At 32.6% G+C, this 72089-nt stretch overlaps 1 protein-coding gene across 1 annotated transcript; it reads left to right on the top strand.

Moving 5' to 3' along the window:
• The first annotated feature begins 19599 nt into the window (after positions 1 to 19599).
• On the top strand, positions 19600 to 55069 carry LOC127735500 (uncharacterized). Its single transcript, XM_052245680.1, has 11 exons — positions 19600 to 19719; positions 20503 to 20681; positions 21929 to 22117; positions 33446 to 33577; positions 35280 to 35379; positions 37529 to 37728; positions 38341 to 38499; positions 41405 to 41587; positions 47039 to 47147; positions 49489 to 49562; positions 52429 to 55069. The coding sequence occupies exons 1-11, from the start codon at positions 19655 to 19657 to the stop codon at positions 53286 to 53288; spliced, it is 2250 nt and encodes a 749-aa protein (XP_052101640.1). The 5' UTR covers positions 19600 to 19654; the 3' UTR covers positions 53289 to 55069.
• Positions 55070 to 72089: the final 17020 nt, after the last annotated feature.

Here is a 72089-nt window from a genome sequence, read left to right on the forward strand (position 1 = left end):
GTCATGAACAATCAATGCAAATTTGGGTAATTTTGCTTGACTTGTAGCTCGAAAAATATCACGGTGACCCATACTTTTTATTATATTTTTAAAAAAAAGCATGGAAAAATCTACAATCTGGCAAAGTATAAGAAAATTCTATCTGAGGAAATATATACCAATGATCCATCTTAAATCGATGGCTTATGGCATACAGTCCAGTCAATATATGCAGAAAAGGCTTAAATGTGATAATATAAACGTCACAAAAAATACGTCACTTTTTGTGATGTTGATCCATTCATGTGACGCGCAGTTTATATTTCGTTTGTGGTGTCCTGGTGTGCTGTCGTAAATTCATGGGAGGTGTCCGTTGTTATTCTGCAGTTTACATGTTGTTATGTACTATTATATATTTATTAATGTATTTCTCTGTGCTGAGTGTTCTTGCGTTTGTTTGTACTGTATTCCTGTCACGTAGTGTTGTTATTTTAGCGGTATTTTTAACATTGCCATATAAGCGGGAGTTTTGGCTAGCCATAAAACCAGGTTCAACCCACTATTTTTTCTTAAAATGTCCTGTACCAAGTCAGGAATATGGCAGTTGGTATCATGTCGTTTCTATGTATGTTGGCGTTTGTTTTTGTTGCAGTTCAGTGTTTCTGTTGTTCCGTTGTTTTCCTCTTATAGTTGATGTGTTTCCTCGGTTTTAGTTTGTTACCCGGATTTGTTTTCGCTTGAACGATTTATGACTATTGAACAGCGGTTAACTACTGTTGCCTTTATTTATTAAACATCATCAAAATTGCAACATAGACTACTTGAGTGTTTTTCATCCAATTTTGATATACTAAAAGTCTTCCAAGTAATACGTGGGACAATTGATGATTTCGGATTAAAATAATCGTTTTTTATAATTAAAACAATCGATGAAAACTGGGAAATTTTGATATTCATGTTATTAATGGAGCATCATCTTTTTTTACAATATAACTATATTTGAAACATCATAAACATGATTGTATAAGGAAACTGACAAAATTGCATGACCGGAAATTAGTACTTTTATATTACTAATATTTTATCATGTAATTTCCGAAAATAGGAAACCGGGAAATTTGTCAAATTAAGCTCTATTTGAAACATAACAAACAGGATATTACTAGAAAACTGACAAAATTTCATAACGAGAATTAAATATTTTGAGCCAAAAACTAAGATTTTTTTTATCATGAAATCCCTGAAAACAGAAAATTGTCAAATGTAAGGTAAATTAAGATTTTTTGGTCAATATATAATAAAACATATACTGAATAAGTTAATATATTTAAAATCTCTCATGACAAACAATATTAATGATATATATCTTAGTCAAAAGCTTCATTTTTGAAGAAAAAAATCCAAAATTTGGAAAGTAAGGGTATGGATAGAACTTGATTATAAATTGTTCCAGGGCCTGAGAAGTGGCAGCGAGAAGAGATTGTTGATACTGAGTTATTGGAACTGTATAAGTTTAGCTATTTCGCAGATTATTATAGCTGGCAGGTTCAGATACAATAGATGGCATTAAATCTGTAAGATAATCTAGCCACTGATAATTAATGTGCAGTTATATGAATATAAGGAGATGTAGTTTGATTGCCAATAAGACAAATATTCGTCAGAGTCCAAACTGACGAGGATGTTAACAACAATAGATCACACGGGCCTTTAACGAATGAGCAAAGCCAATTACGTATAGTCGTTTGTAGATTCCAGACATGATCTCGACATGAACAATATAATAGTCAGTTCTTGATCTAAAAAGACTCAGGCCCATTGTTGGTACGTTTTGTGCTTTCATTTGTAACAGTTGTTCACATTCTTGGCGGTATTATAGACTCACTGGTGACGTTAATAAATTTTCAACGAAGTAGTAGGCAAATAGTTTGCGGCTTTCATTCTCAGTAGCATTTGACATCAAATCATTCACAAAACTGCCACAAACTTTCTACGCTGGAAGAACTGGTAATCAAAAATCCTGGCCGTGTTTAAAACACTTTTCTTTTTCAGTTGAAGAAATTTTTATATGAATATAGATTGTTTTGTAATTATTCTTTCTAGGAGATTGTTTTTTCTGTTCCTTTCTGTTTCTGTTTTTGTATGTTTATTGTGGATTATATTCATTTTGTCACAAAACTTTTACGATTTATATGACAATAAAGTATTAGATTTGATTTATTATTTTCGTCTTTGAAGAAGTGTTTAAACCTGCTTCGGTGTATAAAACTCTTTACTTCAATAAACAATTAGTTCAGTAACATTCAGTCGTGCTGCCTCGGTTTTTTTTCTAAACAATCCTCATTTGTAGATCATCGTTATTTCGTACATCAAAATAATATTCTAAAACTTGAAGAATATAAAGCTCGTTTATTCTATCCAGATACACATTGTTCATTTTAATAATAATTTCCCGCGTTTCGAAGTATAGAGGAAAATTATTGTACTAACGGTTCTTTCATATATACATGTATGGACACGTGATACTAACTGTTAAATTCTCCCTCGTCATGCAGGCTCGTCCGAATTTAAAGTATTTCGTTACTAAATTCCTTCGTATAAATAAGACTAAACTCTAATGTAGGTTAGGTTGCTCGCAGAAACTTGTTCTTTTCTCTAGCAAACAATGTTTAATAACATAATAATCTAATATAATTTAATAACAGTATTCAAATTGATTGATTGATTGTTGGTTGCTTAACGTCCAGTGGCAAATATTTCATGCATATTCAGGACGAACAAATTGACATTTGCATACAACAAAATTGTCCAACACATCATTATATGTAAATGAACTTAAACTCTTTATGATTCATATTCATAAATATGACAATAAACGGTAAACTGTACATTGTAGTTACTGTGAGCACCTTCGATGAACTGTCAGCTTAACAATTTCTTTATATAATATAACGGAACCCCACCCTTTAAACCGCCAAAAGATTTCATGTGCATATAAAACCAATATATCTAAATCCAAAATAAATAACAATAAGCCGTTTTGCAACTTCTCTAACCAGTTTTATATATCTAACTATATTTAACACAAGGGAAATCCCTAAAGTCAAAAGAAAAGAAATATATTAAAATTCTCCCTCGCCATGCTTGTCCGAATTTAAAGTATTTCTGTACTAAATTCCTTCGTATAAATAAGACAAAACTCTAATATAAGTTTGGTTGCTCGCAGTAACTTCGACAAAACAAAAGAGTACGATTTGAATCAAATGCCAAGATTCCAAATTGGACACACTATTTCCCGGTAAACTAAGTCCACCAATAAAAGCGAAATAATGCTGAAAACCATTTGAAACACACCACCATCGAAATAAATGCGGTAATCCATAAGAATAGTACTGGCATAGATGATTCGATAATACACGGTCAACCATCAACCACATGATATGGCAAATCTTTGATTTCCGTTGAGACTATAAATAGAAAAATAAAAGAAATGAAAATCAGAAATATTAATGTTCACATACATAGCGCTCATGTAAAATAATGTCTATAGTACATATAACTATTCAGTTCAAACTAACTAATTCAAGTCACCCTGTGTGACATACATAATTAACTACAGTTCAAACTAACTAACTCAAAACACCCTGCGTGACATACATAACTACAGTTCAAACTAACTGTAACTCAAGTCACCCTGCGTGACAATAATCACAGCGCGAAGATTACTACATATCATAACAAGAGGGTCTGGATGGGAGGTCCTAATTTTATTTCTGTATTTTTCTAATTCCCCTCCCCCATTATTCTCTTTTCTGTAAACCCCCACCAAGACCCTCATAACATCAAGTCACCCTGCGTGACAATAATCATCGCACTGCGCGAAGATTACTACATATCATAACATCAAGTAAATTTAACAAGTGTACTACTAACACAGACTTTGCACTATACGGTTAAATGATTCGGTCACTTTTAATTATCTATATATAAAACATATTCAACATCTATGACAAAACTTCGATAATTATCATTATCGCTATTTTACGAATTTTTCCATTGATCTTGCTGACTGATAATTTCCTTTCTCAGCGGAGTCGAGTGATATGAAAACGGAGTCAAGTGATATGAAAATTATCGCTAGAAACTAAGGGAACACATGCCGTTGTCAAGGAAATTAACAACGTCTTCATAGGTAAAATAGCGATAAACAGATTATCATTGGTCATCTCAACTCGATTGCTTTTCTCACTTTCGCCGTACCGGCTCAAGCGAGAAAATCAATCTCGTTGAGATAACCAACGATAATCTATAAGTAAAACAATCAATAATCCTAGGTCAAATATAAAGAGCCGATACTTCCGTTGATACTATTTAAATAATTTGGCCTAAAATATCTGCATATGATTAATTATATTAACAGGAGACACAAATATTTTTTTTTTTTTTCAAAATCAAATGTTTTACCTAGCTCGTCTGGACATCTATAATCATGTCTGGTTATTCATTCTACATCTATTACAAATTAGTATCTAAATATAACGTGTAAACGATATAAATACTGGAACAAGTTTTCTAATTGACATCAGTTGTAATAATTATAATTATATAATATAGACAGATTTCATTTTTCTCTATTTTTACTTATTATGATTCATTATAGTTAATAAAATCAAAATTTTACTCAATGAAAATCAAATATAATATCCATATATATCAAATTATTACAACATGTCATGTCGCACTGGCCGACCAAATACATCGCAACAAGCGATCTAGTGAGGTAATATGTCAATAGTACATAACTATGCAGTTCAAACTAACTGTAACTCGTCATAAATAACTACAGTTCAAACTAACTGCAACTCAAGTCACACTGCGTGACAAAAATCATCGCACTACGCGAAGATTACTTCATAACATCACACAAAGTCTTTAAAACTGTACTAAGACATACTATGCAAAATACCGTCACATAATTATATTTATATAAATTAATATATTCTCCAACATGTTTAACAAAACTTTGATACTTATCTGTAAAACGATCAATAATTCTATGTCAAATATAAGAGATTCAAGGTTGTATCTATTCTTAGACAGTATAAACTGCAACAAGAAGCAAAGAATCATAACAAGTTGCTTTCTTTAAAAAAGAAATGCAATACGTGAACCTTAAAGCTGTTTTTATTGAAATTTGAGATATGTTCATTGTTATCTGAACAATGGCTTGATTTTGATCATTGTTAAAAGCTTTATGCCTGCTCTGCAAGGTTTTTGTGAAGCTTAGGGTAGTAAGTATTGGCATTTTTAAGTTGTGTGCATCGTGCTCTTAAAGTTTAAGATGACAAACCTCTTTTGTTAAAAACAAATACTTTTTAAAACCTTTTACACACTTTGGGGATATCGCTAAATTTTTTCTGAATGATCCAAAATATTCGTTTCAGAATAATCTTTAAACGCTAGTCACTTTTTATTTTGATGTCATATATTTTGATTTGTGTGTCATGAAAAATGGCGTGAAAATATAATTGTAAATATATCCAATTTGAATTGCACTGTCATGATCCTCTTCACCTTCATGACCAAAACCAATTCATAAAGAAAGCTATTAATAGCCCAGGCAAAACAGTTTACACCTAGTACTTGAAAATAAACAAACAAAAATGATAACAACAACAAAAAAACCTAACATGGTCAAACATGAAAATACCACTGAATACCCATCTCCTAAATATTAGTTTGATTAAGGGTCACATTTATGAAGTATTATTAGGTGTTCCTGTTTTATCTGAACACGACCTTGTCATTAATTTTTAAAGGGTGTCTTTTAAGTGGTAATGTTACACTACTGTCTTAAGGTTAGCATGTAAAAACGTTTAAACCAGCTGCATTTATATGCACCTGTCCTAAGTCAGAAGCATGTTGTTTAGTGGTTGTATTTTTTTTTTGTGTAGTTCATATGTGCTTTTCGTTTCTCGTTTGTAGTCAAATTAGACTTGTTTTTTCCTGTTTGAATTGTTTTATAATGGTCTTTTTGGGGACCTTAATAGCTTGCTGTTCGATGTGAGCCAATGCTTTGTGTTGAAGGCTGTACTGTAACCTATAATTGCTTATTTTGACAACACTGTGTCTTGATGGAGAGTTGTCTCATTGGTATTCCTATCACATTTTCTTATTCATAAAGATATTCCCTCCGACACCTGTCTTAAGTCAGAAGCATGTTGTTCACTGGTTGTAGTTTTTTTGGTGTAGTTCATAGGTGCTTTTCGTTATATATATAAAAATTGCGGTTTTTATTCAACGCGATCATAGGTTTGAACGTTGTTTTCAATTTAGACTTGTATATACATGTATATAATTTGTTTTTGCATACACACGTATAAAAATTGCGGTTTTTATCCAACGCAATCATAGGTTTGAACGTTGTTTTCAATTTAGACTTGTTTATATTTTTTCGTTTGGGCTTGTATTATATTTGCCTTCGGGTTTATATGATCCGTTCATCCTAATTTGACTCCTCAAAATTCGAGAGTCTATCCTAAATTGAGGTAAATTACATGGCCTTCCAAATACTGTTTCGATTCCTAACATCACTGAAGAGACATTAATTGTCGAAATCCGGATATGGTGTACAAAAATCTTTGCAACTTTGTTTGCGGTATACCATCTTTGCCGCAAGTTTATTGTTTTCTGTTTGGTATTAAATTTTTAATTAAGATCCATTTATTACACCTTGTGATCCGTTTATTTGGCAATCGCCAATGGCAGTCAGCAGGGTTTAAGAACATTTGTTGTTCGACCTGTTAGTCAAATGCGTTTTGTTAAAATATACTTTTTCACTTTTTTGGTCTTTTGGAAAATGTTGTTTGTGCTGTATTTAGACCCCTCTAACAAGAAATTTGTTTTTGCATGCACACGTATAAAAATTGCGGTTTTTATCCAACGCAATCATAGGTTTGAACGTTGTTTTCAATTTAGACTTGTTTATATATATATATATATATATATATATATATGTGACAACGACGGCGTTAGCCAGAGAAGGTGTATCTGATTTACACCCGAAGATAATATGATAAATATCAAATGGCAGATTTTAATAATTTAGTAAGGGGGTCTTTCAGCAAATTTATCTTGTTTTACCGGCGTTTTGCATTTGCGCCGATCTGCATTTCACTTGCGCCGATTTTTTCTTTCATTTGCGCCAGTTTTACAAGAGAGCATGACAAATGCAAGGTATCCTAATGCATTTAACGACAAAAAAGACCTTTTTTTATACGTAAATATAATAAGAAAAAAATTTCATTAACATCGCAGATATTTCTAGGATTTTTTCGAAAATTTAAATCGTCTTTCAATTTAAAAAAAAAATTAGATTACTAAGCAAATACAGTATATTCAATTTCAAAAAATGTCATTTGAATATAAGAATTTTTATCAGTAGTTGAATAGGCTATTGTCTCACTCGTAAAGCCTACATCCCATTCCACCTGCATGGCCTTTGAATATAGCCATTGTGTCAACAAATGGTAACAACAGGCGTCTCTCTGAATAATTAAGATTCTCTCAGTATCAATTATGAATAATTTTATACTCAATTACTGTCTTGAAATATGATTAATTAGTACAATAACCGATTTGTTTTTACACCTATCCTAGACGTAAAATTTTATTAAAGTGCAAGAAAGACTTCCTTTTAATTTCAGTATTAAAAAAAATGAAATTCCTTGTTTTGTCCATCTTCCCTAGATGTAGAATCTTAAATGAAATGCTAGATGGACTTCTTTTTTAATTTCAGTTTTAACTAATCTTAAATACGCATAATCGTTTCAAATATATCGCATTGTTTACATGAAATCTTACCTCATATCTGAACACAGCTGGTATCAACGTTTGACTCTAATTAAAATAACTACGCATATAGGTAATGTAAATATTAGCAGCTTGTATTTGCGTGCAACTCACATTAAAATGACTATGGATGAAGGTCGTTTGAAAATTAGGCAGTTTTAAAATCTATATTATTAACACAGCTTGCATCAGAATAAATTTCGTAACATATGCGACTCTAATTAAAATGACTACGGTAAGCAGTCTCAATTAACACTAAACACATATCTCTATAGCAACTTTAAAATGCTAATGCATATTCAATAGGTCGATTAATAAGCTATTGCGCATGTAGTTCCGAATAGAAGCTGTATTCGGAATATCAAAGGGGGCCATAGAAAGAACAGATGTATTTCGAAAAGACTTCCGGTGTTCCGAAAGACTACGGAGGTCGTCCAATATATACAGCGTGAATCCTCAGGGTTCACGCAATAAATATATTACAATGATGTACGAGATGGAGCGTAGCATCATACATGTACATACATTTGTATTTGTTATGTGCAACAAATTAAGAGTACAACTGACCTTGACTGCACTTTTAACGGACTTTAAATTGTAACGAATTATAGGCTATCCACCTAAATTTTAAGATCTCAACAAAAAAAAAAAATTATGTAACAGGAAGCTATCTCTATCCAAAGGATTTTATAACCTCTCTTTTCATTGGTCAATCAATGTATAACTATATATTCTCCAAATAAGATTGATCATATCTTATGGGTTATGTGATGAACAGGGAGGTAAATCTAGTAATTTGTAAGAAAAAATTGAGTTATCTTTCTTTTTGAATTAATATTTCTTACCTTCAAATTAACTATAGTCTTTAAATACTTTTATTTGAAATTGAAAGCAGCAAAGCAAATTATAATGAAGTTTTAAATGTCAAATATTCGTACAACTGCATGCAAGTTATCATATGCAAGTGATGTGTGAAAAAAACCCCAACATAAACAGATATTAAAATTCTTGGCTCATATCACAACTTCTGGTATTCTAGAGTTATCTCCCATTCCAATAGTTGGACAGCCTACGAATAAGACATAATCACGCGTGTTAACTTGAGCAGTCCGTGCATAAGTATAGAATATTCAAATAATATCATAGATATGTTATATTGTCATTTTGAAACTGTTTCATTATGGAATCAGTGGACTGAGTTTGAAATGGCTTGTCAACTTATCATTATTTTGAGAGGTGAGGCTCAGACAGTTTTACGTTTTCTAGAGAAGAAACATATTCAAGATTATCAGTACTTGAAAAGTTTGTTGGTTCAAAGGTTTAACCCTAAGGAAAGGGAAGCATTTTTCAAAATTGAACTGAAAAATTGTGCAAAAAAGGAGAGTGAAAATATTTCTGAGTTTGGTCAGCGGTTCAAAATTTTGGCACACAAGGCATATCCAGAGAGTTATTTTGATTTGAATTTGTATTTGGTTGATTTATTGATTTCAAAATTGGATAGTGAAATGGGGAAACATGTCGCTCTGAAACACCCCAATTGTTTTGATGATGCAATATGTTTGGCACTTGATTACGAAACAGTTTGTCTTACAACTGGCAATTTTATTTCTGAAAGTGTTGAAACTGAATCGTGTGACAAAAGTTTAACTTGTTCTGAAATTGTTTGTTCGGGTTTTGAGATATTGTCTAAATTTGTCAAGAAGTACTTGAAGTGTCGGAGAAAACGTAAACAAAAGAAGTGTTTCAACTGTAGTCAAATTGGTCATGTACGAGCCAAATGTCCTAATAAAGTGGTTAAAGCCAATGTTAATGCTGAAAAGTCTGATGTTAGTGGTAGTATTGAAATGTTTTCAGAACCGGAAGTTTTAATCAGTGATGATTTCTTTGGACTGGCATACTAAAAACGGTTTACCTTGGTGCATTTTCTTAGGGTTTATTGTATTTGTGTGTTGTAGGTGGTTTTGTAGTTGTTTGCAAATATTGTTCTCTACTTTTGTGGCAACAGTTCAAAGACGTGCTGCATGTCTGAATAACTGGTTTGTACAAATTTTCTTTTTACTTGGTTAAATTGGTGGTAAATACTAGTTTTAGGCTTGATCTGAAGGCAGGTGTGTAGTTTGTAGGATAGTTATTATAGTTTGAATTGGTTTATATTTTGGGTTTTTACTCAATTGTTTGGATTTGTAATCTCCATCTAGATATTTTGTATTTAGGGAGTTTATGATGGTCTGATTTTGTGGCTTTTGTTAGTCATGGCAGAAACCAATAGTTTGTACGAATAGTTTGAAGTTAGGAACACGTCTTGCTTTTATAGAACGTAGCACATAGATGGACCTGATCCATCTCAAGTGGCACACAGCTGTGTTACTTTAAAAACAACGTTGGAGTGCTGAACCCGATGGTACATGTCAAACGTACCGTCGTGAGATCTACAATGGTGGACTTTACCTGGTATTGCCTCAACAGAAGCATAAACAGCGACTTTCGACCGTTACAACATTTATTCACCTAGATGTCCGCCCGATATTGTCTGTAATCCGAAACAACTCGGGGAATTATAGCAATGGAGATTTAAAGAGCGCGTCCGTACAGAGGTAGCAGTTCAACCCTTGATGTGATGTCTGTATCCGTGTGCTGTGTTGTGACATTTTATGTGAAACTGGACATTTATTATGTATTTTTGAATTGAACATTTCATGAACATTTATTTGTACATGTGTAATTTGTTGTTTGTGTCAAATGTTATTTCATGAACATTTTTTCTTAAGGGGGGAGGAATGTAACAGGAATGGATTATTTCCCTTTTCATTACTTAATTATTTCAGGCTGTTAATTGATTTGCTTGATAATATTTCATTTACATTTGATTTATTCTATTTAGTATTCATATATTGAGCAAGACTGACATTTGAGTTCCTTTATTTATTGGCGTTTGCGATAATTTTGCAATGTTATTTATTTTTGCTTACCATTTTGAAAGAAGTTATTTAAATGAAATAATTAAAATATTTGAATATGAACTTGTTGCTTAAAGACGGGTTGCCTGTCTGAGTGCGATGTACATTAAAACGAACTACAATAAGACGGTTTGTCTGTCTGAATGTAAGCCCTATAGGCAAGTCTCGTGGCGTCATGATGGCTAAGCTAACCTGGTTTTGGCATTAATGTTTGGAAGGGTTTCTGTCTACGTCTCGTCTGCACATGTATATGTACAATCATTCCTGGTTATTTATTCTACTTCTAATACAAATTACTGTTTAAAAATAATGTGGAAACATTATAATACTGCAACTTACAATTATAATTTCATGCTTCGGTTTTGTACAAATTTAAGAACATTTTATAATATTATTATATTAAAATATTTCATTTTTCTCCATTTCTAAATTCTGTTTCATAATTCTAATAAAATCAAAAATATACTTAACTTCATTTACTGCTGATCACTGAATAATGGACTTCATGCTGATTACTGAATAATCATGTTGTCCTTGGACTCTAAAAATTTCTTTTTGCCTGAAACCCTTGTAATGGCAGTACGTAAATTAACAGCATCATCTGTATTATCGGCCTTAGGACTATCAAAGTACTCCTGCACTGTACCCCAGTCATGCTTATAGCTTAATGCTTCCTTCTCTTCGGTCATCAAACTAGAGATGGCCTCCAACGAAGTTAACTTGATGTCATTGTCCATTTTGGTCAGCTATTCGGAACGTTGTAGATTAAAACTATGTTGAAAACGGTTGCCTTCGTGCTTGATAGTGAATTCTGTAACACTAACACCAGAAGCTTCCTCCGACTTTCTGCAAACCGACTGACAAAATGTGAATAATATTATTCTTCTGTTAGTCTATTTCGTTGTTCAAGACACTTGATAAAAGAAAAACTGCACCATCTGTAAAAAATCGTTTTCAGCGCCTTCAGGTTCTCCCGTACCCGTAACATCGTTGTCTAGATCTGCGTTGGACATTATGTACACAGACAATAAACGGTAAACTACGTTGTAGTTACTGTGAGCACCTTCGATGAACTGTCAGCTCAACACTTTCTTTATATAATACAAGATGACAACATTGGGAACATAGTGTAAAGGAACCCGCTATAATATAATTTACATTACATGTTTATTCTGTGTTTTGCCCGTTACTCAGAAGTCAGTTTGATCGAAAGATGTGATCAACTCATTTCTAATTGTGGTCTTAGCTGTGAATATGATATGTATATGTTCCACAAAATAAAGTTAAATAACAAAGTTTCAAAATCTCAATTCGACACGAGTGAAACTCTGTGAATCAAAAGATTTATAAACCAAATCTCCCTGTTTCCAAAATAAAACTTTGTACAACTTTAAAAATATTTTAGTTTTCCTCATCACTGAGGAGTTCGCTATCTGATAATAATGTAATATTAACATTTCTTGGTAGTGTGGAAATGGTGTGTGCCCTAATGAGTCTATAATTATGACATTCTAGCAGGTAGTGTTTGCTGCTCTCAACTAGTCCACATATTCAGAGGCTGGAATGAACAATATTTTTTCTGGAAAAGCTGTTCATTTATGCCATCATTTAATCAAACATTAACAGTACTGACCGAAATCCTTTTAAGACCTTGATATTTGGCATATTACTAGTATTCCTTTTCATCATGTTTTAAGCAATATGATTTATTTCTAGTTCTTACAAGAGTGGACACAGATCAGTGTGGATAGTTTGTTTGGATGTTTGACAGTGTGTTCTGACAAAAAGAGTTCTCTGTTTTTCCCATAGGGTTCTATGTTAAACTGTGTTGCACAGTGACAGCCAACCTGTACCAAACACTAAAAAATAGCAATGTCGTTTATTTAATATTTAGTTTTAATGTTCAAGACTGTCATGGAGGAGACACTAATTTAAATCAGTGCCGACCGTTCATAGATTTTATTTAGCTAGACATTGCTTTTAATAACCAATCTACCTCTTGGCGAACGTACGAGTGCTTCGTGTGTATAATATGTACATGCATTTCTGTAAATAAATTTTGGGTGCATGTGCAACGTTCCGGTGGAGGATTTCTTTTCAACATTTTAACTTTGGAATAACTTTTATGTGAATACATTAGCATTTTCAAAACTGATCCGTTAAGGGAACAGAACTAGCTGTGTGTGCTCCAACGCTGGAGGGATTCACGTAAAGAAGAATAAGATTGCATGGATAACCAAATGATTCTGATAAAATATGTTCCACAACTTTGATTTGTGATAGGAGCAAAAACTCATAATTAAAAGAGGAACACATTAGGTGCATTTCTGCATGATGTGATTCTAATATGAGAGATGGTATCCGAGAACCTGCATGCATGTACCATTTAATATATGGTTCTATATTCCTTTGTGGTGGTCATTTCTTACTTGGGTTCGTCCACAAAATCTGTAAATTCCCAGTATCATTAGTAAAAGATTTCGTTTAAATGTCGAAATTGTTTCTTAGAAGATATATAATGGTTTTAAGTACTGACAATATACCAGATATGGCAGGTACCAGTACAGATGCTCATAATTCCTACAAAAGTCAACTGATAAAAATTCTTGTGGATATAAACATCTACATAATATGTTCTAATTATCTACAAAGTTTCCTGAAATTCTGTTGTATGGTTTCAGAGGAGTTGCAACGAAAAGAACAGGACTGATGGACAAACAGACTGACGAGTCAAAAATATTATACTTATTTACTGTGTTGGGTGGGGTATAATAACTTGGTAAATCTAATGAATTTGTTTATGATTCTTAATTTCTAGAAATAAAATATGACAAATAATGTAGACTTGCAGAAGAAATATGAACTATGATTTTTTAGTATTTGAAATGAAAAAGGTATTGCAAAATTATTCTTGTTTCAAGATTTTTGTTTTATGGATAAAAATGTAAGTGATACCGGTACAGTTACATGTAGATGCAGTTTTGATGTGGTATAAAATGATGTGCTGTAATTAACATTTACACAAATTAAGAAATTAACGAAAGAATGTTAAATGTCGAACAATGAAAGATAATTTTAGAAATCGATTAGGCCTTGTGAATTTTGTCCTTTTCTTTTACATAAATAAACTTTATGTATAAGTGAATGACCATTTACACTCAGGACTCGTCAGGAGGCAGAACAGATGTTTTAAAAAAGTGTTACAAAACCACCTAGCATCATATTGCTAGTAGCACGAGTAGCATTGTTTGGTAAATTTGTGCTTTTTTTTATTTGGCTTCTGGACAAAAAATGTTTGGTTCAAATGTAAATAAAATGCTGTAATCTCCCCATAAATACTTACATTGAATGGATGCTACTTCAACATCTCATATATGACAGTTTTAATCATCTTACCTTACAGATCATGTGCAGATGTGAGTTGTATGTCAAATCTTTATTTCACAAAAAATGCATTTGCATAACAATGAACTGAGCTCAAAGCAAAGCACTTTAATAATACACTTAGACAAAGAGCTCAATCCAGTGATATACTTTGTAATAGAGGCCTGTGAAGAACATTCACCCTTCATAACCACATCTATGATCTAACAAACATGCCAAACTATATAGATCAGAAGTCCTGAAAAAGACATGTAATTTTTTTATATTATATGTACGTACCCCAGTTAAAATTTCAAACAAAGTTGTGGTAAAACATTCAGTTCCTAGCAAGTAGTTGTCACTTCATGCACAAATTAATAATATATGCTGAGTTCCCCTCTTTTTGAAATAAGAACATACTTCCACCTAATCATTGTAAACAGTTGAACAAACATTCAAAGCTATAAAATGTTATCAGACTTATCAGTGTTTATTTACGGTCACAACTGAATCAATATATATACATATGTAAGACTCAGATTGACGTCCAGTCTCTAATCGACCTCCATTCCTCAAGTCGACGTCCAAATCTGACGTCATAATAAAATAAGATTCCAAATCTACATGTTTGACCAATTATATACCCCTGTAATAGATGTCTTTTTTGTTGTTCTCAAATCAATGTCCCAATAGTATTGGCTTCTCTAAGTGATGTCCTTTTTACAGACTAGCCGCAATGAAATCACAGTTTTATAAAATTGCAGGTTGAACCTAGTAATATTAAAAGAGTCGTGAAAGATATAATATTTGTAATCTTGCAAATACATGTAATAATACATTTCAACAATTGGCTGTACTTCTTTATTTTTTCTATTGTTTGAGACTGTATATTGACCTCTAGATGTCTTTCAATTATCTTTGGCATTGAGTTGTTGTCTTATTGATGTATATATCCACTTGGCTTTTATTTATATGAACATGAAAGGAATATGACAACGTAGATCGAGAGGATGAACTTCTTCCACCAAAATATTAATATACATGTACATGTAAGATGATGTCGATGGTTGTCTTATTGTCATTTTCTGAAGATTGACCTTTTACTTTTAAGCTGTTACATGCCCTAGATTTAATGTCAATAGACCATGACTAAGGGGGTTGACCAACTAATCTCCATGGATGAGATGTTATAATTCTGATACATGTACAACAACACACCAAATATCATTGACTTTCCATTACTGGTTCCCCTCAAACTGAACTAATCAGATTAAGCATATAAACTAACCAAATTTTTAAAGTCAGTAGACAATGATTTTTGGAGGCAGGCCCCTTAATATGAAAGAATGAGATGTGCAATTGCAAATGCTCCTTAAACTGCATTATAGTACATACCACATATCATTGACTTCCCATAAGTGTTTTCCGTTAAACTAACCTACATGTACACAAACTGTAATTATTAATGATTGATTGGTGTTTTAAGGCCACTTTCAGCACAGTTGCTGCTGCACTATCGGCCATTTTGTAGTGGTCATATTTTATAGGCGGAGGAAGCCGGAGTGGCCGGAGAGAACGACAAACCGTCGGTAGAAAGACTGACAACCCTAGTCAATTAAGATTATACTGGAGTCAAAAATTGTAATTATAATGATTAACAAATTGTTAACGCCATTGGCTATGCCAAAAACAGGATAATATTAGTACATTTTTTTTGTACCTTAGTTTAGCTTTGGAGACTTTGTTGCAGCAAGACAAAATAAAATGGGAAAGGGTTCCTCACCTACAATTGAAGCTGTCAGTGTTAATGTGTAATGGTGACTGCCAAATAATAAGTCCATTTATTTAGTAAAAAGGGGGAATTTTTTTATTACAAATCATTTTTTTGTTAAATTATTGATCCTTATACATGTATATATAATTATGTGCAGTTTGATTTAAGGCCAATACAAATTAAGTGTGTTTCCTGTTGCATGCTCCCAAAAAAAAATTGGAAGGTCAGCGGCTTATTTCACAAAAAACCTTACGAGAAAAAATACTTGCAAGTCATAACCATTTCAGTATACATGCAACTTACGATCAATTTTTGTTGTAAGTTTTTTGTGAAAAAAAACCCTGGATTTTATTTCCGTCAACCTTTAGTCTTATCATGAAGTTCAGCAAATGTTACCAACTGCGAGGTTGTGTGAAATTTATTTAAATGGATATGCTGACTGAAATGATTCTTTTCATTAACCACCTATGGCCATCAGATCAGTGGATTACCTGTAACAAAAATAATGACACAAATTTTTGTGACCACTGATTTCTCATATATTTAACACTCTCAGACGTGTTCATTTCGCCCAAAGTTGTCCTTTAAACCACAAATCGCCCAAACATGTCCAATGGATTGGAGAGGACACGACTGAAGACGTCGGGTTTCGGTCATTTCTAAAAATGGTTCACTAAGCACAGTGAAAGATGAAATCACTGACTTAATTCTGCTCTCAAATAAATAGACACCAGATAAGAAAAAGAATATCACAATAAAAAATTATCTTCAATTGCGAGAGCTTTTATTAATTTTTCATCAATATGATTATTATTGTTATAATTTTAGATGAAGGTATTTCACACTTAAAAAATCTGATACATTTAATTTTATCTTGCAAGTTTTCACTGGACTAGTGCAAGTTTTCTCAGTGCTTCAACTATTGATTAAGTGGTCATTTATTAGCATTAGATTGTTCAAAGTCGGTTGTTTGTATTAAGCATAATTGCAAATTTAATTTGCAACACATACATTAACTCTTTACGGTTGATTGCTTAATGTCCGGTGGCAAATATTTCATGCATATTTAGAGCAAACATAAAGATTGCAATTAGTTAGTTTTGTACAGTTAAATTCATTGTTTACAAAGTAAATTCTTGTGTTCTAATATACTGCAGTGATGCCTATATATCTTAATAATGTATCAGGGTATTGCACGGACGGCTTCCTGCAAGAGTTTCTGGGCTTTTAAAGAATTACTGTTCCATACTGTTTCCAACAAAACAAAAGGAAGGTTCCTGTAATAATATCGACTGGATTTATATTTAAATAACATGTGATTAATTTACAAATCACTATTTAATAACGGTGGACACGACTGAGCGTTCATAAAAGGGAGACGTTTTGGCTTCATATGCAACGTCTGAGTGTTCATAGTTATGTTTGTGAATCTTCGGGATCGTCACAGTAGTTCAACCAATCAGCGGAATTTTAATTTTGGGAATATCTATTTTAATGCAGTTTTTTGCATACTTAAATAGGAATTATAGAAAAAATGGAATGCTGTTAGTAGATATAAAACAGGGAATAATAAACTCTTTTTACAAAAGATGGATTGGATCGGGGTTCTGCGTATTCACATTATTTGTAATAACTCTCCTTACTCTTGAGAATTATGCAGGGATTTTGCGACCCAAATGGTTCACCATAATTAATTATAGTAATAACGGAACCCCACCCTTTAAACCGCCAAAGGATTTCACGTGCATATAAAACCAATATATCTAAATCCAAAATAAATAACAATAACCCGTTTTAAATATTTAACTATATTTAACACAAGGGAAATCCTTAAAGTCAAACGAAAAGAAATATATTTATATCACGTGACTGGTCATTTTTCGCGGGTTTATTTCCTTATAAGACCATTTTCTCGCCAACTTCTAACTGGTAAAGTTCTAATAATATGTTTACTCATACTATTGTTTGCGTTTTCATATTTTCACTCTATATAGGTATATTTTTTACCACTATACATTTTTGTTGTGTTTTGCTTATGTAAACATGAGCCAATTTTCAGTACTTTCCAATGTACATCTATCGAGACGATCTTCCGAGCATTAGGGTTTGGACACAGGTTTCCATTTCAACCGAGGTAACTTGGTTGTTGGTTCTACCTGGCTGGCCATATTCGTTTATGACAGGATAACAATTTTCAACTCGTATTGGCAGTTTGAATATTTTGTGTATATATATATATTTGAGTTCGAATCCCGGCGAGGGAAGAACAAAAACTTGCTTCCGCAAATTTGCAGATTTAACATTGTTGTGCTGATATTTAGAGTAATTATGTATATACATGTATATATATTAAAAAAAACTTTGACTCGTTGAAGTATACTTATAGTAACTGAAAATCGAAAAAATAATGCAGTCATCTCTTTTATATGTTGTTGGTACATAAGTTTTTGTTTTAATGGAATATTGATAGGGTCAGCGACTTCGTTTTTGTCGAGCCTGCGACTTCTGTCGCAGAAAGCGAGACATAGGGATAGTGATCCGGTGGCGGCTTTAACAAACTACTTAAAAAACTTAATATTTCAGATGGTTGAAGACCTGGATGCTTCATACTTTGTAGATAGATGTCTTGTGTTATGAAGTTCCCGTCTGTCATATGTCCATTGTCCTTGACCTTATTTTCATGGTTTAGTGACTACTTGAAAAAAAAGTTAAGATTTTTTGTAATCTTAATTTCTCTCTTATTATGAGTAATATGATTACTATATTTGATATGTGCGTACCTTGCAAGGTTCTCGTGCCTGTCAGACAGTTTTCATTTGACCTCGACCTCCTTTCATGGATAAGTGAATAATGTTCAGTTTTCGTGGTCGTCCATATCTCTTTCAGCAATATGTCTACTTTATTTTGTGTATGAGATGATTGTAAGGTGTACATGTCCAACTGGCAGGTGTCATCTGACCTTGACCTCATTTTCATGGTTCAGCGGTTGAAGTTAAGTTTTTGTGTTTTGGTCTGTTTTTCTTTTACTGTATGCAATAGGTCAACTATATTTGGTGTAGGGAAATATTTTACGATGTACATGTCAGTCTGGCAGGTTTTATTTGACCTTGACCTCATTTTACGGTTCATTGGTCAATATAATGTTTTCATGGTTTGGTCTATTTCTTACATACTATACGCAATAGGTCAATTATATTTGGTGTATGGAATGGTTATAAGGTGTACATGTATTTTTGCAGTTTTGTCCAGTTTTTTGCTGTATCAATTACATACTACTTTTTTTATAAAATTACAAAATGATTTGAACACTTTCAATAATTTGTGCAATGACAATTTCCTTCATGATCCCATACCAAATCCCAAATCTTTCACGATTCGATCGCAATACTTGATCACCATAACTCATTCTTTCACGATAATTTTTTCTCGATAAACCGAATGAAAGCTGTGTACTTTCTATACCTGTATATGCATTTTTGTTATATATATTTCTGTTTATACATTTACAAAAATTATTTATCTATATATGTATTTTTTCAAAACATTTCTCAAACAAAATTTTCGCAATGCAATGAACATTGTTATTTAAAGGATTTTATGTTTAAAACTCCCAGCTACTTTATTATCGACTTATTTGTTTAAAAAAGTTTGAAATACAGTTATTAGATATTCACTTATTTCAGTTGAGGAGCCACCTCTGATCACAAGTCATTTCGAAGAATCCTACTACATGAAAGAAGATGATGATACACCAAAAACCTTTCAATGTAGTTCATCTGGTAACCCGGTCCCAACGTAAGTTTGTTCTTACCGTTTCGTACAGTAAGTATCAGTTGACCTACAGTCACAAATGAGTTGGACATCAGAAATTATGATAATGTAATAGATGAGGGTATATTTTATGTAATGTACAAAACTACAAAAGAAAACATATAGTTTTTATCCAATAAATGAATTTCATTTGTCTCTACTTGACTGTTCAACACTGAAGAGAAAGAAAACTCATCGACATAATGTTTTATCTTGGTTGTTGTTCATGATGGTATTTAAGTATACTACGAAAACGCTTCCCCAAAAATGTTACTTTGGGTAAAAATTGTTAACAAATAAATGGAAAAAAATTTCGTTAGAGTCTGGATCAACATAATATTAAAAACTACGTTTCATGAAAACAACTCTTAAATAAACCGTTTGTGAAGCAGGAAAACATTGTTGTCTTTCTGTCCCTTTTATATATTCATATACGAGTATATTCTCATCCAGTCTTCTCATCCAGTCTTGCAGAACATGTTGTAATTTTTTGATAGACTATGTCCCGACTGTGATATTTATAGCTAGAAGTAGGAGCCAAATTGGGGCATCATCGAACCTGTTCCTTTAGATCTAGAAATTATATTTGTTTGTCGTTTTGATTGAGCCGTTCGTCACAGTAAAAGCGTATTCTGCATCTGGCGTCTTTTAAAAGTACGAGTGAAGCCTTTTACAGTAAGGTAAATAATAGAAATAGAGAACAAAATCAGAAGTCTTCACATGATAAAACAACGCACGCAAACATTACATTGTGTATATATATTACAGATTTCAATGGAAAAAAGACGATCAAGTATTACATAAGAGCCTACAAATTTCCACGAATCGGCGCACAGGAGAACTGACAATAACCAAACCCTCAATACGTGACTTCGATACATATCAGTGTTTTGCCACAAACAAATATGGAACAGCAGTCTCTGCAGCATTTAAAATAGAAAGAGCAGGTATGTTTATTTTATATTTAAATACATTAAGAATGTTTGGTTTTTCAAATAATATATTTTTAAAACATGTCTATCGCGTTTAAATCAACAATGTTAACACCATCTGCTTACGATTAAGATTTAATGGGTGTGTTTATTTAATAACTGAATAAACTGTAAATAAACTATCTAGAAGTGCCAGAGAGTGCAAAAAGACAAAACATTTTATTTAAAGATATGTGTTCTTATGTCTAAATAAAAATAACAGCTACAAACTGCTAATTCGTTAACCTGTACTCGCCTTTATAACACGGGTGCCATTCGGTATATCGAGAAAAATTATCGTGAAAGAATAATTGACGGTGGTCAAGCATTGCGATCGGATCGTGAAAGATCTGGTATCGGATCATGAATGCAATTAAGTGTAATTCTACTTCAAAATCTGTGATAAAATCTGCTGTATTTTCAAAAGACGGAACAAAGAAGAAAAAAGAAATATGTCTGTCAAAATGATTCAACTTCCTTAATAATACTGTGCACTACGGTTAAGAAAATATGCAATAATCTTTAAGAAAACACTAAAGGCGACATACAATCCTATGCAAATCATTTGACCTCTATTTGTGAAAGGTAGTATGTCCTGTTAGAGAACAGGACATACTTTTGAAAACATCACCTTTCAAATAATAGAGGTCAACCAAAATAGGGACACTCCAAGTAGAAAACAGAGAGAGAGAGAGAGAGAGAGAGAGAGAGAGAGAGAGAGAGAGAGAGAGAGAGAGAGAGATTTTGGATGCATCAGCTACGTACTCTTGAACTAATGTACTGAATGAGAGAGATGAAAAACAGTTTTAACAAAAACCAAAGGAATAAATCTTGAACTTCATACTATTTATCTAACACATTTATTTGTGTTGATCTATTAAATGTACAATAAGCTGCAAAAATATATTTAAATGACATGTACGATAAGCTGCAAAATTTTCTTAATTTCTAAAGATTTGCGCAACATAACTAAAGAGATTCATTTGTTGAAAGCCTACAAATAAAGATAATACATAGTAGCTTTTAATAATATTTCAACCATGTTCTATCAAAGATTAAAGCTCGTGGATTCCTTAACTAATGAGGCAACAATTTCAAGAAAAAAGCCAATATTTTATGTTATACTAATCAATTTCTAATTACAAAACTAAACCACAAGAAAAGCATTGTTTCACTTTCGTTGATTTTCCTGAACAACCACTTGTACCTTCTTTTTTTTTTAGTAATTTCAAGTTTTAGTGACACAGTTGAAAGGACATTACCAAATGCTTACCAGTATAGGAACTTGTCTATACCATGTACGGGTAAACCAAGATGTAAACCTGATAACGTGTGTAGGGTTGAATGGAAGTTAGGGAAAGGGACCAGTAATACTATATATGAAACCAAACGAATAGCTATTGATAAAGATGGTAAGTTCTTTTTAGCCATCAGTACAAAAAACTAAATTAAATTTTTATTTTGATCTCCTGATATACTTTTTAGATTCACATTCATTTATTGATTTATTCATGATAGTATAATACCGTTAATTTTATAACTTTTTGAACGACGATTCTGATGTGAAAATTATTTCTCGACACATATTTTTTATTTTCTATCAAATGAAAGCAGTTTAGCAAAGTGGTTCAGCATCAAATTTCGTTACATTTAAGTTAAGGAAGTTAACTGTGAAGTAAAGAAAAATTATGAATCAGAGGCAATAGTAATTTAGCGATGTTTAAATCTCATAAATTCATTGAAAAGATTAAAATTAATGTTAAAAACAAAAACTGAAGGAATCACATGAAATCCAAAAGGACCGCGACCGGATGCGTCGGCAAGATAATCATTTCCAATTGTGCATGCATCACCCGTCATGCAAATCTACACTCAGTCAAAATATCGAAATCGGTAATAGTAAACATTGGTAAATTTACTATTCATTAACTACTGTGGTATTAAAAGATCTTCTTACACCGAGAAAAACATGTCGGTGGTCAGTTGGAAAACTGATACATCACGCGTATCAGTCAACCAATAAATGATGGTGACCAGAGCGGCTATCACATTAGAAACATTAAAAACTGAGAATGCAAAAAATAGACGAGACAGCAAATACATATAGACAGTGAAATGTCACAGACAACATATTAAATTAAGTAGGGTTTGAGCAAAGAAATAAAGAAGAATGAGTCTCCGTGATTGTGATGTATGCCCTTATTTTACAGTTATACATTTTTTGGCTTGTGAGAGATCTGTCTACCTTCAGTTTTGAACTCTGCAGAATAGTTGTCTCAGTGGTAACCATACCCCATCTTCTTATTTTATATTTATTGCAAGGTTTATTGCTCGTGCTGTGTAGATGCAATAGAATGTGTCTCTGTGCTTGTGGTGTATGCCCTTATATTTTACAGTTATCGTATTTTTTTGCTTGTGTACCGTTAGTTTTGACCTCTGGTGGATTGTTGTCTCTTTGGCGATCATACCACACCTCCTTATTTGTATATTTATTGGAGGGTTTGTTACTCGTGCTGTGTCGATTCAGTACAATGTGTCTTTGTGCTTGTGGTGTATGCCCTTATATTTTACAGTTATCGGGTTTTTATTGCTTGTGAGAGATCTATGTACTATTAGTTTTGACCTCTGGTAGATAGTTGTTTCATTAAGCAATCATACCACATCTCCTTATTTTTATCTCACCTGGCCTAAAGCCCGAATGAGCTTTCCTCATCACTTATAACAGAACATGGGTGTACAATGCAACGCTATAGATATAGAGAAAATCTGACACGAGATAAATGTTCAGAATGTTGAGATCTACATTCTACCATCAGAACTGTCAGCCGATTTCTTATGGGAGTTATTGCTTTTAAAATGCAAATTTTACCATTTAATGCAATTTAGCCTTTTATCTTAAAATTATAATAGAGAGAAACTTTTAAAAAGCAAAAAATATCAGCAAGACAAGATCTACAAATACTTCTATATTGTTGAAATCGTTGGTTGACTTTTTGTAGGAGTTAATGCCCTTAAATGACAAGTTATCCAATTGTATGTGTTTTTCCTATTATGTTGAAAACTATAATAGATAGATGGAAACTTTAAATAGCAAAAATGATAAGCAAGACAAGATCTACAAATAAGTCAGCATGGCCCACATCGTCAGTCAACTTGATAGGAGTTATTTACCTTAAATAATGATATTTTACCATCTTTTTGCCTATTATCTTGAAACTATAATAGATAGATAGAAACGTTAAAAAGCAAAAATGATTAACAGGAAAGATCTACAAATACGTAAACATGACTGAGATTGACAGTTAACTCTTAATGGTTATTTCCCTTTAATTATGATTTAAAGTCAACAGTCGCAATAGAGGTTTCCTGATTTGCTACGTATCAGGTACGGTTGGTACTTAACTCAACCGTTAGTTTTGTTTTGGAGGTATCATTTAATGATTGGGATTAATTTATTCATCATGATAAAATTAAAGAAATCGAATTGCATATTAGCAAAATATAGCATCATTTTTTATTTGATAGCGATTTCACCGTTTCTAGAACACTTTGTTTGTGATTCTATATAACATTATTTATTTAGGGCACACGTGCATGAATCAAACAGACCTTACACGATCTGAAATGAGACGGCCTTTAAATTCTAAATATAGATTTGTTTCTGTGTTTAAAGTATTGTTTTTGTTTTGTTAATATATAAAGAAAAAAGTTAGAAGAATATTTTCTTATATTACGGATTACTAATGTGTCGAGTTTTGTGATTGGATAACAACACAGAAATGTCGGTATATATTCAGGAAACTGCCGGGGTATATACGACGTTTTTTTTACCCCAATTGGAACCTCAAAAACTTTATTGAAAAAATATTCTTAAACAAACTTATTAGTAAGGGTTATCGTATTAATGTTGTAATTAGATCTCTGAATATAGTTTACATTGGCACTAATATCGATTTTGTCATTAGCAAATTAAAACATAACTAAATTTGTATTTTCTTTTCAAACGGGATGTATAGAGACACACACACGTTCATTTTTATCTATAAAGAAGTCACTCCTAACTATCCTACTACCTGTCGATACATTTATTTTTGGCATTGCACAAGTCATGTGTTCTTTGACTGTTCATGACGTTAAAATACTAAATCCCTGGGATGTGTTTTAGTTGATTTCAGTCTCTGATGCATGATGTTTTATTATTAATTGTTTTGGCTTTTAACTAGCTGTCAGTAACTGCGAGTACTCTCAAATCGTACTTTCTTTTTAATTTGACCTGTTAATACTATTTGTAATGCTTTTTTTGTTATTTAATGTTAACATGGATCTTGTCTATATACCAGGTTTGATTATTTGGTATTACTACAAATTTTTACTTCTTCGTACTATGAACATCAAAACTATTTTATTTCTCCTTAAATTCTTGCACCTGTACAGGAAGTTTTATCTAGCACTTATTGTATAGTTTTATTGTTGATATTCACCCCATATGTACCAAGTGTTAAATTAGTTTTATTGATATTAAAGAAATTTCTTGGTATTCCTAAACGGAAGATTTTATACACACAGAAGAAGAAGTATACTTAACAACAAAATTATTTTCATTTACCTGTGTATAATATGACGCAGGTTTTTTCAAAAGTGATGGTTTTCTTAATATTGTTTAACATTTCACAGTGGTATCGTTTACACCTGTTTATTTACTTTTGACCTCAATTATTTATCCCTTATAATTTTTATTAACTATGTATTTGCATTCAGGTATCACAGATCAAATTTATTCGTTCATTGTGTGTTAATTTACGTTTTTTTATTGAGTTAAGCCTTCCAATTGATATTTTATAGTGTGTCTTTCTATGTTGTGATGTTATACTATTGTTTCAGAAAAGGGAGAAGGTTTGGTACCATTAAAACGTTTAATCCCGCTGCAAATGTTTGCACCTGTCCTAAGTCAGGAATCTGATGTACAGTAGTTGTCGTCTGTTTATGTAGTTCATACGTGTTTCTCGTTTCTCGTTTTTATATAGATTAGACCGTTGGTTTTCCCGTTTGAATGGTTTTACACTAGTAATTTTTGGGGCCCTTTATAGCTTGCTGTTCGATGTGAGCCAATGCTCCGTGTTGAAGGCCGTACCTTGACCTATAATGGTTTACTTTTATAAATTGTTACTTGGATGGAGAGTTGTCTCATTGGCACTCATACCACATCTTCCTATATCTATTAAAGAAGAAAAAATATTTGTCAAGATGAAAAACTTGCATTTTTAGAATTACTCAAAGTATTAAGGAACAATAAACATATACTAAATATATATACAGCATGGGAAATGTTTAACAAATACCTGGTACTGGAAAAAATATTAAGGCAGGGGTAATCCGTAATATATGTGTAATCCAGGTTTTAGACAGGGTATATAATGTGACATTCCCGGCTTAGGGTTTATATCCCTTCGCTTTTCGGCTCAGGGAATATAAACTCTAAGCCGGGAATGTCACATTCGGCGAAGGGGATATAAACCCTAAGCCGAGAATGTCACATTATATACCCTGTCTGAGACCTGAATAACATATAATGTATAAACAGAATAATTAAGATACAATCTATGAACGACTTACTTAAAAACGTGTTACTGATGTTGGTTATATACGTTAACATGTCAAAATTGTGTTGAAGATTTTTTTCTTGAAAAGATAAGAGAGCTGGGATTTTATATTGAGTGGGGGTGTTTTTTAATCAACAACTGAAGATTTTTTTTCTAGAAATGCATTCTAAAAAAGTAAACTGAAAATATTGAAAAATAAATATTTACGACTCTATTGCCGATGAGAAAAAACCACCAATGTCTAGAAATGTTGAAATAAAAAAACGAACAATTGTCATATAATTATTGTAAATTGCACTAACACTCTTCTTGAAAAAGTTTACGAGCGTATCTTATAATTTAACCCTTTCTTCGTACTTTTATTATTGGTAAAATCTCTCATATATGTTTTTCATTGGATGTTGGATGTGTAGTGATTGATACTTTAGTCTTAGATACATGATTTTTTATTAGTTGTTATTGGCTTTGAACTAGCTGTAAAAAAACTGCGAGTACTCTCAGATCTGTACTTAGTGTCTGTTTTGTTGTAGGGATGTAAAAATATCCTGCCACGTCCGTGTTTTTGTTACTTGTTTTTCTGCTTTGTATCGATCTGATGAGTTAAGCCCTTTTCAACTGATTTTTATAGTTTGTTCATATGTTGTACTGTTACACCACTGTCACAGGTTAGGGGGCGCCCGCTAACATGTTTAACCCCGACACATTCTGTATGTGCCTGTCCCAAGTCTGGAGCATGTAATTCAATGGTTGTCGTTTGTTGCTGTATATCAAATTTGTTTTTCGTTCAGTGTTTTTTACATAAATCAGGCCGTTAATTTTCTCTTTTGAATTGTTTTACATTTGTCATTTCCGGACCTTTTATAGCTGACTATGCGGTATGGGTTTTGCTCATTGTTGAAGGCCGTACGGTGGCCTATAGTTGTTAACTTCTATGTCATTTGGTCTCTGGTGGAGAGTTGTCCATTGGCAATTATACCACATCTTCTTATTTTTATAAAAGAAGATGTTTGTGAAAATGCTGAAAAATATAAGAATGGTAAAGATAATAAATATTTCAAAATGTGAACTACAATATTTAATGGTTTTAAAGAATGTGAAGAATTGATACTGATTATTAAAAAAAGATTATACTGCAGCTAGAACACTTCCTGTTGTCTTTATCTACCAGATATAGTAAAAAAAGTGATATTTCGTGCACTATAGAATAGAGAATGGAAACGGAGAATGTATCAAAGAGAAAACAACCCGAGCAAAGAACAGAAAACAGAACAAGGGGTCTTCAACGCAGCGAAAACAAATCATGTCGCGTCACTTTTCTTCACAATTTGGGGTTCGTTAAGGCATAAAAATGCGTTTTATATTTTGTATAAACATTTTCACATCTACATTTGTAGCCATTTTTAGGTGCAGTATAAAAACAATGTTAGTTGATTGTCAGAATAATATCAACTTTTTTGTATTGGACACGAAACAGTTGAAGGGCTAAACCACGCCCTTCTCCAGTTTTAAAGCTTGATACAAAAAGTTGATATTTTTCTATTATTGACCTATTATTGTATATTTGTTTTTACACTCTATATATTTATTTGACCATTTTGAGAGACTTGTACACACATCTAAAACCCTCGCACGGTCGGCTCTATTCAATTGTTTAAAGTTTTAGAATTATATAATCATTAATACATTATTAATGAGGTTAATTTTGTATGTTACAATGGCTCTTATTAGTCCCCTACCGACGAAGTCGAAGGGGACTTTAGGTTTGCACTCTGTCTGTCTGTCTGTCTGTCTGTTTGTCCATCCGTCAGTCCGGCAAATCAGTTTTCAACACTTTTTTCTTCGTGCTTAAAGATATGGATTTGATATTTGGTATATAGTTTTATCATGACTAGTTACAGATCAAGTTCGAATTTTGTTCCGGTCTGATGATTTTGTGAGGAGTTATGGTCCTTGGACTTTGAAAATTCACGCAAGTAATCAGTTTTCCGCACTTTTTTTTTGTCATCCTTAAAGATATTGATTTGATATTTGGTATATAGTTTTAGCATGACTATTGACTAGTTACAGATCAAGTTCGAATTTTGCTCCGGTCTGGTGAAATTATACAGAGTTATGGTCCTTGGATTTAGAAAGTTCACTAAATAATCAGTTTTCCACACTTTTTTTGGTCATGATTGAGGATATTGACTTGATATTTGTTATATAGTTTACACCATGACAAGTTAAAGATCAAGTTAGCATTTTGTTCCAGTACAATGAATTTTTAACCGGTAGGGGACTATGTATTGCCATGCAAATTAATAGTGAATACTCTCAGAATGCTTGTTTTTTTATGTTTTCTAAAAGCCTTCCTAAAAAATTCCAACAAATTCATTCTATAATGTATTAATAATATAACAGGCGAAAATCAGATAGATGATAAATGTGCATTTTTTTTTTGCTTCTTTTTGCCTGCGATTTATGGGGAAATAAATCTTAATTACAACCGTTCGTGCAACGGTTGCTTGAAAGCATAATCGAGTACACACAATATTGTTTGCTATAAATACAAAAAAGATCCACGTGAAATTAATACCAAATTGCAGCTAAAAATCCTCCAAATACTTTTGATTATGTTTCATAAAACCTACGTTGACAATAAGTGTATACATCAATTATTTTCAAAAGTTCAATGACCGTATCAAATTTGGAAACCTCTATTATGCGAGTAAGACGGATTACGATCCGGCGGCGGCGAAGGTATAAACTATCTGTATAAAGCTTTATATTGCAGAAAGTAGAAGACCTGGATATTTCCTACCTTGTGTGCCGATACCTTATGCTACGAAAATTCTGTCTGTGACAAAAAAAAATTATGTCCATTGTCCTTGAACTCATTTTTATGTTTCAGTGACTGCTTGAAAAAAATATGTTTTTTTTGTCATGTGAAATACTCACTGGTTATGAGTATTAAGATAACTGTATTTGGTATATATATATATATATATTTCCCTTGTAAGGTCTACATGTCTGTCAGACGGTTGCCTATGATTGCTTAAATCCACTTTATTTGAACTTTGTTGGATAGTTGTCTCATTGGCAATCATACCTCATCTCCTTATTTTTATATTAATCTGACCTCAACCTCATTTCATGGATCAGTGACCATGTTTAATTTTCGTGTCCAAGTCCGTATGTCAGATTCCGTAAATTGAGAAATTATGGCATGCATTTATTATTGCGATTTTGGAAGAATGAATAAAAATGCGAGATTAATTATTGCGATTTCAGGAAAATCTGCATACAGATATATATGTATCGGATATCGCAATGCGAGTTCATATGTTTGCGATCCTCGCCCAGTCGTATTATTCGCATTTATAAAAACATTGCAATGTTTCTGAATTTACAGTTCTATAAGCAATAGAGCCATTATATTTGGTGTATGGAATTATTGTAAGATGTACATCTAGACTGTCTGGTAGGTTCGATATAACCTTGACCTCATTTTCATGGTGCATTGGTCAATGTTAAAGTCATACGATATTTTACATTTGAAAAACAGTTGAAAAATATTTCATATACTTGAATGTCTCAGTTTTGCTATACAACACGTGTACTTGGGACTTTCTTTAAAAGAAAATCCTTTATCGTATCAAAATCTTTAGAAATGTACTGCTATTGAATTACTGTCTTACCGTATTCTAATTCGCCAATAGCTTTAACTTCCGTATATGCAGTGACATTATCCACAAAACCTTTCGCTAGAACTGCACCACCAAACAGCGCAATTGCGAGGGAAAACTGTAATAAAACAAAAGGTAAACAAATCGAAGTTAGATAGTGTCAATTGATTCCGAAAAAAATTTTTGATTCACCAAATCATTTAATAAATGTTATGACAAAGTTATATTAACAAAAAGAAACGCATGAAAAATATACAAAAAGTTAAACATCTTTCTATTGCATGTCTATCATCTCACTTATTTTTCATGTGCTCCATGATTCTGTGTTGATTCTTTATTAGGGTCACGTTCGGTAAACCTCGGAAATAAAACACGACAGTAAATTAGGAGGGAAAGTTCTCAATGAATGAAATATTTCTTCTCGATTATATGTTATGGATTCGTATTAAATGTAAACAATCGTGCATTGAGGACTAAGTCTAGTATATATATACATGGATTGGTTCATTAATGTCCAGAACATATAATTTTAAAGAAATCGTTTCATATGACTTTTCATCGGTTTGTTAGTTTATCAGATACTATAAGCAATAGGTCAATCATATTTGTTAAATGGAATGAATATAAGGTGTTGTTTACCGAGTCCGGAAATTTAGATACGATCCGGGTAAACTTATCGATCCTTTAAATAAACTTATTCTAAAAGGTTACCAATTCAACACTGTAATTAGATCTTTAAATATTGTTTTTATTGGTATTAATATTGATTTTGTTATCAGTAAATTAAAATCAAACTAAATATTATTTTATATACATACATGTATGCACATTCATGGCTCTACAATCTGTCGATACCTGTATCTTGGCATTGCATAAGGTCATGTTTTTCTCTGACTGTTAATGACGTCTTTACACTAAATCCATTGGATGTTGGATGTGTACTGATTGATATTCTAGTCTTAGATGCATGATTTTTTTATTAGTTGTTATTGGCTTGGAACTACCTGTCAGTAACTGCGAGTACTCTCAGATCTGTACTTAGTGTCGTTTTGTTGTGCGGATGTACCCTGTCACTTCCACTCTATGTTTTTGTTATATGTATTTCTGTTTGTATCCATCTGATGAGTTAAGCCTTTTTCAACTGATTTTTATAATTTGTTCTTATGTTGTACTGTTACACCACTGTCCCAAGTTAGGAGGAGGGTTGGGCGCCCGATAACATGTCTAACCTCGCCACACATTGTGTATGTGCCTGTCCCAAGTCAGGAGCCTGTGATTCAGTGGTTGTCGTTTGTTTCTGTGTATCATATTTCTTTTTCGTTCATTATTTTGTACATAAATAAGGCCGTTAGTTTTCACGTTTGAATTGTGTTACATTTGTCATTTCGGGGCCTTTTATAGCTGACTATGCGGTATGGGTTTTGCTCATTGTTGAAGGCCGTACGGTGTCCTATAGTTATTAATTTATGTGTCATTTGGTCTCTTGTGGAGAGTTGTCTCATTGGCAATTATACCACATCTTCTTATTTTTATGTCTGTTTGGCAGAGTTCATTTGACATTGACCTAATTTTTTTGGTTGATTGGTCAATGAGAAGATTTCGTAGTTTTGTCAGTTTATCAGATACTATAAGCAATAGGTCAACTAATTTTGGTTTGTGTAATGATTGTTAGGTGTACATGTCTATCTGACAGGGTTCATATGACCTTGACCTCATTTTCATGTTTCAATAGTCAATGTAAGACTTTGTGGTTTGATCTCTTTCGAGTTTATCATAAACGATATGTCCACTATATTTGGTGTATGAAATGATTGTACAGTGGACTTGTGATTGTGATACTTGTAGTAAAACCTTCATATTACAGACTTTCAATCATAAGTAAAACAGGCGAAGCATTTCAGCGTATGTACGCTTGTAACCAAAAAGTGGTCATTGTTGAAGATGCAGTTGAGCGACACAGGCTCTTTAGAGCCTTTAGATTTTTTTTAATTTAAATTGATAAATTAATCTGGTGGACTGAAACTGTAAGATTATCCTGTTCATAACTGCATGCATTTTTCGTTGCATAATTTTGTTGAAGAGACCACTTGATGCACATCCAGTGATTTGGAAAACAACATTTTATAAATTATAATTATCTAAGAGCATTAAAGGGCAGATTGTTACCCTGAATAAGATTCTACAACCGACAATATGGTACCTCGAGTGTTTTAAACCAAAAAGTTGAAAATAGTTGATGGGTTTTATCTAGGAATGTCAACGAGTACTCGAGTATTCGAGTATCGCTCGGTAGTACCGAGAATCGAATACTAAAACGATACTCGACTAATCGGTTTCCTGTTAGAATATTGCTGTCTTCTTTATATAAAATATATCTTCTTGAGAACCTCTATTCGGAAAATTAAACAGGCATCACTGATTAATCATACTAGAAAATAAAATATATTTTGTTTCGAATGCTTGTGCTAAATTGTCATTTCAAATGCCTCCGAAAATACGTGGGCTATACCTAGGCTAATACTTTGAACTAAACATGTCTTAGCCATTCCGTCACATCGGTGACGTCAGAGCAAATATTTTCGTCTGCAAGACTTTAATTTACAAAGTTGCAAAACCGACTGTCCCCAATAATAGTTGACAAGAAAATGTTTCCAAATAAAATAAATTTGTTGCATCCTCTTGTGACCCTCAGTGAATGGTTAAACATCTAATCCTTACGCCTATGTAAACATTAAATTTGTTTTCTTAACGATTACGAAATACTATTGTTTGACATGATTTTTCCTTGTTATAATTTTTTAATAGGTGTTCATTAAATTATATTGATTAGATTATTGCTTTTTACTTAATAAGCACTTGTAGGTAATGAGCTATTAATTATGGTGTGTAATTCCTTGTCCCAGATACTTCTGTAGATGGTTTTTTTTGTACGTTGAACAACAAACCACAGAATGTAAAATACCAATTTTTGTGTTTCCGTGTTGTAGATATATTCCCGAGCGAGTACTCGAGTATCGCTCGATAAAACCAACGAGTACTCAATTAGTAATTGTTCACCGAGTTGACATCCCTAGTTTTATCTATTCTATAACCCGCTTAATTTTTATTTGGTTAATACGAGAGGCTAACATTAAAAATGTAACAAAGTGAGTCATTTGTTTAAGGGGAATGTTACCCTCATATTAACTTATTAACACATACAAACTAGCATGTTAACATTAAGTATTAAAATAAGAACGGTCTTCTGTTTGTCAAACCTCTTTTGTCCATGGGTAAGTGTTTATTTAACTTTGAATAGATTTAATATATTGAAAGTAATTGTTCACATCTTTGCTCGTTGGTCTGTGGATAGTTATAGTTGCGTCATGGCAATCATAACAGGCGTCCTTGTTTTTATTCGAAAGTGTAGTGAGAAGAACTGGAAACTGGAAGTTTAAGGCTTAACCTTTTAATTTAAATGTTGTTTGTTGAATAGGTACTCTGCATTTTTTGTACGTTGACCTTGATGATGGATCTACAGCAGCTAAGCCTTATGCATGTGGTGTAAACAATGAGCTGATGAGAGCATTTTACAAAGGCGGCAATGTCATCATGTCAGTCTTTAAAGGTAATGTATTAACAAGCCATACTTTTAGTTAAATATGTTCACAGGCAGGTAATATACAATGGTGGCAATGACATTATGTAATAAACAAACAAACAAAAAATTTCAGACTCGATAACTGCAGACGACTTCCTTATTAACTTTACCAAAACTATTGAATATCGATTTGAAACCCGGTGCAAATTTGTAGAGCACCTGCTATATCCCTCTTCTCCGTGAAGAATCAAATATTGTTATTGCAAAATGACACCTTAACAATCCCGAATATATGTAACATTTTGTTAAAATCGTCTTAATTAAAAAACAAATACTAGTAAGTCTCTTTTTCTATCAAAATCCTTAATCCGACACTGGATTCGTTTTACACTTCTCTTTTGCTGCCACCAGTTTTGTTTCCAAAATGAAAATATCACTTCAAAATTTTGGAAAGGCAGGCCGGGGACGGATGTCCGAGTCGTTCCAAGGGAGAAAATTTTCAGGACGCGACACATTATTAGCTGGGAAAGGTATGCCAGGGCTGGCCGTCCGCGGCGCTGATGCGTCCGTAGCACTTTTCTTGATTTACTTTTATTTGGAACCCTCAAACCGAAAAAAAAAATGGAGAGAAGGATGTATAAAAACTATAAGTACCCAAATATGTGAAGAGCAATATAACCGAAAGGGGCCTAAACATAATAGCCAAATCCATCTAAGGTCAACTTTGCCTAATGAAGATGTATCCTAGTTTTTTGTATAATTTTTAACAGATAAACAGATAGTTTAAGAACAGTAAGCTATAAATCGTGAATGTATCGATGCACAAACTATTGAGCTGATGGTATCGACTCTCAACAGGTTCGTACTAACGGCTAGTCAGGACTAGACGGGAGTATTCGCCCAAGTAAAACCGGCAAGTTGTTTTTTTTATACAATTTCTATATGTAACAGAGAGGAACAAAATTTGAGATTGTTTAAATATCTTTAAATGGTTCCAACCCCTATTTATAAACCATGTAATTTCTTGTGTGTTTTTTTCAAGATAAATTGAATGATATATAGGGGGATTCCATTGGGGTCATCCATACATCCTTCTGTTTGAGAGTGTCCCATTACCGTGTAAATGGTTAGGACCCACTCCCCAAAAACTTTATATGTTCTTTTCTGTTACATTAAGATTGTGTCCTAGGGTGTCATCCCAACCCCTGTCATTTGATAATGTTTAAATATCTTACAAATGGCTGTGTTTTCTTGTTCGACACGTTGAAAAGAAATACATGATATATAGGGTTACTTCCCAGTAGTATTTATTAATGGTGATTGCGTTTTGGAGACTTTGTGACAATACCCCATTACAACCATTTCTTAAGCTTGTTCTTATTGTATTTCTTGACTTTTAGTGTTTTTTTTTGGTGTTTTGTAACGTTAATAACACATGTTTAATCCTCTTAGTTGTTTATCCCACAAACGACACATAGACTATGGAATATATAACCATTCTATTGTTTTCCATCGTCTTACACCGCACGATATTCTCTTGTTGAAGCCATAGGTCGCATTCTCTCTTATTGACTTTTAAATATTAACCAACAAAGCCTAAAACAGATGTCTTTCTGTGCCGTTTTTATTACACTAATTCACTAATCTATGAGAACGGTTTTTTTTCTAACCTTTTAAATACTGAGTTGATACGTACGCGGCTTAATCATATTTCTATATCTTATTTCAGTTACAAACCCTTCTATAGTTAAACCACTAATACTTTTCGCACAGGATGTTCATGGTTTACTTGGGGGAGATGCTGAACTACAGTGTGTTTTTTCCGGATAGTAAGTTTTATTAAGATACGAAGATGTGGTATGATTGCCAATGAGACAACTTCCTTCAAGAGACCAAAGGACGTGGATGTAAGTACGGTAAACTATAAAAAGCTCTGACATTACAATGTCAAATGTTAAAAATTCACGAGCCTAAATGATAAGACAACAAACGTACTCGCAGTTACTGAAAGCTAGTTCAAATTAAGCTAATAACAAGTAGTTAATAAATCATGTTTTTCCATATTTTAATAACTACCAATGCAGCCACATCAAACGCATTTAATGTAAAGATATATCAAAAAAATAACGAAGTCCAAGAGGGAAGTCCATAACACCTGACAAAAGCAAACAACCGATTTTACCAACCCTTGACACGAATAGAAACAACTGTCATATTCCTGACATGGTACAAGCATTTTCCGAAGAAAATAATGGGCTACAGGCGTCATAAACATTTATCAATTATTGACTTTTGACGAGGTCAATACGGTATATATAGACCTGTTTATACTATGTTGATCGAGGACTATTGATTTTATAACATTAAAACCATACTGTATTTCATTTTAGAAAACACTGCTGACTTTGTCAAAACATTTATACAACTCAAATTAAAGACAAATATTATTTTTTACTAGTAAAATGCGGTATACGGATATTTTTTTCACTTTTTATAAAGCTTCAATAAGAGAAATAAAAGAATAAAAAAATGTAGACACTCTTACTTTTATTGGCAAAAGTCCCATCATAAAGTATTTAAAAAGTTTAACAAACTAACATTATGATTAAATAATGCTCCTTTTATATTGATGTAAGATTAGAACTGGGTAGTTATCATATTGACTGCTTATTAATGAATTGGCTCTTAAAACCGGAAAATTGCTTTCTACTACACGAAGCACTAAATTTTGCATAAACTTTACATAATTCAGAAATATATTCATGATCTTCCTACTTTTGTCATGAAAAAAGTCAGACTAAAAGAAAAGTTGATGGCGAAAATATGTTTCTAATAACAAAAAAGAAAAATACTAGATGGTTTAAAAATAAAATCTGGAATGCTCATTTGAAAAAAAGAGAAAAGATACCAAGGAAGCATTACAAAATCATTAGTCCAATAAAAAACGGGAAATACCATGGCAAAAAATATAAATGACGAAAGGACAAAACAAAAATTACAAAACATCACATGCAAAATTAAAGACTGAGCAACATCTCTTTTGTTTTATTAAAAAATGTAGATATTAATAATAGTATTAGTTACACAGTGTGCTAGTGACCTAATACGATATACATGGGGTCAGTAAATTCCATATGGGATGAGAGCGAAGGAATTTACTGACCCCATATCTATCGTATTAGGTCACTAACACACTGTGTAACAAATTTATCTTAACATGTGGCATTTAGACTAGTGGCCAATCAAAGTGATCAAGTCTTCAATATAATGAACCTAATTCCATTGGTAAATACAAAAACAAATGCCAACAATAACAACTTGTTAGCTTTTAATGTGTTTTCTGCATTTAATTCGATCTTTCATCATCAATGTCTTCATCTGTTGTCCGGGTGAAACGTTTCAGATTTCTCCTCAACTCCGTGTTGTTTTTATAAAGGGACATAACACCACTACTAAAATAGACCACGCCTACTAACCCCATATGAAATATACACGGTCGCTTTTAACCAATGATATTCCAAGAAATGTATAGGAGGTAAGATAAGTCAAATTGCGAGAGAATAGTACACTCTAACGGTTAAATAAAGAAAAGAAAAACCTTAAACCAAAGTTACTTAACGGTAACTTTAAACATATGTAATTGATTTGTAAAGGTTCCTATGTTGCAGTCATAAACATCCAATTCTAAGTGAACAATAGTATTTACCTTACTGTCATTAAAAATTCTTTTAAACTCAAATATTGACCAAATTTTTCAGGAGTACTCATTTCTATTCCTTCAAAAAATCTGAATTATACATGTTTTACTTGCCTCAACAATGTTTTGTTGCTCTCTTGATTTTAAAATACATTTGAGTTTTCCCTAGTTTGCGTTTTTCAATTATTCTGATCTGTTCCTCAATGATAGGTTGCTATTTACAAATTTCCACCATTTTAACTATGATACAGTTATTTATTAAACTGTTTATTTCATGGTAGTCCCCTTCCAGATATTGAATGGTATTCGTCTGGCTTCAATCAACCAATTCAGCCAAGTGGCAAATATCAATTCACTGATCCTAGTGTCAGGAGAAACCTGAGAATAAAAAATTTAAACATAACCGATGAAGGAACGTATATTTGCCGAGGCGTCAACATACTTGGTACTGCTCAAGCTCGTATATATGTCAATGTAACATGTAAGTATCAACCATCTTTGATAGTATTGGGGCTCTAAATTATTTCATGTTATAGAAAGAATATAACAAGGAATTAATGAAAGAAATAAGTTAAATAAAGAAGAAATGCATAAGAACCATTTACCAAATAATAAAGATAAATCGACAAACAACATTCTAGTACACAGAAAAATAAAGGTTGAGCAACGCGAAAAAAAAAAACAAAAAAAAACTGAATAAACTTTACAGGAAAGACTGATTTGTATCAACAGTTAGATTTCGGAAGGTATCGTTCCTGTCTCAATCCAGCCATGCGTCACAGTTGATCAAAAAGCACTATTGAATGAAATGACCCTTAATATATTTTGTAAGTCCGAAGCGCTTTTATTGATTACCTATTCCAGGAACGCTCAAAGCCGAGATGTAAAAATCGTTGGTGATAATTACTTAAATACGTCAGAAATATATGACCAACAGGGCCCAATCATTAATTACTACATAATGAGCAAGTCTCAGGCAAACACGACTGTGAAATGTTTAATGAAAGAATGAAAACAGAATTATGTGTACACAAAGCATAAATTTGACTTTGTATAATTCTTTTTATAAAAAAATATTTTTTATATTAATTAGCTAAACCGATTTTTCAAGAAGGTGAGACACTAAAATCCCAAATTATCCCTGATGGTCAAAATGCTGTGTTTAAGTGCAAAATGGAATCCCTTCCTTTTGAAAAACCTCCTTCAGTACCTATTTGGAGACGAAATGGAAAAGGATTGTATCATGGACAATGTGAGTTTTCTTACCTTTTCTCCATAGGACAAGCAATTTATGGATATATAACGATAAAGAAGGAACAATGCAACTAATGCATATATAATAGATCTAATTAAATACACGGTTCACTACAAAACATTATAATGAAAATAACACTTTAATTTCGTTCGTCCGAAGCACTTTTCTGTTCTCTATTTGATATAATTTCCGACAAAAATGGGTTCAATTCAGCATTCAATGGTAATAGCTCATATTAGAAATCAATTTACGATTTCGGCCATGTTGACTTATTTGTGGATCTTCTTGTGCTGAAAAGTTTTGCTATTTACATTTGCTCTGTATCTCGTATAGTTTCTGAATTTTTTTCCTATCACTCATCTAACATTTAGAAATTTGATATTCTATACTACGTGATTACAAGCTATCCCTTAATTTAAGTACAGATATTTTTACAAGAGACCCCCAGGAGCCCCACAAATCAAAAATACAACATGTGTGTTCAAACGAAACTATGAGTACCAAAATCTGTCTTGTTGATCATTTGCTTATATCCATTATCGTTTTAAGTTTATAGTCGAAATTGGGGCCTCGGTGGCCGAGTGGTCTAATTAGTCGAACTACTGTATCACTGTTTACAAAACTTTAAATTGTCCGAAATGCTAAGTGATTTAATACTCCAGGAAAAATTGCCTTAGTTGTATTTGGCAAAAAATTTGGAATTTGGGGTCCTCAAGGCTCTTCAACTTCGTACTTTATTTGGCTTTTCATCTTCTTTTATTCGAGCGTCACTGATGAGTCTTTTGTAGGCGAAACACGCGTCTGGCGTACAAATTTATAAGCCTGGTATCTTTGATGAGATTAATATATATTTTCTTTGTGAAGTTTCTAAAAAAGAAGGATAAAGATCGTCGTTGAAGGGCAACAACCTTATTAGGTGTCTTTTGACTATTTGTGCCATGTTCGTGTTGCTCAGTCTTTAGTTTTCTATGTTGTGTTTTGTGTACTGTTGTTTGTCTGTCTGTCGTTTTCTTTTTTAACCATGGCGTTGTCAGTTTATTTTCGACTTATGAGTTTGAATGTCCCTTTGGTATCCTTCGCCTCTCCTTGACTGATTTGTAGATCTGATTTTGCTGGTCCTTTTTACTGTAAATAGGTTCTTTCTACCTGCAATAAATTCGGCAACAAATGGGTAAAAGCCATCCTTCAAGGACAATAACACTTATAAGGAATCAATTTTATATTCGGTCGTGTTTGACTTTTTCGTAGATCTTATTGTTCTGAAAATTTTTGCTATGTACAGCTTCTCTCTGTCGTTTATAGTTTCTGCAAATAATTGACAATTTCGAAAATTTGAAATATTTGTACATTCTATTGTACTAAACATTTTTGCTGTAAATAGTTTCTCTCTATTTATTAAAGTCATATAAGGGGTCAATTTACGAATTCGGCCATACTTATGATCTATCTGAAGATCTTATTGTGCTGAAATAATTTGTTGTGTAAAGTTTCTCTCTACTAGTATATAAAACTCGTTAAAGATACCAGGCTTATAATTTGGTACTACAGACACGCGTTTCGTCCACATAAGACATCAGTGGCGCTCAAATCAAAACATTACGAACACCAAATCAAACACAAGGCTAAAGAGCATTAATAACCGAAAAGTTGTGCCAAATACGGCTAAGGCAAACCTTGTGGTAGAACTTAGTTTTCTTCAAAAATCGAAAAAATTAGTAAAAATCGTCTCTAAAGGGTAATAAATCCTAAAAGGGGTTGATTGAAAATTTTGGTTATGTTGCACTTTTGTAGATCTAATTGTCCTGAACACTTTTTTATTATATTTTTCTCCTACAGTTTCTGAAAGATGACGATTTTAGCCATGTGACCTATGTGCTGAACATATTAGTTGTTTACAGTATTTCTCTATTTAACATAGTTTAAAACATGATTAAAAATATTATTTCCAGGGCAAAACTCCTATGTGGGTTGGATTGACAATTTCGGCCATTATTAACAGATTTATAGATCTCATTTTGCTGAACATTTTTTTTTATAGTATCTCTCTATCATAGTTTCTGCAAAACGCAAAAAATTGTAAAAAATGAGTTTTAAGGGCAATAACAATTATATGGGGTCAATTCACAATTTGTAAAAGTAGTACAGATTAGATAAACATATGCGGGCTTAGGGACCATTGCAATGAATAAGCCATGTTGTTTTATAACGTGAATTACACACTAAACTGACATTGTCTTCGGATTTGTATGCTGGTATTACAATATATTGATTATTGATGCTATAATACAGGTATGATTCATAAGTGTTTCTCGTTTCTCGTTTTTTATATAGATTAGACCGTTGGTTTTCCCGTTTGAATGGTTTTACACTAGTAATTTTTGGGGCCCTTTATAGCTTGCTGTTCGGTGTGAGCCAAGGCTCCGTGTTGAAGACCGTACTTTGACCTATAATGGTTTACTTTTATAAATTTTCACTTGGATGGAGAGTTGTCTCATTGGCACTCATACCACATCTTCTTATATCTATGAAGCAAAATGTTTTCTTTGTAGGAATATAAGGCGCATGTAGTACGAATCTTCATAGAACCATGAAGTTTATTTTGCATTAACGATTTCATAGCTTTGACCATTTAGGAAATAATGGATATATATTTAACGATTCCCTATTGTCCAGGATATTTCTGAGCTAAATTCATTGATATAAGCCCAATGTCTTTTCGGTCGTTTTTCTTTGAACATTTTAAAAGGAAGCAAAGTTTAATGCAGATTTTTTTCTGCATATTGATGCTGTAAAGTATCAGCTGCGAGTTACATTATGGTTTGTCTAGTTTTATAATATTGTGTCGAGCAGCTAAAATTTTCAATATTGATATGATAATCATTATGAAACTATGTACTTGTAGATGACAGCAATCTTTCACACAAATATCAGCTCAGCGCAGATAAAGAAATCCTTACCATTAAGAGTGTAAAGTATCCAGAAGACTCAAGTAGTATAAGTTGTGAAACAGGAAACGTAATATTTGACATGAATGGCGAAGACAGTTATGTTAGAAGTTATGCCTACGCTTTCCTAAGGGTAACGGGTAAGTCAAATCATCGACAGTTTCCGCAAACGATGTTAGAAAGAAGCAAATAATGTGTGGAGCTACTTTATATATTGCAAAGTATTGTGTATTTGTGATGGTCTATGGCATGGTATTGGTTCCAAAAATTTGATATTTTTCATTTAAATGCAATATTTCTTATTTAATTGGTATATTTCTTCATTTAATTGCAATAATTTTTTATTTGAATGGTATATTTTTTCATTTAAATGCAATATTTTTTATTCAAATGGTATAATTTTTCATTCAAATGGTATAATTTTTCATTCAAATGGTATAATTTTTCATTCAAATGGTATAATTTTCATTCAAATGCAATATTTTTTATTCAATTGGTATAAAATGTCATTTGAATGCAATATTTTTTATTCAATTGGTATAGTAGTTTTTTTATTTATGTGCAATAATTGCATTATGGGAAATTCTTTGACGTCATAAGGTCAAATTTGCAACAACGTTTGTGATTGGTCGGAAATTGTTTGGATTTTCCCCCTTTCTTTCTTAACATAGGTGACCAAGAATTAAAAAACGCATGAGAATATCGCCCCTCTAACTAAATCTAACGTTCGTGCGAGTCCTGCACTGGCTGTTAAAATCTTGTGTCATTACTAGTATTTCTATTGCAAAATTTCGATGGTCAAAACGTTCGGTCCACTTTTCAAAAACCGTTTCGTTGTATATGGATTTATATGCAAGTATATCGTTTTTTTTAAATAGATAAGACACCGTTGGTTTTCCCGTTTGAATGGTTTTACACTACTAATTTTTGGGGAGCCCTTTATAGCTTGCTGTTCGGTTTGAGCCAAGGCTCCGCGTTGAAGACCGTACGTTGACCTTTAATGGTTTACTTTTATAAATTATGACTTGGATGGAGATTTGTCTCATCGGCACTCATACCACATCTTCTTATATCCATATACAACGTAAACCAGACGTTTCTCAGACTGTTTTCTTTTTTTAATAAATCTTTTGCCGCACGTTGTGTACTGATTGATAACTCAGTCTGGGAGAACAAGATTTATTTCAGTACCAGTTGTAATTAGGTTTGAGCAAACTTCCAGTAATTGCAAATACTCTTATGTCGGTGCTTTGTGTCTATTGTCTTAATATTAGTTTTTTGTGTGCCTCGTACCTATCTTTTGAGTTAATGTGCTGATTTGTGCAGGTTGTTATTTTATTGTACTGTTACACCACTGTCTCAGCTTCGGGATGGGTTGCTCACAAACATGTTGTTGTACTGTTACACCGCTGTCCCAGATTAGGGGGAGGATTGGGATCCCGCTAACATGTTTAACCCCGCCACATTCTGTATGTATGTGCTTGTCCCAAGTCAGGAGCCTGTAATTCAGTGGTTGCCGTTTGTTGCTTTGTTATACATATTTGTGTTTCGTTCATTTTTTTGTACATTAATTCGGCCGTTAGTTTTCTCGATTGAATTGTTTTACATTTTTGATTTTGGGACCTTTTATAGCTGACTATGCGGTGTAGACTTTGCTTATCGTCGAAGGCCGTGCGGTGACTTATAGCTGTTGATTTCTGTGTCATTTGATCTCTTGTGGAGAGTTGTCTCATTTGCAATCATACCACATCTTCGTTTTTATATCCACCCTGCCATATTCTTTATTTGCCTGTCCCAGGGATAGAGCCTGTAGTTTAGTGGTTGTCGTTGGTTCCTGTCCCGACTCATATTTGATATTTTGTAAATTGTTTTGTTATGTATAATTAGGCTGTTAGTTTTTTCGTTTGAATTGTTCACACTTTTCATGTCGGGCCTTTTATAGACGACTTTACAGTATCAGGTTTTTGTCATTGTTGAAGGCCTTACGATTGTCTACATAAAGCATTTGTCTACATGACGGCAAAAAGCTCTACAGAGCTTATGTTTGTAGTATTTCATGTAACCCGACTTAAAATAAATTTTTCTTATCTTATCTTATCTATAATTGCTTACATCCACTTCATATTTGAACTCTGGTGGATAGTTGCCTTATTAGCAATCATATTCCATCTCTTCATTTTTATATTATATACGTGACTTCTAAATTCGTGTTTTCCTGAACAAGCATGAAATAATTTTCACTGGGCGTTAAAATTAGCAACAAACAATCAATCAATTTAAACTTGTGTTAAATAAGAGGAAAACCATTTGATATTTATTTATTTGTTGGGGTGGGGGACAGAAGGATTTCATATATGAATATGATTGCCTGGTAAGAGCTGAAAAATAGGATGATTAGCGACAGATTGAAATGAATAATAATGCCCTCTCTTCCCTTCCCCATCCTTCATCTATAAATTTAAACTGACCACCACAGAATAGCCCAATAGTGTTGAAAGTAGGGTTAAACACCAATCAATCAAAATCCCTTCCCTAGAATATCAAATAATCGTCCCTTAGCTGTTATTGTCCGTGTAGTTCTTATATTTATCCAGCTTATCGTCCTACAGGGATGTCCTACTAAGGCTGTCATACCATAAAAACGTTTATAAAACAGCTCACATTCTAATATATCTGCATTCATAAATTTATTAATTTCATTTAGACTAAACGACGCCATGTTTGTTATGTGCCTCTGCCGTCAACCTATCAAAAAAGAAGAGGTGGAAGAGAGCCAGAAGATCTTCCCAATGCAAAAAACAGAAATGGACTTCTTCTGGCTCACTTCCGAAGAACAAAAAAAAAACGTGCCCCATTGATATGTTTTAAAGACGCCTTGCCCCTACCCTTGTTTCCCAAAAAAATGGCATTATTAAATATATAAACATATATATAATCATCAAAATTAAAATGCTATTGTATTTTTATAAGACCTACTTTATTACATGACCTGGGACTAATGACATCTATCTATAAGTCCTAGCATACATTAATTATTATAATATGAATATGTTTCTTGTTTTAATAACCACATATGATGCTATGCATGAGTCACCATTTATCAGGATATGAATTGGGTTTACATAGAGAGGACAAGGGACGACATCAGAAAATCAATGAAGGTCAAAATTGCTGCAAGTTTTGTTTATTTAACATCGATTTTATATATATCCTTATTGGTCAATCAATTTTTCCCAAATTAAGTTAAGAGGGGGTTAGGGGGTCAGTGAAAAAACTATATGAATTAAATTTTTTTCATCCTACATTGAACTTTTGATGTCGTCCCTAATGTGCAAAAAAATAGATAAGGGGCGGGACCAAACCTATAGATAACATAATAAAGAAATGATGAAATATACAGAATACGTTGATTGACTTTTGGTTGCCAATGTCCAGTGGCAAATATGTCACGCATGTTTAGGACAAATATAATAGAGATCAAAGGATAAAAAATAAAGTGAAATTGTAAAAACTAAAAGATATAGAATTATGGAAACGATCTTTGATCTGAAACACCTTACCCTCACACACACACCATAACCATTACAGCCAATACTCGCATATATACATCTCTATACAAATATCTAAATTTGAACCTACTCCCCCCCCCTCTAGACACCGAGGTTTTGGATCCGCCCCTGTTAAATGTGTCTAATTATATTCATTTTGTACGGGTCTAGATAATAGCTAAACGAACAATCATATAATTTGTTGGATACCTAATTATATTATATAATGTGTCACAAAATAAACTTGTATACCCACCTTCCCAATGCAGTATTAAAAAGTAAATCATTTAAAAGTCCTGAAGATAAAATATGTTTTGAAATATGCCCTGCATACTTATTTATGCAAAGACATATAGTAATTATTGAACTACTGTGGGGCTTGAAAAAAAATCTACTTACGGGACTCGGAGACGAGAACAGTAAAAAAAAAGCTCAACAACGAATCCTAAATGTAAAATGATTTGCAGCGTAAGACATGAGAGCACATATTATAGATAGTATTAAATATGAAGTTCACGCCTCATATAGTGAAGTCCTATGTCATAGGACTATTGTTGTAACATGGGGTAGTAACTGGTTCCAATTTATCCTGAATTGTCTTTATTAAAGAATTAGTTCCGGAGTATAACAGCTTATGTCTCTACTTGTGGGTTTCTGGTTCTGCTGTCGTAATTAGGTGATTTTTTTTCTACATGTAGTTAAAAGAGGGGGCTTAGTCCAAATAATTGTAACGTCCTGGATGCTTTTTATTCTTTTTTCATGTGTGCCTTCCTGCAACGTCTCTGAGGATCAAGAAAAGTAAAAAATGATATAGCACTAAAGAACGTCATGATTACATGTATCTGGACTAAGAAGGGGGGGGGGCCTAGCTATGTATTTTTTTTATTTCAATGTGTAGACTGTAGGAGAGTTTCTTCAGAAAAGGTTTTCATTGGAGGTGTTTTTGCCATGCACGCAGGCATCTGTTTCTATCCATGAACAAGTTGTGTGTCAAATTAATTATTATTACTTGTCACTCGCATTTTTTGCTCGTCCTGGCCATTATTGGCATTAACAGCCAGTGCACGAACTCGCACGCACGCCAAATTTAGTTAGAGGGGCGATATTCTAACGCGTTTTTTAATTCTTGGTCACTCAAGTTTAGAAAAAAAGGGGAAAAAATCCAAACAATTTCCGACCAATCACAAACTTTGTTGCAAATTTGACCTTATGACGTCAAAGAATTTCCTATAATGCAATTATTGCATATACATAAAAAAACTACTATACCCATTGAATAAAAAATATTGCATTCAAATGACATTTTATACCAATTGAATAAAAAATATTGCATTTGAACGAAAATTATACCATTTGAATGAAAAATTATACCATTTGAATGAAAAATTATACCATCTGAATAAAAAATATTGCATTTAAATGAAAAAATATACCATTCAAATAAAAAAATATTGCATTTAAATGAAGAAATATACCAATTAAATAAGAAATATTGCATTTAAATGAAAAATATCAAATTTTTGCAACCAATACCATGCCATAATGGTCTTTAACTGTCAAGTGTCAACATTTAAAATTTTGAAACCCAGATATCTTTTGCATAATATGGTCGAATGATTTTTGCCAAGGTCATGTATAATCATGTTTACACTCCTATCCACATTCACTACGGTGTTTTATGCAACATGTCAATAAAATCGCATTTATAATCCATTAAAAGTGTCTCCCAATTGCACCCTTTTATGTTTATCTTATGAAAATTTTCAATGATGGAATTAACCATGGTTTTGACCGGAAGAGTTTCATTGGAGCTTCAGTTTAACTTATTGATATTTCTTTTGGAACCTCGGAAATTTTTCTTCATTAAATAAAAAAATAAAATAATAAAAAATATGCTGTTGCATTTTTTCGTCTTGCTTCTGTTCAAGTATACAGCGATTCGTGACCATATTTGTCGGTTTTTAAAAATGATACAGAACATTTGTAAGATTTTTTTATTATATTATGAGAGTTTTTATATAGTTTTTGAATAATATTTTACAGCATGTCCGCCTGGCTTTATATTGACAAACGGTACTAACTGTGAGCCATGTACTGAAAACTGGTATGGGAACGATTGCCTTTGTGTTTGTAAATGTAATACCCGTCAAAGGTAACATTTTTAATCATGGTTTTAAATCATTATCGCAGCATAATTTTAAAAGACATTACAAGACTGAAAAACCATAAAAGTAAACGACAAAAGTTTATATGAATAATTTGTTTAGGTAGATAAGGGAGTCTAAATTAATTTTTGATTCCAAATATCTGCATTTTAAAAAAAGTAAAGAATAGCAAATTTACGAATACAATACAGATATGTGCTGTCAAAGTAGAGGTGATCGTTACCGAAACCTACGATCTTCTAGTTGAAAATAGCATAATATTAACAACATTTTGGCAAAGAAGGAGAAAACAGTCTACCTCAGGAAAATATGGAGAGTTTAGTGTTTTCTACATGTTTCTAAAAGGAAAATGTATAGTCTTACTCAAATGGCTCTTTTATAGGCACTTATGGCGTACAGATGGGTGCAATCCTAACCGGTTAAGCAAGTTAACTTGCTAACCAGTCATTTTGACAGTCCTAGGACCATAATCAAGTTAGCTCGAAAAGCGGACTTGGTCCTACATGTATATCGAGACTTTTATGACACCCTTAGCGTAGAGGGCTACACTTTTTGTATTTAAATAGCTTACATTTGTCAAAGATACTAAGACAAATGAAAAGTCATGATAGAGAGATATTCAGGAAGCATTTCCAAGAGAGAGGCGGAACTTAAATGTTGTACCAAAGAAATAGTCAAACTCATAAGTCGAAAAGAAACGGACAATGTCATGGTAAAAACGAAAAACGAAAAAAAAACAAAAAACCAAACAACAGTCTACTAAGCACATAACCAAAGAATGAGCGACACGAACCTCACCAAAAACCAGGAATAATCTCAGGTGCTCCGGCAAGGTAGGCAAATCCTGCTCCACATAAAGCACCCGTCGTGTTTCTCAGTTATATACAAACCCGGTGATAAGTCTAATTCGGTAGGTCACATTCGAGGAAAAGAGGACTGGATTGTGTTTACAACAATTGGTACATATCATCGTCATCTGTGAAACAGATATTGCATAACGGTCAACCAACTCGTGATGGCGTCCATAAAATTTCCGAAGAGATGATTTCAACTTCACCACTTGGAACTCTTGGTTTAATAGCTTCCTTGTAAGCAGCAACCATCTATCAAGAAAATCATGATAGGAAATGCAAGCTGTGAAGTATCGTTTCAACTGGGAGATATATATTCCATATACAGGCGCTGCTGAAACGTTGCTATATAGAAATGGAAATGTCACAATTTAGAAGCTGAAATCATCGCTTTTGTCGATTTGTTCTCAACCGACAATCATTCTCAATTATTATCTACCGTAGATGTATTATCTCTTAAGTCAAGATAGCAGGCAGACGGGATAGATGCGTTCAACATGGTCACCAAATTTTGAATAATTTAGTGAGAGGGCATCATCTTTATAGCGGGATGTAAAGTTAAAGAATAATGCTAGCTAGTTTCTTTTAATTCAATCTTAGAACTTCCTATATAAAGTATGCCTCAAATAAACAAAGGAACAAGTCGACAAGAAGAGTTTAGTTTTTTCTAAGGGGATGCCGATTGTTTGATGAAAAACACGTCCATCCTCCGCACGTAACAAATATGTTGTCAATCAAGAAATCAAGCATATTATGTTATTTGAATAAACGTGGTTTGTTACATAGTACGATTTATCCCTACCTAAAACAAGATATTTGTTTTTTTATGTTATAACGCAGGATTTATTATTGTAATTTGTCAAATGAGTCGCTAAAACTTCTATAACTTGCATACTTCTAAAAGACCCTATTTAAAAGACAATTTAGAAAATGAAATACCACTTTTATTTTAAATAGCGTTACAACTTAAGAGATAATAAATCTACGGTAGGTTTATCATACAGAGAAGAAAAAATGCTACAGAAGAGTATATCAGATAATGTAAAGTCCAATTGAACAAAAAATGAATTTAAAATATCTACTTTTTAGGTGATTATAACGGAAATTGATTCAGCCTTTATTCCCTTATAAGACGTGATATAAAAAATGTCCGAGACAATTTTGCAGCTTGCAACTTGTGCTTATTTACAGTTAAAATTACATTTTGTTTTCTGTCATTTTACAATCAAAGATTGAGGGAGACACCCAATCTACCTTAAGGGAATCTGTTATGCAACGGAATTTTTGCTTCAGTCTATTATGCGTGTAGTTTTGGGTTAAACCATTTTAAAAATTATTCTATTAATCTAAAATCCTAATAGACTAACAAGAAACATTGATATGTGTTTGTAACTTCAATGTTTTATTCTCAATCTATAATTATGCGTTTAGTTTTTGATTAACAAATTATTCATCAAAAATGTATATATTTTTTTAGATGTGATAATGTTCTTGGTTGTGTTAATACACAGACGTCTTCAAGAGCGACAACTACACAATCAACGAATCCGAGTAAGTTGAAGTAAAGAACTCCAAGGCAAATTAAAAAAGGGGAAGTCCATAAAAACTGAAGAAAGTATTACTTTTTAAATCCAGAAGATGCCCTTAAACACATGGAAATCAAACTATTTTAAAAACCAAAATAATGTGAAAGAATAATACATTTAAGGAAAAGTTAATACTAGAGAAAAATCGTCCTTTTAACATCGATTTGGATATATAACATTCTAAACAATATCTAATACCTAGATGTAGGAAATGGAAAGCAATCGTTTATTGTTTATTTTGGATTTACAAAAATGCAAGTGTATAAATATTTATTGCAAAAATAGACAAGCTTTTATAATAACAAAAAGAACAAAAATATTTTTATTTTGATATTTACTTACACAAATATAGATTGAAATTAAGTAACTTTTTGGCGTAAAAATAAAGTAAAATAATAAGGCTTATTTAGTTCTTTGATTTTAAAATTAAAAAAAAGTTTAAGCTTTTTTAATTTGTTCGCTATTTATTCTACTTTAATGTTTCTTTAATCTCTTTAAAATTAATGTAAAACTGCAAAAACAGCAAAAAAACAGCAATATTCAATGATGTCAATTTTTTTTAGAGATTATTCACGGCATTAAATTATATACCTTGTGAAAAGATTACCTAAATCACATGTGGAACCAGATCTGCTTACCCTTCTGGAGATCCTGAGATCACCACCGATTTTTGTTGGGGTTCATGTTGCTCAGTCTTTAGTTTATTTTATGTTCCTTAATGTAGACTGTTGGTCGTTTTCATTTTTTTTTGCAATGGCGTTTTCTTTGACTTATGAGTTGTATATACCTTTGGTATCTTCCGCCTCTTCTTTAAACATAGATGTTAAAATGTGTTTCTATAAGGCAAGCTACACCCCGTATTGTAGTTTGCGTTATATTCTCATTCTATTAACACTATGTCAATGTTGTCACATTTACATGTACGGCACAACATGCAATGACACCACAACCGATATTTCTGCACTAATAGAAATAATTAAATCTTTTCATTTATCTATGAAAGCAACAAAATTCCTAAAAGATGAAAGAATGTTTACTTTATTTGCCATCTCCGGTCCCAAATAAGAGGCTTTCATTTTACCTCATTTTTTGGACACACATGCGTAGAGAAAAATTAAGATCCTTTATTGATGGATAAACGAAACAATTGAGTTTACGAGAGCATTAAGATATGGTCTATTTATTAGATGACACTGCTTTGAACTAGCTTTCAATAACTGCAAGAACTCATAGATTGATACTGTGTGTCTTTTGTCTTTTTGTTATTTGTATTTGTGCATGATATCGAGCTGATGAGACAAGCCATTTTCGACGGATTTTTACAGAACTGTTCTGGTCCTCTGCCGTGTTGTAATACCGTTGTCATAAGTAAAGGAAGGGTTACAAACAGCTTTAACCCTACTACATTGATTATGTGCTTGTCCCAATGTTACCAAGTGGTTGTCGTTGGTTAATCTATGTCCTCATTGTTTTTCGTTTATTTTTGAAATAGAAATCAGGTCGATTGTTTTCTCGTTTGAATTGTTTACATTTTGTCAACCTCGGTGTTGGGTCTGCTTATTGTGGACATTCCTGCGGTTACCTGTAATTACTCATATTTTTTTTTCTGAAGGTTTAAATGATATTTGTTTCATTGACAAAATCATATCACATCTCCTATTTTCATATTCACTAATTTCTTCATTTCATAAAAGATGCAGGCACTTATGTCACCTCAATAAGGTGTTCATTTCATAAAAGATGCAGGCACTTATGCAGTGTTCCAGTTAGGTCGTTTTCACAGGGCGGTTATGTCACCTCAATAAGGTGTTTTAGATCAAGATAGTGTTTACGTCCAAATATACCATGTATATGATTATGTTCATAATAAAAAATTAAGTCAAGGATTTTGTTACAACAAATTAAATTAAACCTTTACCAAAGTCTTTCATAGATACAAAGATTTGGTTAGGAATTTTGGCTGTTCCTGTAGAGTTCTTATTTAAAACGAAATATCACATCATTATTTTTACGGTAATGATGTTTATAAAGCCCGTAAATTTAGATACTCTCCATGTAAACTAACTGATCCTTTGAATAAACTTTTTCTTAAAGGTCATCAATTTAACACAGTAGAAAAACCTTTAAATATTGTTTTATTGGTATTGACATTGATTTTGTTTTTTTTTGTAAAATTAAAACATAACTAAAATGATATTTCTATATATATATATGATCCTACATCCTGTCAATACGTTTACTTATGGCATTGCACACGGTCATGCGTTCCTATGACTGTTTATGACGTCTTTACACTAAACCCGTTGGATGTGTAATGATTGATACATTAGTCTGGGATAACCTGATTTATTGATTAGTTGTAATTGGCTTTGAACTAGCTTTCAATAACTGCGAGTACTCTTATTTCGGTGCTATTGTTTTTATGTTAGTTGTTTTTGTGCATCGTACCGATCTTTTGAATTAGGCCAATTGCAACTGAATTTTACAGTTTGTTCTCATATTGTGTTGTACCACCAGTTTCTCAGGTTAGACGCGGGTTGAGCGCTCACAAACATATTTAACCCCACCACATTCTTTATGTGTCTATCCCAAGTCAGGAGCCTGTAGTTAAGTGGATGACGTTGGTGCATGTCTGTCATTTTTGTATTTAAGTGTAAACCCCCCCCCCCCGAAATATAAGAAAAATACAATAAACATAAAAACAAAAATACAAAAATCAAAACATAGAAAAGTAAACAAGACCAAAAAAAACAAAATTGACAACATATTAAGACAATTTAATTCTTGATTTATCTCATGATAGCCAAATATACATTAACTCATGATTTCAGGAGTTTTTGATCGGAATTTAGTCGTATATATATTGGTCATTGCTTGCGGTATGATATTGATGCTAGGTCTTTTAGCTTGCAAGAAGATATGGAAAAAGGGTGATACCAGACAAGTTCAAACTATCAACGAAGATAATAATTTAAGACAAAGACATATTCGAGTCACTTCATATAACGGCATATATGATGAAATCGAAGCGTTGGGGATGGTAGAAAATTCTGATATAAACCTGATTCAGATAAAGAATATAGCTAATGCAAATGAGGCAACGGGAAATTCGGACGACACTTATTACCTCTGTCCTTTAGATTTAGAAGATAATAACTGTACCACTGAACACAATAATTACCTCTGTCCTTTGTATTCAGAAGATAATAACAGTACCACTGAAGCCCCTACATTCGCTGTTCATGCAAGTTGTCGTTCCATTCATACATCCGATCAAAGCAATTATGTATTTGAAAGTGATGATTACACGCGTGACAGTAATGTGTATGAGAATATATATGATGTGCCGCATGAACCATGCGGAGATACGGACGATTCACCTGAAATCATTGAACAAGACAACGTGAAGGATGAATATTTAAACCAATATCAACCTCTGCAAGATAATTGGAAACAAGCACCGCAAACTTATACGGACACTTTTACTCTTCATCCTTGGACTGTGAAAACAACATCTTCGTCCGACAAGAAGGACGAAAACACTGACCAAGAAAATTATGTAAACGGGAACATGCAGTACTCTCTTGTTGATGAACGTCTTTATGAAAACCAGGACAACTTCACTCATTCTTATCTGCAACTCTTATCAGTAGCAGAAACTTCTACAAATAAAGATGAAACAATCTGCTAAAAGAAAATCCAAATGAGATGCCAGAAAAAAAAAAGAAATAGGATGCAGACACGACTAGAAGACATGCTTTTCATAATCTTTTTTTTTCAGCATTTAGCTGAAGCCCCAATAAATAGCGTTAGAGAAATCATTTTTGATTTAGAAAGGAAGAAACATTAACATTGAGTCAACACTAGCTTGCATATTTGTTGTGCAAAGGAGCACAATTTAAAATTCATTTGAAAAATGTGTCACATTTTCTGTGTCAATTTGTTGCATTTAAACATTTTTACGTTCCTTTTCCCGGTTAAATACCTGCATGTAATTTAACGTCAGAGTTCCTCGCTTTTGCACATCAGAGTTTGATTTTTATTTTTCCAGAAAAATGCAACTGACATATAAATTTTTCAAGACAGTAAATCCAGAAAAGCGCGTCTAGCACATTAAATTAATAAAAATGTAATTTTCATTTTCCTTTACTTATACACTTATATACTGTTGAAATTTTGGTGATGGGTTTTCGTCTTTATGACAGGAATTTTGGATATGTGTTTCATTAAATGTTGCCCCTTAGTTTTTTCACATTCATTTAGACTTGTTTTTCTCATACTCACGTTTTACATTTTTAAGCTGAAGATTTAGTTTTTAATATTTGACATTTGTACATTTGTAATTAAGACTTTTGTTGTTTCTTTGTGTGTATTTTGACATTACTTTTTTAATATTATTAGATTATGGTACCGAATTGACTGTTAACTATACGATCTGATATTTATATTTTTTTTCGCTTCAAATCATTTTATTTTTTGTGTTTTCAAATTCGTCTCGCATAGATTTAAATTTTGTTTACATTAAGATGTTTTATCCTTCTTTTATATTTGTATTTTGTCTCAAGTTTTGATTTTTGTCAATTTCTTGATATTCACTCTTGTATGCTTTTTTAATTAACTGTTTTTTTTTCATTCCAGCTTAACCGTTTCTAAGGAAAACGTATGTCTACCAAAGATAAGAAAGGGACATTCAAACTCTTATAGTCGTCTTCAAACTGACAACGCCATGGCAAAATAAGAAAAATGACCAAAGGACAAACAACAGTATACAAAATATAACATAGAAAACTAAAGACTGAGGAGCATTAACCCCACCAAAAACAGGTGCTCCGGACGGGAAAGCAGATCCTGCTCCACACGTGACACCCGTCTTGCTGCTCATGTAAGTACAAACCCGATGCGAAGTCTTATTCGGTAGGTCATATTTGTGGGAAAGAGAACGGTATTGTTGTTACGACAATTGCAACATATCCGTCGTACCGTCATCTATGGGGAACATATATTCTATAACTGTCAACCAGCTAGTGATGCCGTTCGTAAAACTTTCGAAAGGATGCTTTCAACTTCACCACCTGGAACTCTTGGTTTAATAGCTTTCTTGTAAGCAGCAACTCTCTATCAGGATATCACAATAGGAAATGCTTGAACATCATCTGTGAGATACTCAATATGCAGGCGCTGCTGGAATGTTGCTACATAAAAATGAAAAGTTCACAATTGGGAAGCTGAAATCATCTCTTTTGTCATAAAGTTTTGTTCTCAACCGACATTCATTGTCAGTACTCTATTTTCAACATACTAGTAGTCACGAAACTATGAATCATTTACCGAGAAGACATCATCTATATAGCGGAAGGTGGAGTTAAAGGATGATGTAGGGTTTTAAAAATTAACACAGTATGTTGCTATTGTTATCTCTGTAAATAATTATTTATTTTGATATATTGATTAATAATAAAAATAAATACAGATCGTAGGTCAGTTTTCTTTTCGTCGACTTTTTAAGGTTACTTTAAAAAAAAAAAATATGACCCTGTTCTCGTCACTGCTCGATATTATATTCGGGAATTTTCAAAATATTCTGTATATACTATTTCTCCAAATCTCATTTTGCGAATCTTTTGAGATCAAGAGTTATTTTGTAAATCCGCCCGTTTTTCAAGTTACTTACTCATTTCACCCCTTATTTCGATGGATCAATGACCTAGGTGGTCTAGAGTGCTCAATCGCCTGTCATCGTTTGAAAAAAGTAAAATAACAAAATACCGAACTCCAAGGAAAATTCAAAAAAAATAAAATAATAAAGTCCTTTATCAGATGGCAAAATCAAAAGCTCAAACACATCAAACGAATGGAAAACAACTGTCATATTCCTGACTTGGTACAGGCATTTCCTTATGTTTCAAATGGTGGATTAAACCTGGTTTTATAGCTAGCTAAACATCTCACTTGTATGACAGTCGCATAGAATCCATATTATTTACAACAATGTGTGAGCAAAACAAACAGACATAAAAGGTAAAAATGTCAAAAATTGCGGTACAGCAGTCAACATTGTGTTATAATCTTAACCACTATAAAACAAATAACTATTTCAACAAAGAAAAACAAAAATGGCATATAGATACACAATATAGACAAAGTACATGAGCAAAAATGAAAGACAATAATACAAAAATGACCATAGCACAATAACACCATGGCGGGATGTATAATACCAAGCCACGCAAAAAAGCATATTACCAAAAATGGACTTAACATATATATGCATGTACAGTTAAGGTTAAAAATATAGAAAGATAAATAAAAAAAAAAAAACCAAAACACTATAACACGCAATTAAGATGATAAACAACGTCAGTACCTATAATCTTCATATTATAAAACGTCACCAGTGTCTTAGCAGAAAGTTGAAGAACAAGGATTATGTCAAAGAACGTCTCGTCCTTTTTTTTTAAAAAGCTGCAAGCTCTTGAATACCGAATGAGTTGGGAAATGTCTACTTTTTGGTGGGGTTCGTGTTGCTCAGTCTTTAGTTTTCTATGTTGTGTTTTGTGTACTATTGTTTGTCTGTTTGTCTTTTTCTTTTTTTAGCCATGGCGTCGTCAGTTTATTTTCGACAAATGAGTTTGAATGTCTCTTTGGTATCTTTCGCCCCTCTTTTAAGACAATCATGTATTACCGGTATTTGTGAAGTTGATACGGAATATTTATCAACAAGGTCTTGGTATCTTCCGATGGACTTTTTTTTTAAAAGGACGAGACGTTCTTTGACACTACCCTGGTTCATCAACTTTCTGCTCAGACACTGGTGACGTTTTATAAAGTCTGAGTAGCAGCTGCAAGCTCTTGAATACCGAATGAGTTGGAAAATGTATATCCCATATGCAGGTGAAGTTGGTATATTGCTGCTAAGATGTGAAAATTTATAATTTCAAAATTAAAATCGTCTCGTTTGTCATCGATTCTGGTACTGAGATGACCGCTTATGTCAAATTCGAGGTACAAGTCTAGACATGAGGCGGAGGAAGCCGTGTCTGTTGTTTCTTTAATTTCTAGTTCTTGAGGATATATTAATGGAACCCAATCAGAAAAGTTTGGATTGTTAATGGAAAGAACATCATCAATATATCTGAATGTGAAATTAAATGATCTGGCTTCTTTAATCTTCTTGTTTTTGATAAGTATCTGAATGAACTCCGATTCATATGAAAATAAGAAAAGGTCGGCAAGGATAGGCGCACAGTTCATTCCCATAGGAATGCCGACAATTTGCTGAAAAGTCTACATCCACATTCAACAAATATGTTGTCAGTAAGAAACTCCAACATACTGATCACTTGTTCCTATGTGTAGCATGTTTTACCTTTTTGTTCACTATTAACAAAATATGCCGTATGGTATCCAAAAGCAATAAATTGATAGCGTATGCTACTATTTTTATATTGAAAAGCATTGTGGATTATTTCTTTTAGACGATTTTTCAAATTCGCATGGGGAATGGTGGTATACAGGGTTGAAAAATCAAAACCTTTGATAGAATTAATTTCAGAGAAAGATCGAGATTTAAAATTATCCAGAAGTTCTTTAGAGTTTTTTTTTAAAGAATCCACATGGTTAATACCACTACGCGAGTAAACAGTTTCAGCCCGCGCTTGCAAGGTGAGTTTTACTATGATCTGAATTGAATAGGCTTGCCAGTTTTCCTGCTGGATTTTGGCGATTCTCTCATGGTGCTCACGCTTCCTCTTATAATTAAATGTACTACTAATACATTTTCAAAATTGCTTAAAGTAGCGCTAAATACCAACAATCAATCAATCACCTATTACTAATAATTTTAATTTCCCTTAGTTTTGTGTTGTCGGTCTTTTCAACTAAGAGTTTAATCAAACACAAGTCTTTCTAAGAGGTTAATTTGAAAAAATAAATAAAATGAACTAAAGATACAGCCAGCAAAGCTCCACAATGATACCCTCATCCCTCGCAAAGTCCATGATTTGCTACGGACAGCCCCAAAAATTATTCAGATAAAGATATGAAATAGAAGTTGCAAAAGTACCATCATTTAAATAAGATTCTGTGAAAATTTTACAGTATTATGGCCAGCAGTTGCGGATTAAAAAAAGTGGTACAAGAGGACGAACGAATGGGCAGACAAATGTACTCTTTATTGCTTTATTCCACCCGATTTAGAAAGCGGAGGGTATAAAAATGTCGTCCGATTTGGGTTGTAGTCAACAAACTATGTTTCACCACTCGGTTTAAAACCTTCTTTTGAACGTTATAAGTAAAGGAAAATGTCATTAAAATTAAAACAATATTTGTATTTTATATTATAAGTTGAATTTTTCTTGGCATGTTTTAACTAAGAATAAGGAAAATTGACAAAGACCTCTTATCTGGTACTTCATAATATGCAGGAGTTAATCACAGAAATTCAAATGTCCATTAGACGAAAATACTTGTAACTGTTCTGACTTTTACAATTTTGTTTAATTGGCAATTCAAGCAGTCTGTACATTTAAGTTATCTTTGAGCTATTTCATCCTAAAATATTTGTTCTATTTTGCTGCTGGGCATATAAAAAGTAAATGTAGCCTTCAAAAGCAGATAAACATTGGAATCGAAATAGAAAGAACTTCAAATGGAAGACGGTATTAACTTCAAATGGAGAAAGATATCATCACTGATAAGAGAGCAAGATCTAGAAATCTAACTCAGTCAAAGGTATTAAAATTCCCAGTCTATGGCGAGGGTAGACATCTTGAAATCTTACCCGAGAATGTCTGAGATACCAAGCTTTGCATTATATTTTTCTCTTGCCTTCAACGCTATACACTAGCTGGTAACGGGACCTGCAAGTTCTCTTATCAACTAGTTTGGATGAGGCAAATAACTCCGTCACTAGAAACTATGAATAAGTGAACGAAAAAGAGGATGAAAACTGGTGCTTTGGCAATGTGATTATCACATTCTTTGTATATTTAAAATATCAGGCAATAACAAAGACGTACACAGCGGTTGTAGTATGGAAATATCAAAACATTTGTCAAAACAAACAACAAAATACTGAGTGATCAAAATAGAAAGTTAACTGACATACAATATTATAGCTAAAATAAAACGACAAAAAGACACAAAAATCAGTTTACGAAAAACTAAACAGAAAACTAATTGAGTATCATAAAAAAAAAACAGTAGATGAAATTAAGTGTTCGGAAATTTAACATGCAAAAGAATTGGTTGACATGGACAGGTCTGAAAATTTGACATATGCCTGGTCATTGCGATGCAAACATTCTGTGACGGTGATTCGTCATAGTAGTGGCTGTAAACTTTTGAAGTCGTGATGAAAAACCTTGTTTTAGTTTTATTGTCAGATGCAATCGTTCAATAAAGGAAATCATAATTGAAATATCGTATCAACCGACACTACTTTCAATTTCGATATTTTAATCAATGAATGGGCAGAAACAGGTGTATCAGTTGTATGTTTTATTCGAAATCCGATGGGAAATATGCGAATAGCCTGATCACCAATCTCTGCATCGACAAGGGAGATGGGTACTTACAGACACTGAACATGGCGAGGGATGAAATTCTTTCAAGTTTTTTCGGGGTTTATCGTTAAACATAATTAAGGAACATTCGATTTCCTGGAAATTTGGCTCGTAGATGAAAGTCACTATTAACATTCCCATGGGAAACGGTTAGTAGTGCACTTGCATGAGTTATAATATTAAACATTTAGTGAAATGTTGCCCTGGGGAACATTGTTATGTTCCTACGAAGAACACAAAATAAACAACTTAGTGAAATAGAAAAGCTAGAACCTATCAAATTCCAAGCTTGTAATAACCGCTACTGTTTGCCCAATTGCAAGCTTTTTAAATACGCTTCTATTTTTTCTAATTGCAAGCATTTAAGAAAAGCTATCATTTGTCCAATTCAAGCGTTTTAGAAAAGCTACTAATTTTCTAATTGGAGGCTCTTTAGAAAAACTATAACTTGTCTAATTAATAAACATTTATGTAATTTAGGTAATTTATTTGGTACCCGGTCCCAACGGTTGACTAGGGGTATATATCTATTGTCATCCTGGACTTATCCCGCAGTTTCTGGCAGTAAACCTTTTCTATAAAAGTGGTCCGTTCAAGAACCCTTACATCAACTCTCTAATGAGTATGTTGCAAAGCACAATGTCTACCCTATCTAAGTATAAGACATAAGATATAAAGCTTTACTTAAAGTGGGTATACTAGATCAATTGTAATGTTTAACATAAGCGCTGGAAAGCTTTAAAACCCGTCAAAACAAATCAGCATCCGTTACTGTTACTGGTTTGTTCTTCCTTTCTAAGGAGCACTCCATTAGGATTTATGAAATAAATTGGATTAAACATTAGAATATATGTTCCGGACCATATGAATATTTGGACCATATGCGTATAACTCGAATGGTTCGGTTAATATAAACGATGAACACTGAATTGCCTAAGGTATGAATGATCCTCGAAGCAGTAATATATAAAGAGTTTCTTAAAACGAAATTTTGACTTATTTAATCATATGGTATTCATTGTTACGTGATAAATGCAAAAGATAGTTAGAATTTTTATCGAAAAATACCTATACGGTCAAAATATTAATATGGTCCGGCCCGTTGATAACCAAACGAGTATATAGTCCGACCATACGCGTATGGTCCAAATACTTATATATTGTCCGGAACATATACATTAATATTTACAAGGTTCTTAACTATAATTAGGAGGAAGTAAATCTCAACTTACTGTGAGTAGCACCGGTACCATCACCCATAAAAGTCATTTACACTGTACACTGTCTTTGGAAAAACTTTTCACATATTTTCAGTTTGAAATTGTCTTTGCAGTTATTCCTTTATAATGTCTCATTTTATAGTCTAAATCTTATTCATGTGCGATTAATTTGGTACGAAAAAGGTTGTAACATACTGTTCTTGTTATTGTTTCTTTGTCGTTATAATTTGGTTTCTTCAGTGTGAGTAGCTAATTAAAACATAATCTTTGTTTATCAATTTTATCAAATGTACCGGGAAGTGTGTTTTAAGATATTACAACGGATAAATGTCTATCTCGATCTGAACTGAGAATAGGACACTGTACAAAGAAATGGTTGGTACTATCGCTGTTTTATTCCACATCGCAAACATGTAGCATCTTCTTGACCTCTTGTAAGTTTTGCTCTATCTGATTGTGAGGTATGGGCTCTTGTAACTAGCCTGGTTTTGATTTCCACCTTTTTCAATTAAATCGTTATACTCGGTACTAATTGACAGGTGTGGAGAGGTAGATGCTTTATGTCCACGTAAAGCATTGTGTACTATTAAATATCTCTATACCTTCCGAGATCCACGATAAAGCATACATTTGTCATGTGTCCAGAGAAACAACTGGCGACATTCCCTTTAGTGCATTAGGCCTGGTCCTAACATTGCATAGACTTCTGCCTTGCTGTTTCAGTCTATCTTCTATATAGATTTTATTCGTATAGTCTCTAATTAGCCCCAAATAATTTTGTCAGCCTTTTTTTCTATTTCAGTTTTTCTTAGTTTAACTGAGAATTTTTTACATTTTCCTGTTGAAGGCACAAAATCGGATTTATTTGCATTACTTGTAATTTGTCGTCAAGGCAAATTTCCTTACCTGTGTTGTTTATTATATCTAGCAATGATTGAACTTTATACTTTTTGCTGGTCAGTGCTATGTCATCTGCATAGGTTGGTGCCACAACATTAATTTTTGCTCCAAGGCCTCTTGAATGTTATTTTATATCTTTTGTAAAGTACACTTAATAGTTTCGCACCTTGTTTTCTCCTTGTCTCTGAATAAACTAATCTGACAATGTATTATATCATTTCACTTTCATTGTTACGTATTTTGTACATGTTCTCAATGAAATTCAGATGATTTAATCATATAACAATTTGTCGAAGAGTATATGTGGCTTTATTTGTCGAATGCTTTATGTGCATTTCATTTCAAAAGTACTAGCTGTATTTCCTTGTAGTAGTCAGCGCTTTTTGTCACAGTAAAAGCTGAAGATGATTTCCTGTAAAACCCCGTTGAAGTTTACCTTGACGTGGCAGTAATTTTGGTTCTATGCTGTCCTAGCTTGGGTATATTCTCTACTAAGGTGGAGAGGCAGTTTGTTACAGTTATGCTTTTGTCGTTTTTGGGGTACTACTTATCTTTACCATTTTTTAAAACAGTTGAATTACCTTCTTTCACTATCGGAGATACATTCTTCCCGTAAAGACGAGGTTTATAATGATAATATATTGTAATACTTCTGATTGCACTTTTTTAAAAATATTCCATCATTTCCTGGGCACTTTCCGGATTTCAGTTTTTGTAAGGTCACTTTAATTTCCTCTGTTGTTGTCTGCTTTATTTTCTAGTTTCTATTAATTTCTAATTGTTCTGTTATCTCATTTGCATTATGGCAGGAATAAGACTCTCAGTATTTCAGTTACATTCATTGCCACTTATAGGAATAGTTAATTTTCAGGTTCTGTCTCCTCTTTATAATTGAAGATCATAATGTATGTGGTTGTTTTCCTGAAATATCTTTGGTTTTGTACAGGCTATCCAAATAGCTTATTGTCGTTCTGTGAACGGGTGTAAATGGGCATTCTTTCACAATCGGAGGTACAATCTTCTCTGTAAAGACGATGTTTATGATGTCCATAATTTGCTCTATGAAGGTGTTTTTCCTCGATTCACTTGCCCTTCTTTGTACTCTTCTCTGTTACTATTTCTTTCCTTTATTTTCTCTGTTTAATTTCCATTCATAAAGAACTTGTTTTAAATATTTGGAGCCTGATTAATTTCATCGTTCTTAATTTCCCTTCTGTCAGTTTTTGTTGTTATCTGTTTTCTATAGTTTGGTATGGAGTCAATTCCTGCCTGGTGGTAACGGTTATTTAAATTTCTATTTCTTCATGAAACTGGTGATTTATGATCGTTTATGTCAATTTCAGCCAGATGTTTTACAATGAAAGCTTGGTCGCTTATTTTATCACATCTTTTCCAATTTGACCTTTGACAATTTTCACTGTTTTTCTCATAGTTCTCATAACTTCTGTTTTCATTACCGCATATAAAAATGTATACATTGATTATATATTTCATATGCAGCTGGGCTGTAATGACAAGTGTGCATTTGTTTTTACTGTATTTCTACATTGCAGTCTCTAAATTAGGTGCCTCTGCTTTCTTGACTAAAACTTTCTTCCATTACATCTATAGTTCATGCTCACTTCGGACTTACTTGGTGTGTACACATTCCTTGGAGTAACCATCAAATATGGTTTAGATAGAGCCATCCAGAGGCCTCCATAATGGAATATTGTCACTTCCGGTGTTGAAATAAACTTTAAAATTACCAAAACAGAGTTTGCTTTATCATGTTCTTGAATAAAATTCACATGTATGGTTAAATGAACTGTGTATTGTTTATGAAACAACGTCGTGTAAATATTCTCACCGTATACTACTATCAATTGTCGCAAATCTGTAACATTGTATGGATTTTTTTTTGTGACAGAAAAGTAAGCAGTTGTTTATTTAACTCGAGCTTTATTTCCCACGGTAGATTATTCGTGTTTCCATAAACAGCATATCTGTTTTATTTTACGAATGCTTTCAAATTCATACAAGTGCTTTGATGATGTCAGTGGGGCAGTCTGTGCTTTCTATAACATTCGGACCCATACTTTTAGCAACGTCGCAAAAACAACGCGTTAAACTTGGATAAGCTATAATTTGCCCGTGCCCTTATTTATGGATTTGTAAACTGCATAGCTTTTAGAAATTATGCCCGAACACATAATATGTACTTAATTTGACGGGCTAAAAAGAAAATTCATTGGATCTTATACCTTTTTATCTATCCTTTTATACAATTAATGTTACCAATTAAAACTTGTAATTAAGAGAATGCTAGTATGTTGTTGGTGATTGCTCTTTGATGCTTCTTTGAATTTGTTCACAATTTTTCTAGACTCTATATTTAGTCGCTGTATTTAGCAAGAGCGAACATGTAAAGACACGTGTCTATTTTCTAAGACCGTGCCTTGAACGTACCTACCTGAATGAGGTATCTCTAGGAAAGCGTTTCAGACGCACCAAATCTATTTTAAAAGTGTAATTTCGGATTACTAATAGTGGTTAGATACAGTTTACGCATATTAAAGACTAGGAAAAAAATCTTCCAAAAGTAAAGCTATGCATAGTTTTTAAATATTATTAAAGATCCGAAGAAAAAAAAATTTTGTGAACGATTTGATAATAAAAAATACATAAAACAAAATGTACAATATTGGTTATAATAGTCGTCAACAGCATTGTGTAGTGGTGAACAAGTTTTTGAATGACGAATGCATAACCTTTTAGGTATAATTTTAGACTTTGTAATAATCAAATTCCGGTATCAGTCTGTTTCAACAAATCTAGTGAACCAAATATAGGTTAAAGTGGTCTTTGTACTTTGTCATCATTCATAGAATTATCATGAAACCCTCCGTATATGTCACAAGGAAATATTTAAAAAAAAACGAGACTTATTATAATTATTATAGTTATCATAACTTTCCCTGGCGGGTTTCCTAAATTCTTGACAGGATAATGTGCTTAATGGTAGTAGCAATATATAATTTATTGCAGATAACATCAAATTTTTATTCAGATTTAGAGAATGTGTACCCTGAGCTTTTGCCATTTAAAGATGAGTATGTTTTTGTATTACTCTTTAATTCTACGATTCGATTTCATAGTGTTGAATTTTTTAAACAATTTCCATTTGGTTGATGTCACCACTGGTTAATTGAAGGGTGGATGATGCTTGCGCTTTTTTTTTTTTTACCTGTAACACAAAAGGACATGTTTGCTCCAAATCTATGGACATTTGCGCTTTTAAACTTTGATACACCTATACGAAATTGACGGGACATTGTTGCGCTTTTTATCTATAAAAGTTTACCAGTAAACGGAATCATTATCTTTACATGTACGACACATTTAGAGTGTTTGTGGAATGTTTTAGAATTTTATTGATGAAATATTCAAATGTTGCCGTAAACTGTACAAGCAGAATTATACGATTAATGAAATTAAAAATGGAAACTGTACTCCTTTTGTGTTCATGTTGACTCTGATCTAGAAAGTCATGGTTGCTAATACAGTGAGACATGTCTAAACCGAACCTCTTCGGGATTTAAGATTGTGTTCGGTTTTGGCAGATGTTCGGTTTAATCAGGTTCACGACGCATAAAATTTGATATGACTGGACTTATAACATGTTTGGTTTCACCAGGTTTTCGGTTTATGCAAGATTCGGTTTAGACAGGCTTCACTGTAGAAATTTATATCCATCTGCCATTTTAAAGCGTTTTTTTTTTTCATTTGAAACAAGCATATCGGCAAAAGATTCAGTCATTCGTTCACAGGCATTTGTCTCTGAATTTTTTTTACTCAACATATCCTGTATTTTTTGTCTCTTTGAAGAGTATCCTTAAACAGCAATCCGTCAAACACATCAACATTAGATATATCAAATGTTATGATGATAAAGCGATAATGTGCTGTAGAAAAAGTGCATTTTATTTTAAATGTTCTTATGTCCATTTAAAAAAGCGCAAATGTCCTATTAAAAAGTGCAAACGTCCCGTCCCGGAACTAAAAACTGGATGAAGTAGATAACTAACCATGCAATTACATGAAGTGTCCCTGTATTTGACAAGCACAATATTATCATTTTGATATCGGCACTGAAAAAATCAGCTCACTAAAAGAAATCATATCTGAGTGTATGCTTCCTAAGCACAGATGTTCATTTATTTAAAAACAAAATTAAAAAATGCGGTATAATTGCCAATGAGACAATTATCCACCAAAGTCCGAATGACCTGGATGTAAACAACTATAAGTCGTCACCATACATTATAGCTGATTTTCCCGAACGATTTATTAATCTGCAATATATGCCACTCTTATTTGTTTTCGAGAATTACTGAGAAAAAGCAAATTTTCGAAATGAACATATTGTGCTGCAAATTAAATTCGATATTTCAGAATTTTATTTTTCATACACTTTTTTTCATTGTTACTACATTGACAATTTGATTAATTTACCTTTTTATATTTTTATCTCAGTCCGAGTAGAAACATTTCAAATGAGGCGTTGACAGAAGAGTGCTGCCCTCCCAACTGCAACGAAAACAACAGTTTATGCAAGCGTAAGTGCACAAGTTTCTACACGATTAAATTCACAAAGACAGCAAAAAATTATAATATCTAGAATACATTTTATAATGGGTGAGGTTTTTCCAAATAATTTTTATATTTTCTTCTACGTTATTGAATGAAAAATAAGTGAATTTATCACCTGAACAATCATTTCAATTTCTGGAATAGAATGAATTCATTTATCACAAAAATATGAAATCAGGGTTTATATTAGCAAAAAAGTACTTCATTTATTAAATTTAAATTCAAACAACATTGTGCCAAACATATATGGGGCATATTATAATTACTAAATGATCTTGCAGTTGAAATTCTAGACCTGTGCGTTTGTTTTTTGCTAAATAATTGCCAACATGGAGATCTTATCTTTTATTTTATTTCTTTATTTCGGTTTATATACGTCTAGCGTTCCGCCCTTGTTTTGATTTGAATGTAATTTGATTTCTTTTGATGGTTATTCCGCATTTCAAACATGCTATATCTTACCCAACACTTGCAATAGTAAGCTGAAGTTTGGTCTACAAAGGTTTATGCTTATATAAAGTTTTCTATGTATATACAAACTCTGCTTGAACAGCTATTTTATTATATGTACTACTAATACCACAAAACCTTTTATGGCGTATAACCTCTACTACAAGATTGGTGTTAGAGGTAGAATATACATAACTTTGGGGGAGAGGGGGGGGGGGGGGGGGGATGGGGGGAAAGGGAAACAATTTTGAGTTTGACTGATTGCAAATAAGCATTTTCCTTCATTTCAAAATAATAAAATAACATATCGTTTATAATTCTTTGACTTGACGAATAAGACATTTCAAAACTCTGATGAAATTTATTTGCAGTGTTGATGATGAACTGATTTAAAAATTCTACTCAAATTGCAGGCAGTTCTAAACTTTAGGATATATAAATACAATAAACCTTAGAAGGAAGACTGTTTTATTTAGTGCAGTCCTACGTTTAAAATGGAACTATATCTGTACAAATGACCACAGCGCTACGGCATATATTCCCGGTTTATTTTTACTTATAGTAACTCATCTGTGGATTTGGGACCACACTCAAGCAAGCAGCCACTTTTAGCAGCCAATCAAGCTACCAGCTACTTTTTTCTATGATTTTTTATGATATGCTTTAAAACCAAAAAGCTGTAAACGACTCAAACGTTCCTTAAATCTCAAAATCTTAGCTAACTACAATAGCACCTCCTTTGATAGCGGAATTCGACATTTCACGTCTTGGAGCGATTCTTATAAGATGACAATTTGTTTTATATACCTATGATACCAGCATCCACTGCTTTCGGAGGCCTCTGTTTATTTAATTAAAAACAAATGTACACTTCAAAATCGGTTTTTCCTTTCTTTTTCTCTTTTTTTTTATTCCTTAAGATTAGAAGGTACAGAAACAATGTAAGAATAGAAAATAAAATTATTTAAGTTCAACTTCCATTGTTAATATTTGATTACAGTAAAAGAGGGACGAAAGATACCAGAGGGACAGTCAAACTCATAGATCGAAAACAAACTGACAACGCCATGGCCAAAAATAAAAAGACAAACAGACAAATAATAGTACAGATGACACAACATAGAAAACCAAAGACTAAGCAACACGAACCCCACCAAAAACTGGGGGTGATCTCAGGTGCTCCGGAAGGGTAAGCAGATCCTGCCCCACATGTGGAATCCGTCGTGTTGCTTATGTTATTACAAATCCGGTAAATAGTCTAATTCGGTAAGTCACATTCGTGAAAAGGGAGGGTAAGTTGTGATGAATTGTGTTACACATTTTATATATATTATTGTTGAACTGATGAAGAAAGATGCAATGTACAACAGATAAACTATATACAGGCTTTCCATACACTTGGCATCCTCAAATATCTTGTATTTCAGTCAAAACTATTTTTAATATCTATTTCTCTATAAATGAAATGAAAACATTTGGATATACTTGTTGTGTGAATCTGTTTTTGTTTAGAGTGAACAAGTATTTACAATGAAAATCCTACATCGACCGGCTATTTTGGCTACATTATACAATTAATTTATATAACGAAACAATTTTATGTTTTATAAAACAAACAGTGGCACAAATTGACAAATCACAGATTTTGAATAATATCATATTATTATATTATTACAAAATAAATTAACTATTACTGTAATATTCAAATAATTGAAACATACCTAACCAGTTAAAGCATCGTGGTCATTCACATAGTTACATGACAAGACATTTTATTGGTAAATTTAAAAGTAAATCAGGATTAAGAAGTTGGCAACGACATTCTACCTTAGTGTTTTATTAAAAATATCAGATGCCCAAGAAAACGGATTCAATTAGTAAGTTATTTTTAGAGTTCTTCATTTTAACAGGACCAAATCAAGTCAAATATACCGGCTTAAAAGTTATTGTGTGGCATTACTATTTTATACTTCCGCTTGCGCAGCAGGTAATTATGGAAAGACCTGCAAACAAAAGTGCTTGACTGGCTACTACGGTGAAGAGTGCAAATCTAAATGCAATTGTTCTATGTTCCAAGATTGCCACCATGTATTAGGGTGTGTGTGTAAAACAGGCTATACAGGAGGTAGCTGTCATGAAGGTAGTAATTCACTATTGTACTAGTCTTTGTACTAATCAATTTATAATACAGGGGATATTGTAGCTGTGTGTTAGATCATATCCATTAATCTGTCTCCATACTTTGTGTTATCGTATCCACGATCAATTTACATTTTCCGGAGTTAAATCTAGACATCATTGTACAGCATTTTATTGTAACTGTAGCCTCATATCTGTCTTTTGTAAAAACGGCACACCACTTGACAAAGGACTGTCGCAGGATTCATTCTGGATCACAATTTGTTGCTAACCACAGAATGAATAACATTTGAAATATCATATTTGATGCCTCCAAACTGCCGGTGATATATTTAACTATTTAACCATGGTTTTAGATGATATTTAACTACTTTTATATTGGGAGTATGTCTTTGCTACATTCCGGACAACGCCGTTTTGGAGTATCAATTGATATATTCCGGACTACGACGTTGCTCCATATACCAATGATTTAATAACTTTAATAATCATTTCACACATTGCAAAATTGTATTGTATTTTGTATTTTCAGTTATTTACCACTTTTGGATTGGTGATAGAATAAAAGTCCCGATTGTATTTTCTCTTCATTTACCTAAAACTGGTTTAAAACTTACTGGTCGAGACAACATAAACAGAAAAACTGCTATTTATTTTTTACACTAAAAGATACTTTACGTTGTCTACTTAAAGCGATGCTGGTGACGGTTATTTTTCTTTTTGATACTTAGTTTTATAAATCCGGCGAATTAAGTGTGGTCTTTTGTCAGTTTATTAATCATGCATAGTGACGAAGGTCAAACTCTAAAGTGTCACCATGTCCATTAATTTACGCATCAATTACTCTGATGTTAAGTTTTGAAGTACGGTAACTACAACAGTGGGATCGCCTTATGTTAGTTAATGAATCATATTTAGTGACAAATATACACACTACAATTAACTCATCAACTTTTAGTTTCAGATCATTGTGACGAAATTAATTCAATTTGAGTTTCATTAATATTTATATATAAAAGATCTAAAAATATACGGACCAGGTGAATTAATGTGATTTTACGACAGCCTCAATTAATAATTTAAACAGTAAACATGAAATTGTCATTAGGAAATTTGGCGTTTGGTCATCCAGCACCAACCACTAATAAATCTTTGATGGAAATCAAATGAAACATAGGACTGAATTGATGTTTTTAAACGTAGTTGATCATCGATCATCCTGTTAAACTTGTCGAAAGCTCCTTTTTAAAATTATTTTTTTACTTAAACAAACTAAAGACTGAAAAGCGAATTTAACAGTCTTTGAAGGCCGTACCTTGACCTATAATGGTTTACTTTTATAAATTGTAACTTGGATGGAGAGTTGTCTCATTGGCACTCATACCACATCTTCCTATATCTATTTGACAGAAGTTTATGTTCTTCTTTTTATGAAAGGGAATTCGATTACTTGAGACGATAGGCTTTGCAAACTTTTTCATGTTTGTCATGTTCTTGAAAACGAAGAAGATATCCTGTTAGAGTGTAATATATATACATATATACATCTTTTCCACAAGTTTATTGTTTTCTGTTTGGTATTACATTTATATTAAGATTCATTTTGTTTGAACTGGTGATCAATTTATTTGGCAATCGCCAATGGCAGTCAGCAGGGTTTAAGAACATCAATTGTTCGACCTGTTAGAAAAATCCGTTTTGTTAAAATAGACTTTTTCACTTTTTTTGGTCTTTTGGAAATTGTTGTTTGCGCTGTATTTAGACCCCTCTACCACGAAATTTGTTTTACATGCACGCGTATAAAAATTGCGGTTTTTATCCAACGCAATCATAGGTTTGAACGTTGTTTTCAATTTAGACTTTCATATATATATATAAGTCTAAAGATTTGCACAACGGTACTAATAGAAGATGGTTATATACGAAGATGATGTTATAAAATATTTCGACTGACGAAGGCTATTTGTTAAGCCGAAATATTTGTCAACACGATTTTATAACATCATCTTCGTACATTACCATCTTCTATTAGTACAGTTGTCCAAATCTTTTGACTTATATAATTTTTTCCTTATCTGCGCAGTATCGTCTATCCTAGACGGTCCGGCACATATTAAATTTGCAGGTTGGTCCTTTTTATAGACTTCCATATATATATCGTCCCTTTTTTGAAGCAGTCTTGAGAACTGAGGCCAGAAGCAGCTTAATTTTTCATGTTTTCTGTGCAAACTAGGATGAGCTGTGCTTTTTATTTTTATTTCTTATATGCATCAGATTTCACCTCGATAGATGCAAGCCCGATGAAGCTAGTTTGTCTAACGAAGTATCGTGGGTTTTTTTAATCGCATTGCAAATATTTTTTTTATATTTACATACTAAGTATTGTGTTAAAATTACATTGTTAGACAATCTCTCTATATATTATGTCACAATCAGTTAATTTGTTTATTTGACTATAAAGACTATTATTATTATTATCGAGAACTTGTTTGCCTTAAAAAAATATCCATGTGGAATACTACAATTGTTTATTCTCAAAATAGAAATTGTACATCATTCTTTCATAAATGCACTGTACATTATATTGTAGTATATACTGATTGTCTCTATAACTAAATCATTCGTTCATGAGAAATTTTGGTCCTCAATGCTCTTCAACTTCGTACTTTATTTGGCCTTTTTAACTTTTTTGGATTCGAGCGTCACTGATGAGTCTTTTGTAGACGAAACGCGCGTCTGGCGTAAACACAAGATTTAATCCTGGTATCTATGATGAGTTTATTCACTCATGAATTCTCACAAGCGGAATCATACTTACTCGTTATATTCTCCTGATTATTAAAAATTGTACCATATGATTTTATTTGTAACCCTTTTTGCAAAATGTCATTTTTTAATAAGATACTGCGGTCGTCGATATATGAATGAGTTAATACATTTATGTTTAGTTAACTTGCATGAATTTGTATTCATATAAGTCTATATTACTTTTATGGTTTCACTCTGATTATAAAACTTCTAATGTGTAATGTGTAAAAAATAAAGAAATTATTTGATTCCCCCTGTATAGTCATCTCAGACTTTTGAGAAAAAAGAAGGGAATTGTACATATATAATATCTATATATGTACATGTATGTTTGTTATATATATTTCTGTTGAAAATATTTATATGTATATGTTTTTGTTTAATTATTACTCAAACATTATAATATTCGCAATTTAATGAATATTTTTATTTAAAGACTTTTATGTTTAGAACTCTCAGCTTCATTATTATCAACTTATTTCAAAGACCACTCACAAAAAAATAAAAATAAAAAAACAAGGTGGAAATACAGTTATTAGATGTTCACTTATTTCAGTTGAGGAGCCACCTCTGATCACAAGTCTTTTCGAAGAATCCCACTTCATGAAAGAAGAAGATGATACACCAAAAACCTTTCAATGTAGTTCATCTGGTAACCCGGCCCCAACGTAAGTTGGTCTTATCGTTTCGTACATTAAATATCAGTTGGCCTACAGTCACAAAGGAGTTGGAAATCAGAAAGTATGATAATGTAATAGATGAGGATATACAGAATGTAAT

The sequence above is a fragment of the Mytilus californianus genome, unplaced genomic scaffold (genome assembly GCF_021869535.1).
Source record: "Mytilus californianus isolate M0D057914Y unplaced genomic scaffold, xbMytCali1.0.p SCAF_3, whole genome shotgun sequence".
Lineage (NCBI taxonomy): Eukaryota > Metazoa > Mollusca > Bivalvia > Mytilida > Mytilidae > Mytilus > Mytilus californianus.

What these genes read in the sequence shown, in the direction of transcription:
- LOC127735500 (XM_052245680.1), top strand. Translation starts at nt 19,655, where the DNA reads ATGAAAGAAGATGATGATACACCAAAAACCTTTCAATGTAGTTCATCT. An exon ending in AATAGCTATTGATAAAGATG is followed by an intron (nt 22,118 to 33,445) that starts GTAAGTTCTTTT and finishes TTTGTTGAATAG; the next exon opens with GTACTCTGCATTTTTTGTAC. An exon ending in CATCATGTCAGTCTTTAAAG is followed by an intron (nt 33,578 to 35,279) that starts GTAATGTATTAA and finishes ATCTTATTTCAG; the next exon opens with TTACAAACCCTTCTATAGTT.